A 72089-nucleotide genomic window follows, 5' to 3' on the forward strand; every position below is an offset into this window, starting at 1 on the left:
TAGTGACTTCCCAAGTCATATCTGCACTCCACAATTGAACTACTAGTTTTTCTCTATCCTTTTTGAACTCCAATTGCATTTCATTGGAGAAAACATAAACCCCATTGTACAAACACATATCCATCAGCATTAAGTATCAATAGAATGGCTTTCAACTTTGGCTTTGCTTATACCAATTAATCTATTATGGATTTCTTCTACTAAATATGTGGTGATATGAAAAGTTGAGGTCATGCAATATTGTAGTGTTTGGGAAGTGATGAAAACTATGGACCCTTGGATGTGATCTTTCTCATCCATCTCAAAAAATTTGCAGAGGGAGAAATACAATGCTTGTGCCATAGGATTGAAGTATTTCCTTAGCATTAGTTCTAGGGTATTTATTGTCACTAATGGAAAATGCCCTATATTTACAAATCTCTCTTGCAGGTGCCCCTTCCTCGGGTATATCCTCTGAGCATCATACCTAGCCTATAGATCATCCAGATCAATCTTCTCATGTAATGCACGGTTAGGGTTTAACCTAAAAAACTTCCTAATCACCTTAGGTATGACTCTAAGAAGGTTGTCTCCCTCATGATTTTTACCTAACCTTAGAACTAGGTCATACCTTTTAGCTATCATCAAAGAAAATACCAGGAATAATTAGTTTACCAATGTCAAAATTACCAAACATCGCTCCTAGGAGTATCATGTTTTCTCTTAGAGAACCATTTTTCAAATAACTTCAAACCCCTAGTAGGTGTCTCAACATCTCTTTAAACTCACTTTTCTTTATCAAAAAACACCCTCACTAACTAGTAACATAGGGTTTTTTGGGACTAACTATTTCCCTTTGGTTGCTTCATTTGTAGACAAGGGAAATTGTTGTTAGAAAGTCATCTTGTACATTCCTCTATTGGTAACCTACTTTCCCTAAGAAATCCCAAGTTGTGGAGGCATCTTATCTAATTTATCACAATTGAAACTACAATTTCTCAAGTAACAAGAGGTTTTTAGTACTAACCCAAAAAAAAATATTAATTGACTAAAGAATTTTGTCTACAACAATTAACTATTTGAGCAAAATTGCAATTTGAGCTTTAGTTGTTCCACACTTGAATTCTCTTTTGCTTGGTACTTGATAATGAGTTGAATTGCAAGCTTTATGCAAATTCTCTTCCCATGAACATGCATTGATCAATGTTAATGTTCCAATAATCAAATTTTAGGCAATGCCAAAAATTTGAAATTTGGTTGTCGATCTAGAAAGATCAGACGATTCCATTTTAAACTTTAATGGTTGAATTACCTTTTTGACAAGTTGGACACATGTCATCATGTTTCTTTCTTGCTTTGGCTAAAGTTCAAGAACTTTGAAGATGTGAGAAAGCAATGATCATCGATCTTTATTTGATCAACAATTAAGAAAAATCTTGGCTATGGCTACATTTATTTTTGAATTTTGACCCACTAAAAAGATTTATCAAATGCTCACATTCTTGCTTTGGGTAATCATTGAGAAACTTAAAAGTGTGAGAATGCAGCTATGGTTGTCAATTAGCTAATGAACTGATGGCTATCAAAAAATGATACATTTGTTTATATTTTATATTCTTAGCAAATCAAAACTCACCACCTAGAACCTCGTACTAATAGAAACCTTTGACAACTCATAACATGGGCTATCCCTACCATTTCCACATGTCATAATGTTGCATTCTCGCTTTGGTTAAACTTTGCACACCTTCAAAAAACAAGAATGCCACAGCCATCGATCAAACAAGATATGACGACTTTTAGAAACTAAAGTTCTTTTATTATAGTCAACATCTACAACCAACCAAAAGATTCCATTCAAAAAACTACTCTAACACATTCCTTTTTTGAAGCCCACAACCTAGTCTAGTCCTACTATGTCTATGTGGCACCTTATTGCTTTCTTGCTTTGGCTAAACTCTGTGCAACTTCAAAATGCAAGAAAGCGAGGATCATCAATCTTAATCTGATTGATGATCCTAAAAGTAACTCACCAAGGGTTAAGAACTTAAGAAAAACAATGAGCGGGCCAACCATAAGGAAAGCTTAGGTTGAAATAGAGTCATGCACTAGGATAAAGCATATATTCAAGAAAATTTTCAAAAAATTGTGCAAAATTATATAATAGGAAGATTTTTAAAGGGTTTTATGACATTATTTAAAAAATCTTCCCATACATATTTTAAAAATGCAAACAATGTCAACCATTTTTTTAGAAACATAGGGCACAAATGGCATTAGGACACTATAATTAAGGATATTTCTAGGGCATAATCATTCAAGAGATGTATATTTTTTCACAACAAATTTTAAGGAATTTTAACATGTCAAAAACTAGGCCAACGAGTGTGATACAAGACAATGTCACATTACAAGAAAGACCTATGTGCAACCATATTGGATTTGACAAGGGTTGGATCTATTGTTTCCTCTCTTATGTGCTAATTTTATATATTTTTATATTTTTCATTCCTTGTTTAACTCAGTTTTATATAAGTCATTTGATGAGAGAAGTTAAGGAGAATAGAAAAATGAAAGTCTTTGATAAGCATTTTGAATGGGTGTAGTCAGATAATCATAAAAGAAATCTAAAGATTTTCTATTTTTTAAGCTCTTCCAAATATGCACAACAAAGTAAAGAAAATAATTAAGAAATAACATGTACAAAAGCTATGTAAGATATCGATTGTTAAGATGTGGTATGCTAAGAATGTTCTACTTCTGTTAATTTACACTTCTCAATAAGAATTGGTTTATGAGTTTAGATGAGTAATGGTTAAATTTGTAAATTTTCTCTTTCATAGGATCTATGCATTGTGAAGAAAGTTTAGATCAATGACAATTTAATTACTGATTATTATCATTATAGTAAATTTAATAAATCTGATAACATTTGAATGCTCTAAAGTTTTTTATTTATTTATTAGATATTTAATATTGCATTAATTTTACAACTCTTAAATTTTGAGGAAACAGATAAGATTTAATTTAATTATTATTTATTTTGAATGAATTTAGAATTATTTTTATCAATATTAATTTATGTTTTAATATTTTGGTTCTAATATTTTTTATATTTTATTATAAATATTTATATTATAAATTATGTTAAATGACCACACAAGATAATCTATTATTACAAGGAAGAACATATAAAGGCACAAATACAACTTTGAAAAAACTATAATTTTAAAGGTTACATTAATCCTTCTTATATGTAATGACTTACAAATTAAGTTAGCTATGAAATCACACTTTAGGATTGAACTATTTATTTTATGTGTTAAACTGAATGACTCATTTTTAATCCTTAGAAGCCCCAAAAACTCTCATCAGAATAAATGGTCAACTTAGCATTCATTTCATTTGGAAACATGAAGATTGTGCAAATAGAAATTTTGAGAATAGAGAATACGAGTAGACCTAAGAAAAATTTGAAGGACGTCTTTCTTGAAATGTAAAGAAGTGAAAATAATTCTTTCACTAGTGCTCCATTATTTAAGGAAGGGAGAAGGAGAAGGGAAGTTGGAGGAGGAGGGGAGAGGGGAAGAGAAGAAGTAGAGAAGATAAGAGAAGGAGAAGAAGTTGAAGCAAGATGAAAATAACAATAAGACATTTAATAACAAAGACCACGGATATGAGGGAAAAATAAAGTGGAAGATGAAGGAGGAAAAGGAGAAGTAGAAGAAGAAATAGGATAGGAGAATAAGAAACCCACCAAAAAGGAGAAGGAGAATAACAAGAAGAATATGGAGAAGAAGAAGGAAAGAAAGAGAAAAATGAGTAGGAGGAGGAGAATGAGAAGAATTTGAATAGATGAAAGGGAATATAAGGTTTGAAGAAGGATAAGAAGCAAAAAAAAAATGCTTGAGGAAAGAAGAAAAAGAGGAGTAGAAAGAAAGAGAAATAGAAAAATGAGAGGGACATATCTAGAATAAAATATTTGGATGGTCTCGGTGTTTAACTTTCTTTGGCCTTCTATGAGTAATTGAAATGTAAAATACTGATATACAAACAAATCTCACCTAAATTAACAAGTGATAAAAAGAGTAGTTACTTTGCAGTATATAAAAAACAAAAATTATAATAAAATTTTACACAACAAAAACACACTACAACATTCAATATATAGTGTATATATAACACTATAGATGTAATTCTTCCAACCCATGAAACTACAACAGTTGATTTATGTTGTTTGTAAGGGATCGGTATTTCCAAACCGAGTAATTTATTTTAAGAGGTTACAAAAAATGAACTGGTTGTCCGCGTCTCTAAGAATGGTGGTATCTGATAGTCTAGAATTCAGCGAAATTATTCATAGCTGACCGACTGATACGACGCATGAAGCATCTTACACCGTGATTTTACAGCACGCCTAATATCAAATCGTATTCAATTTGAACGTCAAAATAGTTATTTTCAGCACACCTAATTCTCCACGACTCTGTTTCTTTAATTTCGTGTGCAGAATATTATATTTCTGCTTTAGATAGGACAGTCTGAAAATTAAAATAAAATCAAAAGACTTCTTAATATCGGGTCTTTGGTTTTGATTGAGTAAGGTTCTATAATTCCGATCAAATTTCTTGTCTCGTCATCAAGATGAAATTTCATGATCCATTATCTTATGATGCATCATCAAAAATAAGATAAATAGATAAGAAAGAATAATTACGGACTCATCGGGACAAACCCAACTCGACCTCTCTAAATTTGAATTTGATACTGATTGAAGGTAGACATTTGAATCATTCATACGGGTGGATAATAATGAATCCAGTTGTATTAAGATAAGAAACCCTTTATGTTAGATTAAATCTCATTTACAAATCCACGATGCGATTATCAAAGGAAGTGGAATGTCAATCTGAAAAAATATAAAGTTTTAGTTCGAATCCTTATCACAAGAACGATGCCTCAAATATTTCAATGCGTAATCAAAAGAGAACGTGATCGTTGATTTATCCACAAGCAATATGGTTATCTGTATTATCTTCCCCGGGACTGAGATTTTCATTAGGTTTAACTTTTTAAATATGGTGCCGACAAACTTTAGCGTCACCAAACATAATGTCATAAATAAAAAAATTCTCGTATTCATACAGCAACTAGTCCAAAATAAACTCTTGTTTTCTTCCACAATCATCAATGCGTATGGTGGCGTTCAACAAATTCGCGGTATAAAAACAGAGTTGTGTCAAACACGTTGTGTGTGCAACTTTTTCCGTAGTCGGCCGACCATTGATAAAGACGAAGATGTAGGTGCAAGGAGAAAATGACAAATATGATTCCATTCATACTATATGAAGCAACCAACCAACGAAACTAGGCCAGTATCCCATGGAAGTCATGTATACTTGAATTATATAGTTTGATTAGTTTTCAAAATTTTAAAGTATGATAAATATATTTTTATTTATTTTTAATTAATTAAGTTGAAAAATTGAAGAAAAAAAAATTGACGTTCACTTACATGTCAGAAAAACAAAATAGAAATAGACTAAATATAATTAAAATCGTGAAAATCATAAAGAAGAAATGGAAGTAAAAATGAGGCAGATCAAGAGTCTTGAATCATTTCCTTGAACAACAGTCCTAGTCTTTAGTCTAGTATTTTCATATCATAAATGTTAAATTTTTGTGTTAAAAAATCAATCAAATTATATTTGATTGTCATTGAAATATATCATTGTATAAAGTATAGTTGTTCTGTTAGTTGATTTTAATATAAAATATTCTTTTGCGATTGGATTTATGAAGATACTAGTAGGGAAAATTACAAGATGTTTCATGCTACTTGTGGAATAAAAGAACTCTTATATATTTTAGTTAGATATGAAAGAAAGATGTCCTTAAATAAAAATCCAAGTCATTAAATTTGACATGTTTGTGATGGTTAAATGTTAGGATATAAATATTTCTAATTTTTAAAAAGTTTTAATATTAACTTCTGAAATAATTCTATTTTATTATATGAGTTTAGAAATTTAATGAGTTTAATTTCTTAAATATTTCAAAAAAGATTCCTCTAAATTTGTACAATTTGTATAGTTGTTTTACTAGTAAAGCATTAACTATCCATGTCAATTGGTAAACCCTATTCAATATTTAGTAATAAGAATTAAGAATCTAAATTAGTTGTCTAGTAAGAGAAAAATATATTGTTTGTAATTTAAATTAAAGCGAAGTTCAAAATAGAAATGCCAAACTCAAAGATAATGTTTTCTTTTCTCATCTTTCCTTTTTGATTTGCATTATGTTTTGTTTTAAATTTGGACATAATTTTAAATATATGTCCTTTCATCTATTAATTGCAACATAATAAATCTCTCTTCGAAATTTTGAAGGTATTGTCTCAAATAGCTCATGTGCATTGTACTTAAGTGTATTTATTGTTTCTCCCTTACTATTTGATTTGTTTAGTGATACTACATTTTTTTCATTCGTATGCTACCTTTCATTTTTGTATGGATCATACATTTTTTTATCAATATACTCATGATTGCTTTGAAATTTCAGTCATGCAATTGTGGAGTATAATCTTCCAATAGATTTACCAAACATGGGGTCAACATCTTGTTTCAATCTTCCTTGAGAACAAAATTCTCTCTCTCTCTCTCTCTCTCTCTCTCTCTCTCTCTCTCTCTCTCTATATATATATATATATATATATATATATATATATATATATATATATATATATATATATATATATATATATATATATATATATATATATATATATATATATATTCAGAGATGATTTATTTTAGCCATTAGATGCTTGTTTTGGTGTGAGAATTTAGAGAGTATTGGAGACTTGATTATGAATTGTTCTTATGTTCATGATGTTTAGATCTCTTCTTTGATCTTTGGGATGCACATTATGTGTTTCCATAAATACTCCATCAACTCTTTTGGTATTAAATATTTCAATCTTTCGACCTTTTATTGCATATCATTATAATATTTATAGATCCTACATCTTGTTTCATTCATTTCAAAATCAATGAATAATAGGGTGTCCTAAGATGACTTTTACTGCTTATGATGGTTTTAGCTAAATATAAAATAACCATTCTTGACAATTTTCACTATGTTGTATCTAATAGATTAATGTATTTAAAATGTCATATTTCTTATAAATAATCCCTTAATTCATGGAATCTTGTTTCTAGTATATCTCTTCATATCAAACCCTTTATAAGAACCATAGATTTTTTTTTGAGAAAGTCCTATTTATTAGATAAAAATAATTTTGGAGGTGGTGCTAAGGTAAACTTTGGGTGATTTTAGTGTGGACAACTTTTGAGAAATGAAAATTGTGGGTTAGTGGTAGTAAAGGCACTCCCTTTAGGAAACTAAACTTATCATATAGTCAAAGCTATTATTTCCTACCATATCCCTAAACTAGAAAAATCAATTAGTTATGCCAATGTGTCCATTGAAGTGGATCTATTCATTAAATCTTTAAGTAGTAACCAATTTTCATATTAGAAACTAAAATATTAGATAGAGAAAATAAGAAAATTATAAACTCTTTCCATGAATGAAAACTTTGTCAAATCTATCAAGAAGGAAATCCTTTAGAGGATTACCTTGCTAATTTCAAGGGTCCAAAGTGATTGTGGATTGAAATAGATATGATAAACCTCTCTTCTAAAAGATTTATTAGAAATGCTTAATTTTTAAAGGATACGTTTGTAGTATTCTTATTGGTAGTTTTAATTTTTGTTTTATATTGATTTAAAAACACATTAGATGGTGTTGCATGATTTTTGAGTATCTTTAGCACACATATTTTGCTATATTTTGGGTTTATTCTTCTGGAATAATTTCATCTTGAATCAAAGAGAGGCTTCCATTGATATTTTGGGATAGTTGTACTAGAATGAGGGTTTATTCCTTTTCATTAATTTCCTCTTTCTTTTAGATGTAATATTAACAAAACATTTAGTAATAATTGGAAGAATAGTATCAATTATAAATTTTAGTTGAAGAGGGAAGTTATTAAGTATATTATTAAAACTAGTATGGGGATTCTTGTGGAAGGGACTAAATTCTTTAGATTGGTAATGATTTGGACAATGCTATGAATATTTTTTTTATAAGATGGGAAATGGACGAATTTGTGCATAGGGAAAAAAGTGGTTATACTTTGAGTTCTACCAAGAAGCTCTTGCTAGTGCTTATGCTCATGCAATCACTAAACATTTATCCTTGGAAATAAGATTTAATATATTTTCAAACTATCATCCATTTATATTTATTATTCATTTCTATCATAAAATGTTTATTTCTACTAGATTTCACCTCCTTTCTTCACTATTAGTTATCATTAGGATCATTAAAAAGATGTCCAATATTACATGAGATTCTTATCGTATTGATTATAGAGTTTTAGAAATCAAAACATCTTTCCTCTAAATTGAAAAATAAAGTTTTTTCCTTGTTTATAGGAAGAAGGAAGAAGAAAATCGAGAATAATTTGATAGTCTTTACTTTGAAAGGAATAACTGGGAGAAAAATGATGGATTAGGGTTGGCTTCCCTCAACAAGGAGGGACATATATATATATATATATATATATATATATATATATATATATATATATATATATATATATATATATATATATATATATATATATATATATATATATATATATATATATATATATATAAAGAAAAGGGTAAAAATTTATTCAAATCAATCCAAACTACAATGCACAGGCCAGAGGCCCACAGTACCACCACATATGTCTACCTTCCAATAAAAGCTTATCAATAATCCTACAATAATCAAAAGGTAATTCTTCCCTACCACTAATATCCCAATTATCCACATTCTCTAAATACCACTTTGCAAAACAATCTGCCACCTTTGTTCCATTCACGAGGGATATGATGAAAGGAGACAGAATCCAAGGAACTACAAAGACTTAAAATTTGTCTTATCAAAGAGGACAATTCCCAAATAGCATTCTCCCAACTCTGGTTATTTAACATATCAACAACAATCTGAGAGTCAAACTCACATATGATCTTTTTCCAGCCTAAAGGGCATCCTCTCTCAATAGTAGTCTTAATAGCCAAGGCCTCCATCAAATTATTTGAGTGTTGACCCTTATAGATAGAGAAAAGAAAAACCACCTCACCCTCATTACTTCTACCTATAGCTTTAATACCAACATGACTAGGATTCCCCCGAGAAGAGCCATCTGTATTAATCTTCAAGATTCTAGCCAAGGGAGGAGTCCATCTTCCAACCCTACATACACATTGCTTACCATAAGAATGCCTTTTTCTAAAAGTATGCCCCCGGTTATTACCATCCAAATTCAAATTCCTCAGAATAGCTTGGTTAGTCGGATCTATACTTTCAGACATATCACATTTTGCAAAAATAGTCTCCTGAAGCCTACCAAGAATCTTCCTCCATAGCTAAGGGCTATCCAATCTGGAATCACAAAGGATTCAGAGATTCCTTTCCAACCAAAGGTTCCAGGGAAAAAGAATCGGTCCAACCTGCAAAAAGGAAGTCTTTGCTGGAGGTCTACCCAAGCCTTCCCAAAAGTTGGTGAGAGAAGTGGCATGGATACAACCATGGTGCCAAGCTTCCCACCATCTATGTCATATTTCCCTCAAAAAAGGCTAGAGAAAAAATAAGTGAGAGATACATTCTTCATTGTGCGTGCATAAGAAGTAGACAGAAGGTCCCTGGAAGCCTCTTTTGTGAATATTCTCCCATGTAAGACACTTCTTTTGAGCTAACAACCATAAGAAAAAATTGCATTTGGGCCAAGAAAAACTATTCCAAACCTTCTTCCACCACTATACTTCCAATGGACCATGTAGGTTCTTGTCAATTGTAGCATAGCCCTAAGCCACCAAGAATTTGCCTTTAGGACTATGACTCCAAGCCAAAACATCTCTCTCCCTGAGAGAGCTACAAAACCTACCCTCTAACACATGAGAAAGAAGAGCATGATCCTCTTCAGAGCCACCAACAGGCCACTCTTGAGAATTCTTCCAGCAAGTCACCTCCACTTGACCCAAAAGCTTGAGAGTTTTAATGTGCTCCACCTTAAACCAGCCAACATTAGTAAAAGCATCACAAAGAGGCTGAAGCTGGGGAAAGTTAGAGATCAAGGGTGGCTAACCATTCCAAGAGTCCTGCCGAAATAGAGCATTTGATCCACTGTTACAAATCCAAAATAGACCTTCCTTAATTAGCTGAGCTCCCTTCTTAAGGGTATTCCAAACACAAGAACCTTTCCCCACCAAAGTGAGCCTTGACACATTTGAAATGTCAACCCCAAGAAAGTACTTATGAGTAAGAATCCTGGCCTAATCCAAATGTTGATTGTTGCACCATCTCTACTATAGCTTAGTAGCCAGTGTCATGAAAACTAGAGCCATAGACCTAAGACCGAGGCCCCCAGCATGCTTTGGCCTGCAAACATACTCCCACTTAACCAGGCTCCACTTTGATGAGAGAAGGGTACCAGACCAAAGAAACTGTCGAGATAGAGCATCAAAATCCTTCACAAAGAAAGAAGGGGGAACTTGCACACAACACCTATAAATAGGGAGAGTTTGCACAATAGTTTGTAGAAGGACCTCTCTCCTAGCAGAAGAAAGCCATATGTAAGTCCAATGATTAAATTTTCTCTAGAACTTATCCAAGATCTCGTGTCAATACACACAATACTAAGATCCCAAAGCCAAGGGGACCCCAAGGTATATTAGGGGGAGAGAGCTAATTTGAAGTCTATGGATCCTAGCAATCCTATTTTGAATAGGCTGTGGGGTATTAAAAAAGTAAATGGAAGATTTACCATCATTTTTGCACTGACCTGAAGCCCTCAAGTAGATATCTAGAGCCCACTTGAAGTTCATAGCTTCACTAACTCTGGCAGAGCCCATCAACATAGTATCATCCACAAACTGAAGGTGAAAATAGAAAGAGAGAGAGTCATCCCAACTCGAACCTTGAATAAGACCCCACTCCACTTGAGACTTAATGAATCTTCCAAAACCTTCTACCATGATAATGAATAAATAAGGAGATAAAGGATTCCCTTGCCGAAGTCCCCAAGAAGCACTAAACAAATCAGATGGTTCCCTGTTTACAAGAATAGAATCGAAAGTGGAGGTCACACAACTAAGAATGTAGTTTACCCACTCAACAAAACAAAATGCCAATAGAATGTTTTGTAAAAATTCCCAGTTCACCCGATCATAAGCTTTAGCCATGTCAAGCTCCATAAACATAGCCCTCTCCTTATAATTAGCCATAGAATGAATAGCTTCCATTGCAACCACAACACCATCCAAAATCTACCTTCCTTCAACAAAACCCCCTTGCTCCGAAGAGAACAAAGAACTAAGAAGAGGCTTAAGTCTCTCAGCAATTAGCTTAGTGATAATCTTATAAACAACATTATAAAGTGTAATAGGTCTAAATTGATTTAGCTAATTAGCCCCCTCCTGTTTAGGTATGAGAACCAAGAAAGTAGAATTCATGGACCTGAGCATCCATTTGTTCCTATGTGATTCTTGAACCACCTCAAGGAGATCAAACTTCACTATTTCCTAGAACTCCTGAAAGAACTCAATCAAAACTCCATCAGGGCCAGGAGCCTTACCTTTCTTCATGTTAAACAACACTTTCTCCAATTCAAGTAGCAAGATAGGACATAATAGAGCCTCATTCATCTCCCCAGAAATAAAGTGAGGAATGCAATCCAAGATCTCCCTCTCCTCTTCCCTATCATCAAGATCCTCCTTAGAAAAGAGATCTAAAAAATAGTTGATTACAGCCCTAGAAATATCAAAATTGGAAGAAAGATGATCCCCTTCAAGCTAGATCAAAGAGGAAAAAGAATTCCCCTATCTTCGAGCCTTGACCAAATTATGGAAGAATGTAGTGTTCATATCCCCCTCCTGAAGCCAGTCAACACGATATTTTTGCTTCCAAAACATCTCCTCCTGAAGCTCCCACTCTTCTATTTCTTTAAGGGCCAACGACTCAGCTTCACTTAGGCCAACGGTCCTCCCTTGATCCCAAATCAACCAAGTAATATTATCTAACCTAGTCTGAGCAGCAATCCTCTAAGCCTGTAGGTTCCCAAAACATTTTTTATTACACTTCTTCAGCATGTACTTAACATGTTGGAGCCTCTTACAAAAAGTATATATTGTCGTCCCATGGGTAGGCACCCCCTCATACCACGAATCCACCATAAGGTCCTACAAAGACTAGTCTCTTAACCACATTAACTAAAACTTAAAAGAAGGGTTTTTGGTGATTTCATAAGGAGTAGTCGAGAGCTTGATGGGCCAATGATCCGAGCCTCTCCAATAAAGAATTTTTGAACTCATGATCAACCTGTTATTCATCTAATAATGGGAAACAAAAAATCTATTGAGTCTTTCTAAGATAGCCTCAACACCACATCTCCTATTATTCCATGTAAAACACCATTATTTGGCTTCACATCAATGAGCTTCAAGGAATCTAACATATCTCTAAGAAGATTTGCAGAAGGGTCCAACCTAGCAATCCCATGACATTTTTCATCTCGACTAGTAATAGAGTTAAAGTCCCCAGCCAAAATCCATGGGAGAAATGAATCTAAGGCTTGGATGTAACTAATATGAGCTCAAAGCTACGACTTACTTGAAATATCAATAGGAGCATAATATTGGAAAGAAGGCATCTTTCTCTAGTGTCCAAACAAGATATAACAAAAGAGATAGAAGATCGACTAGAAATCCACCATAAGGGGAGAACTTTTCTCGAGTTCCAGAAACAAGAAACTCCCCCTGAAATGTCCTGAGCTCCCACCCCTTGCTAGTTGCCCTGGGGCCAAATGTGAGGAGCACAATGAGCTAAGCCCTCCACTGTAAGCTTGGTTTCCTAGATAAAAACCACATTCGGTAACTTAGAATCAACCAATCTACGAACAACATTTTGTTTAGGGATGTTGTTCAACCCCCTAACATTCCATGATAGAACAATCATTTATGGGGATGAGAGAAATGAGAATCAAACCAATGCAAATATAAACATGGCACACACATCTCCATTTTCTAATTCTTCCTATAATGTATAATCTATTAGTGTAGCCCCAAAAATAGAAAAGTGGGTATTTAGCTATTATAGAGAGGCTCACCCCCTATAAACTACGATGTCTCCTTGAACACTTCTATACCAAATTATAAGTATGAAATATTTTTTGTTCTTATTGAAATTTCTCCCAATTCTGCAATCATATCCTTCTAGATGAGTAAGTTGGTGATCTAAAAAATTATTCATATCAAGATAAAGGTAATGAGAATGAAAATTAAGGTAAAATAGAAAAATGAATTCACTTGGATAAAAACAATGGGAAAGATTTGGTTACCTCATCAAAAAAAGTAGTGAACATAGAATTATTGTCCAAGAGTTAAATTTGAATGGCACTAATGATAATATCTATAGCCTAATTAATTTTGAACATAATGTAAGTGAAAATACATTAGAGAATATTCATTCAATGCTAAATATGTTTTTAAAACTCCATCTTGATTGAATTCTTGTTGTAGACATGTACGTTGGGGAGAAAATATAAAAATCATATGAAATTAAAAAAAGGTCTTTATACCAAACTGAGGGTAAATATCCATAAAGTTATCTCTAACAACTAAAGAAGATCACTCTTTTAAATTCCCTACTAGGAAAAAATGTAAGAGAGACTATGTAAAATTTTATCTACGTACTCAAACTCTACTTATGTTATCTTTTGCCATTAAAACCTAAAAGAATACATGACGGAAAGAAGAAAAAGAAATGAAAGACTCAAAAAGAACTTCTCATGTAGAGCATCATCTCAAATGAGAAACTAAATTAATATTATGTGAATTCCTCCATCACACAATGTCTTTATCCCCCATAGAGATCATGTTGCACTTTATTCATTTGATATTTTGACCAAGTCTCGAACAAAATTAAAGTGAAACACGATGCTCACAAATAATTTCTAATAAGAACATTCACTTTTCTAATAACTAAGAGCAAAACATATTCAAATATACTATATATATATATATATATATATATATATATATATATATATATATATATATATATATATATATAAGTATTTAAAATTGATAAATTTTAAATCATCGTAAATGAATTGTACTAATTAGACATACTTTTACCTAGTATGACAAAGATTTTCTAACCTTACATCTTTTTGTATCGACTTTACTACTATAAGAATATATATTATTTATCCATTAGAGAAAAGTTATCAATCCTTTTATCAACATCCTTTCTAACTTATTCATTTAGAATCTTCCCTCAATCACAATATTCAAGTTCAATATAGATATGGTAAGTATGTTGGAAGATTAAAGAAAGATATTACCTATTTCGTATATATATAATTTGTAAAAAGGAATTAATTTGAGCTATAAACATACCACCTTTATTATTTTCCTATAAATCAATTTTCATAACTCAAACAAAATAAATTATATCAATATCTTTCTTCTTTTCTCTAAAAACTATTTTATTTAATGAGACCCAACTACAAGTACTTTGTTAATTTCAAACACAAGATCAAGGTATACTTATTAAATTTTCATAAAATAATTGTTCAATTAGCATTCAATGGCATTTCTCCTCCTAGTATCATTAGCATTGATAATAACTCCTTTTACATTTTTATTATATTAAGTGTAATAGTTGTTATTGTTTTTATATCATTCAATTTCACCTCCATTTTTTCAAAAATGTCTCCACTAAAGTTGATAAACATGGACTACTTCCTATCATCTACCATAGTTTAATTTGTTAACAAATAAAAAATTAATTGAAAATATAATCAATATTAATTCTTCTATTCACAATTTAGACTCATAAGTAGCAGATATTTTCCACAATAAGGAAAATTATGATATTGCTATAAGCATTTAAATATTTAATTCTGAAGTTAAACTAAAAACTTACACAATTAAATCCTAATAGTAATATAAAAAATTAGACTCAACTAAGACATAAATTTTTATTGGTCTTTAGCTTATCATAGTCTATTTTGTGGCTCAATGCAAACAGTTTGAAGAGGAAAGCCCCAGGGAACAGAAAAAATTAAATGAGGAATCATGACTCCAAGAAGATTATTTTTTTTTAAAAAATCATCTTTTCATTACTTAGATCGAGAAGATGACATGGGTTACCAAAATGAGGATGGTGATACTTTGAAGGAATCCTCTAAATCTGAGGAGATGGTTAAAAAATGGTAAAAGAATTAAGAATGTGAATCATTGAAGTGAGGAAATCTATAATACCAGGTATGAAACTAAGGAAAATATCATATAGGGTTCTAAATTAAAGGGCTCTGAGGAAAATGAAGATAAAATGACTCCATATAATGAAACTACAACCATCCTAAGAAAAATTAGAGATGAAAGGGCTAAGAAAAAGGATGAGGGACGAGGAAAAAGAGGAAATCAAAACTAAGAATGATAGAAATCTTGAGCACAATAATATTCATATTAAAGTGGAAAATCAAGGTAATATTTCCCATATGTACATTATAAAAAGTCTATTACTCTCCTGAATTAAGGAACAAAAAATAGAGATAACCAAGAGGGTAGACCTCATGATGATAATACAGACAGGAAGGACACTTTAAAGTAGTTAGATTGGGCATAGCTTGAGAGACAATACCATGGCTATCTTAGAAATGGTCAAAGATATATATACTTATTCCTTCTACATTGATAAATGATTTATTAAAAAAATTAAGATCCTAAACTATAGTGTAAAAGAGATTGCTAAAAAGTGTAAAATCTATAGAACAAAAAAAAGAAGCCCAAGGGTTTCTACTAGCTAGATTAGACTAGAGATGAAATTATGGAGGAAAAAAAAAGGGTAAAATAATTGAGGACAAAAAGACCACCATCAACAAGATTGTTGATTGCACGTTGAAGAATATCCTTCAGACGATTGACTCCAAAGTGCAAGACATCTTGGATGGGATTGAAAGGAATATGGTAGTGTTGAGAACTATCCTTTTACACAATCATAAATGAGTTAAAGCCCATTTTCTTAATTAAAAATATTTCCATTCAATGATTGAGAGACAAGAGATCATTAACTAAGGAAATCATATGGATCCTTCGGCTAGAACTATTGCTGGTCCCAACAAATGCACTAGATCAAATATAAAGAAAAACATATTTGTTGAACCCAAAGAACAATGTAAGTTGGATGAAGCCCTCCAAAGACTTGAAGACCTTAAGAAGGATACTAATTTCCCTCTTAGACAGTTCATTTAACTAGTGTTATTTCTTTAGCTATTATTTTAAACATGTTTGTCTCCTCATCCTCTTTTCTTTGACTTTGAAGTTTAGCTTATGGTTGATGTCTTGCCCCTATTTAGGATTGTTTCTCATTCCTTGAAGTTTTTTTGATGGTTAATTATTCACATAGTTATTTTGTTGGCTTATGGTCTTATTTTAAAATCTATCTACTATGAGATTATAAAGGTTTTGGGATCCCTTCAAAACCTATTTTAACGTTAATAGAGAACTTATAATAGTATATTTCTATAAAAAAATCAATGGAAAGGAAACTCATATGGGACACAACAAGAATGTATACTTGAATAAAAAATAAGAATGCCAAAATGGGGATGATCCAATTTGTCATGGCTAACAAATTAAAACTAGTAATTTCAAATATGAAAAACTGTAGAGGATCATATCCTCACATTAAAAACTAAGGATAGGGTGTCCATTTTAGACTCTTAATTTTTTACCAAGGAATACATTTTACATGATGATTACATGCTCAAATTTATCACTTTCCTTAAAAGACCTTCATACAATTCATAGACTAAAGGAACACATTGGAATATATATTCCATATCTTAAGTATCAAAATGCCTATAGATGAAGCACTTCTCTTAATCCTTGATCACTTTGTCCTTCATTTTACTAATATAGCTCAATATCTTTCTTTGTGGAAAAAGAAATTAAGGAAGCATACATATTAAAATATAAAATCTTCAACAACTAACTATATCTTCCTCATGACATGAATAATTTTGTCTATGTCAAATACCTATAACACGTTCATAGGTTCATTGCAACATGTAAACATAACTTCTTTCTCATCATTATTGAATAATACTATTTATGTCGAATTCTAATACCATACAAAATAATTGGAACCATGCTACCAAATTTTAAACATTGTAATATATTTATTTTTACATAACCAAATTAAAAATATCCAATATTTTAAATTTCTTTTATAATATAGTAATTGATATTAAGAAGCAGCCAAAATGGGGGTTGGCCTATAAAAAGTTTTTTATAAATATAGTTCCTCTTTTGGAGTAATGATATCATCCTTATAAAAAGTTTGTGAGTAATGACACATTCTCCAGATAGAATTCAAGGAGGTTACTAAATCCAACTTAGATTAACAACATAATTAAAATGAGTTAGCATCTATAAGTGTGATTGTACTAAACCCAATAGAGATTTTGGTTATATATAATTATTATAGTTGATTATACTTGTATGGATATTCATTTATCTTGATACAAAGGGATTGGGTGATGTGACTATATGATTAAGGTGTAAATGAAATAGGTAAGAAAGAGAAAGGTAAGGACCACTTTAGGTTATGAGCCTCTCATCATAAATAAAGATGATTATTAAGTGAAGGCATTGGATTAAAAAAAATTAATGTTAAATAATATAGAATATCCTTTGCATACTAAGAAGAAACCCTAGATTATATTTTCCTATCTCTCGAAGATATTAGGTCAAATATGAGGTGATACCAAACAATTTTTTAATACTTTGAATGATGGTGAGTTTAGGTGATTCCATTACAATAGTGTATTTTCAAAAATATAATTGCAACAAAAAATTATGATTTACTCTTACCTAGAACATTATGTTACCTATCTTATTTGATGATTTGATTCTCATCTTGTTTTAATTGATGGATGCCTAACCCAACTTAAGTGCTAGATGTCTATCCTAGATGTACTTTGAAACTCCTAATCCCTTAAGACACAAATGCCTATCTCATATAATTTGATTCCTATCCCACATAAATGAAAGTAATTTAATCTACAAACAAACAAATACTTTGTCATCTAGAAAATATTAATAAAATAAATTGTGATATTTTCATTCATGTTCAAATTATATTCAAAGATGACCCCTTAGAATTAAAACTTTTTAAAGTCAACTTCATTAAACTTATACTAATATTATATTTTCATCATTTAAATCAATAACTAAAAAAACCTATCCATTCAAAATGAAAAGAAAAGTTACCATGAAACTTTAATTTGTCATAACACTTATTAAACATAACACGAACTAAGCACACCTTGAACTTCTAAAGATCCACCCATTAATTTGCCATACATTTAAAGGAGCTTGAATAATCATTAGTGATTATTGCGTAGCCCACAAGAGAAGACGTGGGAGGTTGTATACCTAAATCTTTAGAAAGATATGAATTCCTGATCTCAAGCCACGTTTGCAAGTTGATTTTTCATATTTTTCAAAATGTATAAAACTGTTTTTATTATGACTTTTCCTTCGTATGCTTCCAAACACCTTCAAACTGTTCCTTTTCTTAAAAACTTTTCCATCCTATGCTTTCAAACAGTTTTGTTGAAAGGATAATTCGTGATAATAATAAACATCCTGCACATTCAATGAAGGAATAGATCTCATTGTAGAGTTAAGCAGAACGTAAGCAAGTATTTCACGCTACCACAATAATCCACTGGACCATTCTACTTCATTCCCTTGACAATCTGAACTGGGAGCAGTACTGCATTCTACCCTAAATAGCCCGGTTACGGTTAACTCAGTTTTCTAAATGCTGTCTTTAGAAAAATACTACTAGTCTTACCAAATATAATTATAAAGCAAATATAATTATCAACAGATAAGATCTTACGGGCTGTATTACTAATAAAACATGGAAGAAAGGAAGTATAAGACAACTAAAATTAAGTGGGACGGGACAAAGTTATATCATGTCTATGGCGAAGAGCTCACGGTGAGAAAGTTCTTTGGGAGTATTTTGTTTAACACCGAGGACCATTTTGTGTCTACTTATCCATCCCTTAAGCATCTTGCAAACATCTGCCCTACCTGTTTATGTAGAACAAATTAATATTTAAATTTTACAAAATATTAATATATTTAACAATCCAAGACTAGAGCTTTTTGGAAGGATTTTACTTCTGCCCATTACAGTCAGTCATCTTATGGCAAACCTACTATCCTTTATTCATTTTATATCACAGTATTTCAATGTCTCAAAAAGAAGAGTGAGAATTCTTGCTAGCCCTCTTCAAGTATTAGAGAATTTAGAGGAGAAACTAATTTCTAAGCTCATTGTAGAATCTATCCTGATTGTGTAAAGCAAACGTCAAAGTGCAATTAATGTTGTCTGTTTAGACCTCACAAGCAGATCTCTAGAAAAGTGTTTCCAAATTAAACCGCGGCATAGTCCTGTGAACAGCCTCAAAAGCTTCAAGAAAATCCAATATTTCGCTCCCGTTTAGTCTAAAAGGAACAATGGCATTCGAAGGACCTCCAATGAATATTGATTACATCATAAATATATACTTCAAGCTGGAAATCAGAAATTTCACCCCCATTAGTCTGATTAGATATAAGACGTGCATCTCAAATAGATGAATCATAAAGAGATACATAAACAAATAGAGTTTCGCCTTACCTCAGGCCAGGATAATGACTCCAGAGAGTAGCATATGCTTTAACACGGAAATGTGCACATTCCCATGTATGCATCCTTGTTTGAATCCTCAAAATTTACTGATCCGCTCGCAAAACTAGTCTTTCGAAACTGTGGCTTATTGCTTTCTTTTAGTCATGGATCTTGACAGTGCCAATTATGTGAAGGAAGAACGGCTGAAGCATCGCATGAGTCTGACTCTGATTGAGTAGCTGCCATGCTGCCAGATGCTTTTAAAATAGTCTTTTGTGAAATTTCCTGCAATTTTTCCTGTTCCATAGAGGAAGGCAATTGGATGTAATGCTGATTAAACATTTTATTGTAGATCAAGGAGTTGTGACGTGGGTACGTCGATGAACTGAAAATTGGTGTCCTAGTAAAGTGTCCATTGTCAATACTTCTCTGATCACCAATGGAGAAGAGTGGAAGGTTTGTTGAGTGCTGCTGATAAGATTGTAAAAAACGACCATCACGGCTGAAATTACTGTCAGCCGGTTTCACATCAATCAGTGGATTGTGATGAGGTTGGGTATTTTCGAAAATCTGTGGAGGGTAAGATAAAGATGTGGAAGTGGCACTGAAAGGACGAGGGAAGTCAAAATAAGCTGCGCCGTGTGGTAAAGCACCACAACTTTCCGCTACCGTCGACATTTGGTGTGCGGATGCAAATGGGAAATCCCTCAACGTGGAGCTTGCGTCTGGGGTTTGCGAACTGCTGACGATGATGCCATTTCCCTCATTTCCTTTCACACCGACTTTATTAATATTATTAAATGAAGTTAGGTCGGTGATGTTGAGGGAGGCTCTTTCGGGGAAGTTGAGTTTGGCCTTTGTTCCTCTGAATTTTAAAGCGGCGTCATCATAGGCTTTTGCTGCGCCTTCTGCTGTCTCGAATGTGCCCAGCCATACTCGAGCTGCCTTCTTCGGGTCCCTTATCTCTGCCGCCCATTTACCCCATGGTCTCTGTCTCACTCCTCTATATTTCGCCTTCCTCTCTTGCTGCGCTTCCCATTCCATGGGTTTCGCGGCTGCTTCGACTGAATGGATTCCCTTCTCTTTCATCGTTGGTCTGTCTAACTCTACATCGTTTCTATCCCGATGTTGCATAATCGTACTGTAAGATTCTGCATGCCATGAAATTGCAATTAGTGAGTTTTGCACATCATTTGCACACAAGTTGTCATTCTAGTGATATACATTTACACTTCTGTTGTTTAAATGGTTGAATCTTGTAAGGGAAATGTGGGTAAAATATGTTCGTTTAGCTCTTGTCGCATGTTTTGAATGCTTTGCTTTTCTGACATTAGAAACAAGGGAGATTAGGATTTTCCTCTGTATAAAGAGAAAGTTTCATGGGAAAAGTGAGCGTCTAAAAATTGCAAATAATGACACGGTGCTGTTAGTATTAGCAGATTAGTCTATAAATGTAGATCTATAAACATGGCTAGTCTTCCCAGGCGCCCCACTGAATGTTTGGCTACTATTTACTGCTTTGTTAATTTTCTCAACTCCTAATAAGCTTAGACTGACTGTTGTTCAACGGTTTGTAATTGTCATGGACCAGTCTATTTGAAGATTCACCTTAAATGGTTTTGAATATTTAGTTCGCTATAAACGAAGTATTATGTCATATTCACAAAATTGGAAAGAAAGTTGATCATGTTGTGCTTTGCTGCTCTTATTTGAATTAGTCTTCGAAAATAATATTATTGGTATATTTTCTGTAGTATTCAGAAGATTCTGTTCCTAATTTAAATTTCAGATTGGAACTTATCATTTCAAACAGAGTGAATGAATCATTAAATATGATCTGAAATATTTATTCCAAACAATGGATTTCAAAGACATTTTTGAATACAACTATATCATATTTCTGTTTTTGCTAAATTATTACAAAACCAAGTATCAATTAACTACAAAACCAAATATCAATTATAAGAAAATTCAAGTGGATTTAAGATCACTTTATAAGGGTTAAAAATGTTTATTTATCTCTTGCCGCATGTTTTGAATACTTTGCTTTTCTGACATTAGCAACAAGCAAGATTAGGTTTTTCCTCTTTTGCAAGAGGTTTCATGGGAAATGTGATTGTCTACAGATTTCAAATAAATGGCACGTTGTTGTTTTCTATTGCCTTTGCTTTCGTATTAGTAGACTTAGGCTATAAATTTATATCTCTAGGTGTGGCTGTCTTCCTGGGGCCCCCACTGAATGTTTGTCTACTACTTCTAATAGCCCCCACTGAATTTTTGTCTACTACTTCTAATAGCTTTGTTAATTTTCTCAACTCCTAATAAGCTTAGACTGACAGGTGTTCAATGGTTTGTAATTGTCATGGACCAAACCCATTGCTGATTCACGTATTGGTTTTGAAAATTTAGTTAGGTATAAGCGAAGTATTCTGCTTTACTGGTCTTACTTAAAATTAGTCTTCAAGAATAATATTATTGGCCCGAGTTTTCTATAGCTTATGTACTATTCAAAAGATTGTCTTTGTAATCTAAATTTCACATTGGAACTAACCATTTCAAATAGTGAATGAATTATTGAATATGATCTGGAACGTCTATTAAAATAGGGACAATTGATTTAGATGACAATTTTTTTAAGTATAAATATATCATATTTATGTTTTCTTAAATCAGTGCAAAATAATGTATAGTTTTTGCAAATGAAAATAGATTAAAATTGAACAAGCCTTTTTTTTTTGGCTTTTCTATTTTTCTTATTTCTAATATAAATTTGTAAATTAATATTTTTCTTTACACTAAACAATATACTATCAGAAAAAGGATACTGAATAACTGAAAATAGCTGACACGGAAATACTAAAGACAGTCAGATTTTAAAGGACAATATTTTGAATACATATATAGTTTAATTGTAAATTCTAAAGATTCAATGCATAATATTGCAAATGGAAATAGTCGTTTCATTTGAAACCTCCGGCTCGGATTAGCCAGCAAAAACATGCCAAATGCATATAACAATTGCATCAGAGTTGCGATTTATTTTTTCCCAAATTTGAAATTCATCTCTTAATTTTTTAAAGGTTGGGCAGAATTCGACTTCAATAATTTAAAAGTATGGTCAAACTCGTAAATTTGCTGACGCAGGTAATCTCATTTGATTCCAATTCAATACAGGCCGAAGATTTGCACCAAAGGTAGAACCTGAACACTGTAGCCCAATAAACGATTGTCGTGGAAAATTTTCCTCTTATAATTTACTCTGTAGAGTTGAGTTATGGACTTCTTCAAAAGTATTGGTCTAATAAAAACTCTATGTTTTAAACAAGGGGTTCGGAACTGCTTCACAGCAAAATGATTTTTAATTTATTTTATTTTCTTGAACATCAGAACAACGAAAGACAATAATTATTTGTTTAATCCCTCGCTCTATACGAACCTAACAATGTACTTTGCATTGATCCTTGAAAGGACACTTGATTTATCTATCTTATGTCGCTTAAATTGCTTTACGAGTCGCAAAAACAAATTGATATTTAACGTAAAAACAAAACAAGGTTATGAGTTGAATGAGACAATAATAACCTCGAGAAGCTGCACGAAACAAGGGATCATCGGCAGTTTCTGTCTTCAGCCGTATTTGACTTGTGATTCCCGTCACCTGCCGATCATCTCTCTGTCTCTTGCGTCCATTGACCAATTCAGGCGTCTGCTTTTCCATATCTCCTGCAACTACTCTCGAAAGCGCAGAAATAATAGCGGAACTTTCCTTTGCAGAGCGATCAAAAATCAAAGAAAAATTACTAACATGAAAACACTCCTCTTTCCGATCCAGAATCAGATCTGATCCATCTCTTTGCGTCGCCACTTTTTCCTCTCGCTTTTCACTCTACTAAAAACTAGGGTTTCAGCAGAGCTGCTCGCATCAGCGATTTGTATAAAATAGCCTTCTTTCCCCTGACTGTTGCTTCCGATTCACGCAGCCATGAAACCTCCGCCAAGAAAATGAAACTTAGGGCATTGACGCCATTAGAACAAGAAATATTATACCGTGCGAGACATTTTCAAGCATTTCTGAAATCTGGTCCAAGATCCGGAGTACAGGTCGTAAGTTTGTAGAGAAAATATTCAATAGACCTTACCAACAAAGCACTGGCGAAAGCATTTTGGTCCAAATATCATCAAATATTTTCCATTTTCACCCTAAATTCTTCATCGCCATTCATTTTCTCTATGAAGTGCAAAGTCTTCGCAATCACAATATCTCATTGCCGAATGGGACCTATTTTTGTCCGTCTTCCTAAGATTTCCCTCGATTTGGAGTACATTTAAGCTTTACCTTTAAAATGGTGATGCGTCCACAATGTTATGGTAATAAAAAAGACTTAGGGTTAAACATATGTTAGCCGCGTTAGATAAAGATTTATAATAAAGGCTCCTAAGCTGTCAAATATTTATTTATAAATAGCAATGCATTAGGGGAGAGGACTCGGTACTTGAACATTTTCCAATAGTTGTGATACTAGTGGTTCATTTGATACCTACACTTATTGACTTAATGTCCAATTTTTTTGACAACATTGTACCAATATTTGTGACTTTAAAATTGTTAGTACAATTTTGACTACCCAAAATTGAATAAAATGTACCCTTAGTTATAAAAATTGACCAATGATGTGATGCTACATTAGCTGTTCAACTATGGGTACCCTTTATGCATGACCATTGGTCCCACTTTTTTTTGGGTCGTTTTGGAGAAGTTGGCAAAAAGCATGCTAGTGTAGCATCATAACAAGTGACGTGGACTTGAAACCTTAGTTGTAAGTAGGCGACTCACTAAGTAAGCTACTATAAAAAATTGAGAGCAATTTAATATTTTTACATAAGGTTTTGATAAGTGTGAATTTAGGGTGTTCAAGCACTGGGTCCTCTCCCCTATGGGCTGTTGATTTCGAAAGACATATTACATTCCCCCTAGGTGTTGATTCATCATTACTCATTACTTTTTGCCTTTAAGTATCTCGCACTCACCCCCAACATCAACTCTGCGGCAAGGCCCTAATCAATAGGACCAATATTTCATGTACATGTAGCATTACCAATTCAATAATAATGTACTAAGTAGTATTGAATTCAAATTTTGTACAATACTAATTTTTACTTGTATTATTCTTGTTTACATACATAGTCACTCATTTCTTCCTCACTATCTTTATCTTGTCTTACTTCTCTTAATGTTTCGCTCCTATGTATCTATACTCTATTTCCTCTATGCTTTAACCTTATGTTTCTTTCTATTTTTTATACATCTCTATCAACCTTTCTAGGCACCGGCTATGGTACAATTTATTTGCACCGTTGAAAACCATGGAAAACATTTCATGCCCCCCATTTGTATGCATCAAACCCATCCATAGATACATGTCATGTCCATTGATTGCCTTTCACACATCACCTTTGTCATACTTTCATCATAGTTCACAACACCTAAGGACATGATGACTTCAGATGTATTTCATTCCATCAGAAAGATGTGTTGTACAACATTAATAATAAACATAAATATGCCCACAGATATAAAATTATATTCGGTCATTTTTTTTTATTTTTTTTATTTTAGTTTTACATTATTCAAATTTAATTAATTTTATTATTACTTAAAAGTTATTATAATACTAATAATATATATATATATATATATATATATATATATATATATATATATATATATATATATATATATATATATATATATATATATATTATAATTATTATTTTTGGTTAAAATTCATTATTATTTTAATAATAATTTTTACTTTGGTATATTACTAAATCAAAATTGGTAAGTTATTCTATAGATATTATTTTTTATTTTTTGATTGATTAAGAAATGTTTAAGTATATCTTTAATTTTTTCTCTTAATTAGATTATAAGACTTAAAAATATTTAATTCTTTGGAAACTAATGAATGATTTTTGAATCTTATATTTAATAAAAAAATCATATGTTAGTATTTATATTATAATTCGAGAGAATAGACTAAGGAGATAAATGTATAACAAATATTTTAATTAATAAATCTATTTGCATTCATTTTACATTTCAATAAAGAGAAATGATCTAGGTTCTAGCTTGCTACCAAGAATAGGCATGCAAGGTTCACAATAGTCATTACTAAGAATGAGAACAAATCTTTAGTTTGAACATATTATTCAAAACCATGCTCATATGTTACAAAAAAATGCTCATTTGACCATGTTATTCATAATCATACACTTATATGTTACTTCAATATTTGTGTTATTACAATATTAAAGTTTAGTCAAATGTTACATGCTAACTTATTCAAAATTCTACATGAGAAGTTGGAAATAACATAAACACATGACGGTGAACAATTAGAGTACAAAAACTATAACTCAAAGCATCATAATGCTTTCACCATGAGAACAAATCAAATCATTTGCAAAAGCATAAAATAAAGAAAGTAGTATTTGGATGATAAAATACTGCAATAAGTTTTGAAAATCCCTCATAGTAAAGAATTTTTCCTTAACTTATATTAAACCCTCTTTTGATTGGAACCAATTTTACCAGTTCAATCAATTTAGAAAATAACATTCATCGTTATACTCCATACAGATATCATCAAGACCTGCAAATGTATTGAGTTAATAATAAGAATAATTTTCAAACCAAAGTACATAATTGATTAAAATTCATTACATATTTTCCTTACCATCTCAACTTTGTATTGTGTTCATTTATGTCATTATTTGATTAAGATCAATAAAAGATGCTTCCACATGTTTTTTAATGGTTTGTTGATAAGCTAGATCTGCAAAAGAAATAACATCTAACATATATCTTGAATAAAATTAAAATGCATTTGTAAATTAAATACTAAAAATTATGTTCATTTCATAATTCCATTACCATATCGCACTTCCATTAAATCATTTTTTGTTGGTGTCTGATTGGATTCAATGGAAAAAGGTGACATTTGTTCTTGATTTTTTCGTTGATCATCTAATCCTACAATAGCATGAACATTTAATATGTCAATTTCAATAAAATAAATTTACAAAGTAAAGACTAATAATTGATTTATTTATATTTTTATAATGTCATTACCATATCTAGTTTGTATTACATCTATTGTTGTTAATTTTTGGTTAAGATCAATAGAAAATGGCAACACAAGTTGTTGAGCTTCTTGTTGACCATCCAAAGCTATAACAAAATTCATATTTAATGTGTTAGCTTCGGTAAAGTGTTCAAGTGTGAAATTAATTTATGTTATTAATCTAAAAACTATTAGAATTACTAGCTACATGTAACAATTTGTTGAAAGGTATAGGTGGGGATAATATCGAGCATTGATTTTTGATCTCTACCAATTATATTTGATTTGTTTGTTTAAAAATATACAAAAGTGGTTAAAAATAAGGACAAAGATTTTTTTAATAAAAGTAATAAAGGTTTTTAACATTAAAAAACTTACCATTTGTATATTGCACTTCTTCTATTATTGTATGGTTTAAATCAATGGAGAAAGGTAACTAACGTCATAGAGTGCTTTCTTGATCAACCAAACCTATAATGACATATATTTAATAGATGAAATAATAGTAAGGAAATTTTTTATGTAACTTACTAAAATTATTATTTTTAAATGCACTCACCTTGTTGTCTAATAATATGTCTTTCTTTTTTGATAGCTATGCCTAAGCGATTTGTGACCTTTTTCTGCTTTTTGTTTTTGTGTCCTATTGAGGGAAACTGGAAATTTTCACACTCCTCAAATCTACTATTTAAGTTTCTAGATAGGGATTTTCATTTTTGGTGAGTGGAATTCTTTTTTTCTTTTCATTTCTCTTGGACTAAACCATGGTGGAATTCATTTCATAGACATGTTATCTGAGCCAAGAATTGGTTCGAATTTGGAAGATGAAGCAAGAGATGCATGAATATCTCTAAATCTATCAACATATGGACTAAAAATGTCTTTGTCATGATCACTAGTTGGTAAATTTTAGAGAAATGAATTTATATAATCAACTAATTTTTGAAACTTATCATTGATAGTGCTAGATGAATTTTGACCATCTACAATATTAATAACAATGTAAAAGTCAATAATATTGAGAAAAATGAAAAGTTTGTTAAGAATAATGGATTGGAAATTTTGTAGTTGTATCACCTTCACCAACATTAACAACCTCGACTTGATTCTGTGAAAGTATACAACCATCTACGATTGTAATATGGAATAATTAATGTTGATAATCATAAAATTATTTAATATTTAATTACACAAATCATATCATCAGTACCAATGACATTAATTTTCAGACTGGAACTTCCTCTCACTTTCTCATCATCTACAACCAATGGATTACAAGCTTTTGTAATTAAAAATGACTAATAATGTTAATTAAAAAAATATATTATTAAAATATAGATAAGTTAATCTTAAATCTTAAAAGATACTTACCAACAACTTCATTATGTGTGTTCCTTTCTAGAATATATCAGACCAAATATCAATTATAAGAAAATTCAAGTGAGTGGATTTAAGATCACGTTATAAGGGTAAAAAATGTTTATATATCTCTTGCCGCATGTTTTGAATACTTTCCTTTTCTGACATTGGAAACAAGCAAGATTAGGTTTTTCCTCTATTCCGAGAGGTTTCATGGGAAATGTGATTGTCTACAGGTTTCAAATAAATGGCACGTTGTTGTTTTCTATTGCCTTTGCTTTCGTATTAGCAGACTCAGGCTATAAATTTATATCTATAGGTGTGGCTAGTCTTCCTAGGGCCCCCACTGAATGTTTCTCTACTACTTCTAATAGCTTAGACTGACAGGTGTTAACCGGTTTGTAATTGTCATAGACCAAACCCATTACAGATTCACGTTATTGGTTTTGAATATTTAGTTAGGTATAAGCGAAGTATTCTGCTTTGCTGGTCTTACTTAAAATTAGTCTTCAAGAATAATATTATTGGCCTGAGTTTTATATAGCTTATGTACTATTCAAAAGAATGTCTTTGTAATCTAAATTTCAGATTTGAACTAACCATTTCAGATAGTGAATGAATTATTGAATATGATCTGGAACGTCTATCAAAATAGGGACAATTGATTTAGACGAATTTTTTTTTAAAATATAAATATATCATATCTTGTGTTTTCTTAAAATCAGTGCAAAATAATGTATAGTTTTTGCAAATGAAAATATACCATAATTGAACAAACCTTATTTTATTGGTTTTTCTATTTTTCTTATTTCTAATATAAATTTGTAAATTAATATTTTGCTTTACACTAAACAATATACTATCAGAACAAGGATACTGAATAACTGACACGGAAATACTATGGACAGTCAGATTTTCAAGGAATATATTTTGAATACATATATATTTTAATTGTAAATTCTAAAGATTCAATGCATACTATTGCATATGGAAATAGAGGTTTCATTTGAAACCTCCGGCTCGGATTAGCCAGCAAAAACATGCCAAATGCATATAACAATTGCGTCAGAGTTGCGATTTATTTTCGCCCAAATTTGAAATTCATCTCTTAATTTTTTAAAGGTTGGGCAGAATTCGACTGCAATAATTTAAAAGTATGATCAAACTCGTAAATTTGCTGACGTAGGCAATCTCATTCGATTCTAGTTCAATACAGGCCGCAGATTTGCACCAAAGGTAGAACCTGAACACTTTGGCCGAATAAATGACTGTCGTGGAAAATGTTCCTCTTATTATTTACTCTGTAGAATTGAGTTAGGGACGTAATACTTCTTCAAAAGTATTTGTCTAATAAAAACTCTATGTTTTAAACAAGGGCTTTGGAACTGCTTCGCAGCAAAATGATTTTTATTTTATTTTATTTTCTTGAACATCGGAACAACGAAAGACAATAATTCTTTGTTTAATCCCTCGCTCTATACGAACCTAACAAAGTATTTTGCATTGATCCTTGAAAGGACACTTGATTTATCTATGTTATGTCGCTTAAATTACTTTACGAATCGCAAAAACAAATTGAAATTTAACGTAAAAACAGAACAAGGTTATGAGTTGAATGAGACAATAATATCCTCGAGAAGGTGCACAAAACAAGGAATCATCAGCAGTTTCTGTCTTCAGACGGATTTGATTTGTGATTCCGTCACCTGCCGATCATCTCTCTGTCTCTTGAGTCCATTGACCAATTCAGGCATCTGCTTTTCCATATCTCCTGCAACTACTCTCGAGAGCGCAGAAATAATAGCGGAACTTTCCTTTGCAGAGCGATCGAAAATGAAAGAAAAATTACTCACATGAAAGCACTCTTTCCGATCCAGAATCAGATTTGATCCATCTCTTTGCTTCCCCACTTTTTCCTCTCGCTTTTCACTCTACTAAAAACTAGGGTTTCAGCAGAGCTGCTCGCATCAGCGATTTGTATAAAATAGCTTTCTTTCCCCTGACAGTTGCTTCCGATTCACGCAGCCATGAAACCTCCGCCAAGAAAATGAAATTTAGGGCATTGACGCCATTAGAACAAGAAATATTATACCTTGGGAGACATTTTCAAGCATTTCTGAAATCTGGTCCAAGATCCGGAGTACAGGTCATAAGTTTCTAGAGAAAATATTCAACAGACCTTACCAACAAAGTACTGGCGAAAGCATTTTGGTCCAAATATCATCAAATATTTTCCATTCCCACCGTAAATTCTTCATCGCCATTCATTTTCTCTATGGAGTGTAAAGTCTTCGCAATCACAATATCTCATCGTCGATAGGGACCTACTTTTGTCCGTCTTCCTAAGATTTCCCTCGATTGGGACTACATTTAAGCTTTAGCTTTAAATGGTTATGCGTCCACAATGTTATGGTAATAAAAAAGACACAGGGCTGAACAGATGTTAGCCGCGTTAGATAACCGTGTTAGATAAAGACTTAAAATGAAGGCCGCTGCGCTGTCAAATATTTATTAATAAATAGCAACGCATTCTGGGACGTTTATTGCGAAAGATATATTACATTCCCTAGGTGTTGATTTATCATTACTCATTACTTAAGTATCTCCCGCCCACCCCCAACATCAACTCAGCGGCAGGGCCCCAACCATTAGGACCAATATTTCATGCACATGTAGCATTACCAATTCAATAACAATGTACTAAGTGGTATTGAATTCAAATTATGTACAATACTAAATTGTACTTAGAATTATTCTCATTTACATGTATAGTCATTCATTGCTTCCTCACTATCTTTATCTTATGTTATTTTTCTTAATGTTTGGCTCTTATGTATCTATACTCTATTTCCTCTATGCATATATCTCTATCAACCTTTCTACTCCTTTTTAAAATATTTTTCATCTTAGTTACTTTGCTTCCGCCCCCACTCTCTCTTTATTCTTCATTACGATTATGTATCCTTCTAACTATTATTTCTATACAAAATGGACAGCCTAGCTATTTGAAATCAATAATTTAAAATTGCCTCTAAGTCATCATTTACATCTCTTGTTGTCCATCTTACTTCATATTTATAAATCTTTTTTTAATATATCCATTCAACTGTGTCTTTACTACACATACTTTCCCTATCTACCTCCCCATACTTTCCTTTATATCTTTCTTCTACACACATACATTAATTTCTCCCCCCTTGTCTCTATTTATCTTACCCCTCTCTTTACCATTCAACTCTCATTATACATATTCTATTTTCTCTATTTCTCTTTGATCTTGTTTATGTATCTATCTATATATTATCTATTAACTCACATGTCTTTATCATTCTATCACTTACTCACATTATACCAGCTTGAAAAACACACACAGGTCTACAAATCGATTGACTAATATAAGTTAGGGTACTTGACAAACGCATTGAATATATAAACAGGTTGTAAATTTGTAATGAGACTTTATATATATATATAAGTATTCATACTTAATAATTCAAATATATATTTGAAAACTATTTCATGGAAAATTAAAACCTTAAATTAATATAACTTAATACATTGTTGGCCTAGATTGTAACATATCAATATATATTATGTGATATAGGAGAATAGTTTTAGCCTTCACCTCTACAACTTTGTTGCCCTTGTCCCCCTTCCTGCCTCCATGCCATCTCAGTCTTGGGAGGGATGGATGCCTCCTCCATCTCTCCCACCCACTGCAATCATCCCCAGTTTGCCCAGATTTTGAGTTGGTTACAAAATCCCAAAATGGTCACTTCCTTCTTCAGGAGGACACTTCTCTTTTGATGGAACCTGGCGTTGTTCCTAATGACTATGCTTGTTTGGGCCCCAAGCCCCTGGGTGGTCCCACAATAACGACAACCCCAAAGTCAAATTGGTTGGGGCTTATTGTTGGATCAAAGAATCCTATAGATTTTGGTGCTAAACCCATGTTCGCCTCGGGATCCATTAGACCCATGATTTCCCTACCTTATTTTGTGGTGGACTTGATTTTCATGGGGTTTACCCTATGCCTTGTAGGAAAGTTTGTCTCTTTTTGACTTATAGTGGATATGGTCAGAAAATGGTGCTTGAACAAGTGGAAATTTATGGGCTCTATTTCCATCTTTGTGATCACTGAGACCCTCTTCTTGTTCAATTACATGGCTGAAAAAGACAAGGATGTGATAATGGCTAGATTGTGAAACTTTGGAAAAAATATTTGATGATGGCGAAAAGGAAACCAAGTTTTAACCTAGAGAGTGACCTTTACAGATCCACCTCAGTCTAGATCTGCTTACTTAGGCTTCCCTTGGAATTCTTGGATAAGTCTGTTTTTAGATGGATTGGCAGCTCAAACATGGATTTGATGACTCGCTCAAACATCAAACTGGGTTTCGCTAGGCTCTGTGTGAATGAACAAACCCCTACCAATTATGGCGAACCTAAATCCTAAATGGGAAACATAGTCATAATCATTGGTTTATGAGAATGTTGCTCCCTTCTGCCAGAAATGTAATAGCTTTGTTCATGTATTTGTGGATTGTCGAAGAGTGAGAAACTCAAGAAAAAGGTCTCGTCCCTAGGTGTGGAGGTGGTTTAAAGCTAAAAAATAGTTGAAAGGACTACTATACCCAAAACCCAGTAAAACATAGAATCAAGTGGTTCCATCACAACATGTGAGGGGGAGCCTTAGTTGAATGGAACCCCTTGCATGGCGAGAGCCCAAGAACCTTGGTGAAAGAGAAGGTTTTTGTGCAAGGTGAGGAAATGACTAATCTAATTAATTTTGCTACTCATGAAGAGGGGGAAATTGTTGACATACAAACCCTAGAAAATTTGTACCTCGGTGATGGTTTGTTGGATAAAGAAATAATTGTTGAGGTGTTAGGGAGCTACTACACCCCATCCCTTGAATTTGAGGCTAGCCCACCACTTACAAATGGAACCCTTGTGGTCTCTCTTCCCAGTATTGTAGAAGTCTTTTCCACTACTTCTAAGGGCCCAAGCCTTGATTTCCAAAGTTATAAAGTTGAATGGGCAATCCTCAATAAAAGTATTAGAGGGGGACATAGGGCAAATGTTGGATCAATTGCAAGGGTAGGGAGACCTTTGACAAAGAACACCCATCAAAAGGAAGCAAAAAAGGTTATTGCAAAGGGGAAAAAAAAACCCTAGAGGAAACCCAAAGCCATAAAACATGAAGATCATATCCTCGAATGTGAGAGGGTTGAATAGCCCCAAGGAGCAGTACAAAATCAAGGAGAAGATCATTGAACATAACAATGATATGATTCTTTTGTAGGAAGTGAAAATGATTGCACAAGTCTTTTCGAGATTGGTTAATTATATTTGGTCACGAGTTAAATATACCTATAGTGATGGTAATAGAGCTTCTAGTGACATCTTTATGATGTGGATTCCTGACAGGGCCGTGGGTATGGATATATCCATCAGCACCCATTTTTTTCTACAAATTTCACCACCCAATCTGCCAGTTGGACAACTTTTCAATTTCTATACCCCTAAAACTGGTAATGGTAGGATTGCTATTTGAAATGAGGCTATTAGCATGGTTGATTTCTATTGGAATTATAGATGGAGTAACTAAGGGGGCAGGGGGGTGAATCAGTTACTACAAAAAGAAATCCACAGATCCCTTTGATGTCTGAAGACTTAATTACTATTTTCACTCGGTAGCCACATAGACAAATGATGTAACTCGATCGATTAACTTGTTACTGATCTTTAAGCATTCACAATTATTACCATGCATGCAAAAGAAAATAACATGAACACAAGAGACACCAGATTTAATGTGGAAACCCAATATGGGAAAAACCACCAAGGAAATAGCTACCAATTTTCACTCTTCTGAAGTGAGCCCTATTAGGAGCTAACCCTATTAAAGGTTACAAAACACACTGTTAGGTGTGACCTTGTTAGAGGATCTTTAATCACCCTCTTAGGAGTGGCCTTGCTAGAGGACTTTAGAACAATTTAGTTGAACTTTTCACCTTGTTAGAGGATTTACAAAATGGCAGTTAGACCAACTCTGTTAAGAGATTTAGGAATTACTCCTACAATGGTGAGAAAGTAACAATAAGTGACCTAAATGAGATGCAACTAAACTTTGCTGATATAGATCTATGCTCTGCTTCAATAGATCCTCACTAATCAAATACAACTCTACTGCTCCTCAAGGATATCTGATCCTTTTTCAAAAATACACTTCCTCTTCATAGAATCAATTCACTTGTATGCTCGTTCATCCATACATCCATTCATACATTTGAAATCACAACTTGACCTTTCATTTATACATTATAGATTGTCAAGTTGGCTCATTTACAAGTCACATTTACCAATAAATAATACATTAATCGGCTACAAACATTACATTAAATAAATAGACTTTATTTTCCAAAATAATGAAATCCTTTATTGTCTAACCCTACTCGATAAACACTGCTCTAGAAATGATTCCTAGTGTTAACCAAGTGAAGCTCGGTAAACACTGCAAACTTTGTAAAATCCTTTGGAGACCGAGTGAACTCGGTAAGAATAGATTTTCCTTTGTTGACCTTGAGAGCTCCGTAGAAATTATCTTCTACCATAAAATCCTTCAGCGCTCAAGTGAGCTTGGTAGAAACTTTCTTCATAGTGTAACTACTAGAAACACTCGGTAGACTTTGTAATTTACTTTGCTAACCTTCTGAGCTCGGTAGACTCTATCTTTTTCCTTTCTAACCAACTGAGCTTGGTAGAATCTGACTAATAACTGATATGACATTTGTGTAACATCAAAGCCAACACACAATTGAATAATTGTATCCAATAATCTCCCTCTTTGGCATTGATGGTAACACAACATGTCATAGCATAATGAAATTTGAAAACAAGTCTTTTCTAGATAGAATGTTTCTCCCTCTTACATTTCATTCCTCAAACTTCTCAAATATAGTAATCTCCCTCTATGAAGGAATTACATAGCTTCTTAGAATCATCAAACTCTTCACAAATGAATTCAAATTTCAGAAAGATATGATAGTATACTCTCCCTCTTTGAAAACACATGCCAAAGACAACACAAACCAAATGAATAACAATGTACCTTATGTAATAATTCATATGCAATATTTCCATGATTATTCTACATCAACTGAAAGATCTTCAACTTGATACTTATTGATGCATCATTAAAACTTCATTTTAGTTGGCTTCAGATAAGGGCATGACGAGTGGAAGCACAAACCTATGTCACCTTTGTGATACCATTAGGGGTTTCAGCCAGAACAGTTTCAGTCGAACATACATGGCGAGTTCCTATGCCTACATGGTTGGTACCGTTCTGGCCAAAACCATTTCGGTCAGAATCATTCTGGCCAAAACCATTTCGGCTGAAATCATTTCGGCCGAAACCCTATGACATAATAAAACTATTGTAAACCTCTTGCAGCTATCATTTTAACTATTGCAGTTCCTAGGTTCTCAGAGATCAAGTCAAGTGTTTCGACTGTAACTAGTTAGTGGCTTTTTCCTACCTACTTTTATTTTTATTTTTTAATGTGCTTTTTGATTAATAAATGTTAATTGTACTTAAAGTAGTTCTTTTTTACCTATTTTGTGAGTGAAATATTTAAAATTGTTTATTTTCTAATATATTTTAGATTGTTTTAGAATGGTATTTAAATTAATTTGTTAGCAAAAATGTAGTTAAACATGAGATAAAAACATAGAAAAACATTAGTTAGAAGTGTAGAAAAAAATAAGGTAAAAATATAGAAAAACATTAGGTAAAAATATCAAAAAAAATAGTTTAAAAAAAAAAGAAAAACATGAAGTAAAAATGTAGAAAAACATTAGTAAAAAATGTAGCAAAACTTTAGGGCACATTATTTAGTTTCTAACATAACCTAATGGATCTAGGTGAAAGAATAATCTCTTATAGTGAAATTAATTTTGACATTAAATACACCTTCTAACATAACCCTATATTAACTACAATCATAACCTATACCACATTCTAACCATAACATAGGCACTTTACTAACCGAATGAACCACACTTTGATATTCATGATGTTCATTTTAACAACTAGTTATTGTTAGGTAATAATGAGTCTTACATTACCAAAGAACACATTAAGATTAGTTAAATGATATGTTTTTAGGTACGTTATCCATGCATCTATGTCTTAAGGGGACATAGGAGTCGTAATAGGTCATACTATTTTTTATAGGTTCTAATAAGTCTTAATATGTATTATTGGGATATAATAGGTCTTACTAGGTAATGATGATTCTTACATTACCAAATGACACATAGTGACCTCATGATACATATCTACGTATTTGTATCCATATATATGTTAAGGGGACCTAGGGACTCCTACTAGGTCATTATGTCTATTATAGGTTCTAATAGGTATTCATATGTTTACTAGCACATAATAGGTATTGTCAGGTAATAATGAGTCTTACATTACCAAACAACACATTAAGATCACTTATGTTATGTTTTTCGATACGTTATCCATACATGTGTGTCTTAAGGGGACATAGGAGTCGTAATAGTTCATACTATTTTTTATAGGTTCTAATAAGTCTTAATATGTATTATTAGGATATAATAGGTCTTACTAGGTAATGATGATTCTTACATTACCCGATGACACATAACGACCTCTTATGATACATTTCTAGGTATTTTTATCCATATATATGTTAAGGGGAGCCAGGGACTCCTACTAGGTCATTACGTCTATTATAGGTTCTAATATGTATTCATATGTTTACTAGAACATAATAGACTGACCTTACTATCAACCTTAATAAAACTATATCCCATTTACTTTATTAACATTCTTAACTACAACCACAACCTTGCGAATCATATGTTCTCTTTGTTAAGCTCCATTAACAACAACATCATCTCTCTTATGGGCTAGATCAAAGACAGAGAAATGCAAGAAGATGAGGAAGGAAAAGACAGGGTTGAAGCTAAAACAGAGGATGAATCTACAAAGGAAAACTCCATTCCTGATCAGGACCAGGGGAAACAAAGGGTACAACAGCTGGAAGCAGAGGAGAATCGACTGGCCTTTGAGGTTGCTCAGGTTATGCAAGAGCTGGAGCGAAAGAATGAGGAATAACTCTCGCCTGTTCTTTTGTTTCTTGTTGTCTTTTGGCTTTTTGTTCTGGCTTTAGGCCATGGCTTTGCCTGTCTTTTTTCCTGGTCTTTTCTCAGAACTCTAGTTTTTGGCTGGGCTTTATGCTTATTATAAAGCTTTGAACTTATACTTTTTTGGCTAGGCTTTCACGTTTATTATCAGCCTTTTATGTTTTAACTATTAGGTTTTAGGTTCCCTGTAAAACCTGTTTATCTAATCAAAAACATTCTTAACTCTAATTCAAACTACTAAATTAAGTGATGAGTTCTAAACTGTAAACTAACATTTGCTAACTAAACTCATTTACTTATCTAGTAACAAATTTTTCTATCCCTATGTCCTAACTCTCATCTACACTCCCCATAATCATCAAAGCATTTACATCAAAATCTAGAATTTAGTCAAGAATTATATTTTTTTATTGCATGTATACATTTGTACACTTAGTTATCATTTAATCAAGAAATTTTATTTTATTTTTATCGCATATACACATGTACATGTACGAATATTTATTTTTCACATTTGTATGAGCATGTTACAATGTACATTAGATATGGTCTCTAAGATAATTTGTTTTAAAATACATACATGTTACATGATTGAATTTAGTACCATACATTTAATGTTGTGTATTTATATGTACGTGTGTTTCAAATTAAATTTAACTTTTAATTATTTTATTTTAAATACACTTGTTTGTTTATATTTGTATATATATGCATGTGTAGATCTCTAGATATTTATAACTCTTGTAGCCTCACATTCATATCCTTGTATTTATTTTCATATATATATTATGGCATCCCATTCTAGGGATCATGCTCCTACATCCTCAGGGGATGCCAATGTCTATGGTGGGGGTCAGAGTGTTGAGTCTGGTATAGCACGTAGATCGACCTCCTCCACTCATGATAGATAACAATTATTTAGAGATATAGTTGTGAGATTATCTTGTGCTATGCAAGTTTTGGATAGCTCACTTTCCTCTTCTACCACCCTCCCTAATAGGGAGAAGGTCACAACGATGCGAGAGGAGTTATTTTGTATGATTCAGACCATTGAATCATTCAACTCTTTTGATGATATGAGCATTGAGACATTTTATTCTTCTCTATCTCATAGTGTCACTGGCACTGTGAAGTACACACAAATTGACACTGAGGTTTCCACCGACATGGTGAAATCCATGTTTCTAGCTTATACAGATCGTCGCAGAGTCAAAGGCTACTCTGTGATGAAGTGTACTAATCCACTCATTACACCATTGATGTATCCTTGTTGGTTGGCCACTCATCATAGATGGCCATAGAAGGATGAGTTCCCTCTATATTTCTGCAAACAATTGTTTGCAAAATTTCATTTACACTATGATGTTGGCTATATAGATTATCTAGGGCAGGGTCAGGGGAGACTTTTTGACAAATTTAGACCCATGAACACTCCTATACCGATTAACAAATAGGAAATGGTGGGTCCAAACCTTTTGGTTATGTCAAGAGGTCCACAGATGGCTGTTGCAGGTGAGAGTGTTCCTAATGGCACAATTAGGACACAGATTTTTTTGAGCATCGCCACCGTCACCACATAGTTACACGAGATTTCTTCTAATCGATGTGGTAGATATATGCTATGGTCTCAAGGTACTGCTCCCACAGCTGCATCATCTAGCGCACCTGTTGATGATGATTATGGAGTTGCAAACATACCTTCTCATGTAGACATTTCTACAGTCTTAGAGGTGGATGCATTGCATCGTTTGTCATCATATTTAGCATTTCATCTTTTAGATGCATATCGAGCATCATCTACACTCTTAGGGATTCCACTTCATGACATGAGCTCTTAGATTAGTCATATTCTATCACGTACATCAATCCTAGAGGATTCACAGAGGCAAGAGGACATTCCTGCACCTTCCACTGCTCTTGCTGCTACACAGGCCCAGGCTAAAACACCAACCCCAGCTACTCAGGACCCTACAACACCCCCCTACTTAGGATCTTAGTGCTAGATAGCCTGGTCTATTTACCTTCATGCTTTCATATCAGAGCCGCACTATTGACTTGGACGCTAATACTATTTTTTCATTACATGATTCAGATATCAGTAAGATCAACAGAGCATTACATAATGCTATGGTAAATATCTCTATATGTTTAGATTTATTTTTATTATATTAAATAATATGTCTATATATTTAAATTTATGTATATTTGTGTGTTTGTGTATGTTTTATAGGGTTTGAGTCATAGTATGTTACGTTTTTTTGATCTGCAGACACCGACAGATCCTACACATGTGAGTCCCAGGTATGTTACAATATATATATATATATATATATATATATATATATATATATATATATATATATATATATATATATATATATATATGATTTATATACATGTAGATATTGATATAATTTATCTATACACATAATTAAATGGTCCAAGTTATCATTTGACACAGGTTTCAGATGCAGTTGATAGACCCTTTTGGGGACAAGGCCCAAGATCAGGAGGGGGGATGTAGCTGATTATCATATGTGGCCTTTTATTTTATTACACACATGTTATGTCTAGATATATATTTATATGGACACTTTGATGTTTTATATGTTATTTCCATATACATACATTTTATATCCAAACACTTTGATGTTTTATATGTTATTTTTAGATACATGGTTTATATGGAGACTTTGATGTTTTATATGTTATTTCCAGATACATGTTTATATGGAGATTTTGATGTTTTATATATGTTATTTCCAGACATTTGATACATGATCTATTTTTATACATTTGATATGGGTACATTATATTCTCCAGATATATGTACATGTATGTTATTGATGTTTTGATGTCTTAATCTTTTATGTAACTTATGTATGTGTTATGCACATGTTTCTATATATTATTCATCTTAATGCCTTATATTCATGTTTTCAATATTCAAGTTTACATGTATATGTATAGTTATTCATCTAAATGCCTTAATCTAAGTGTAATTAACTATATAATTTTAATGGTCCATGTACATAAGAATATAACATATACATGTACATAAGAACATATAAAGACTATGATCACCTAGAAAGAATGCATGAACTACAACATTTAATTAATAAAAGTTAATATACATATGTATATGTTTTCAATATTCATGTTTATACATACATGTTACTGTTTTTAATGCCTTAATTTAAGTTTAATTTACTATACTTAATGAGATGTCTTAATCTAAGTATAATTAAGTTCTATATATTAAATCTAAGTATAATTAACTATATTTAATGACATGTCTTAATTAACTATATAATTAACTATATTTAATCTAACTATATTTAATGTCGCATGTATTAACTATATTTAATGGCATGCCTTAATTAACTATAATTAACTATATTTAATCTAATTATATTTAATGTCTTAATAATTAACTCTATTTAATGACATGTCTTAATTAACTATATTTAATCTAACTATAATTAACTATATTTAATGACATACATTCTTAATTAACTATAATTAACAACATTTAATTAATAAAATATAATGTATGTAATATCTAACATAGTTCATACGACATATACATGTAAGAACATATAAAGAGTATGACCTAAAGAATACATGTTACAATATTTAATTAGTAAAAGTTAATACATGCAAGAACATAAAAATTATATACAAACATAAAGAATGTATCATATAAGAACATATAAAGATTATATGTACATAAATACATAACAACATTAACAATCATATGTAAGAAAACATAAACAATGTACATATAAATACACACAAATACTAAAGGGGTTGTCTTAAGGAGAGGTTAGGTAAAAGGTGGTACTAAGGGGATGTTCTAATAGGTAGTCTTAAGGGGAGGTCCTAAGAGGTGGTCTTAAATGAGATATCCATGTTGAATTTAAATAAAAATAACAATACATCTCTAATTTTGCATATCCAAGATAAATGATCCAATGTACAAAAATTTATAAGATAAATATCCTGTCAATATTGAATATGAAAGTATAAGAGCTATACAGGCATAGCTCAACTAGAGCTCCACAATAAGAACATAGGTAAACTAGAGCTCCACAAACAATGTATTGTTAGGATCCTCTCTACTTTTTATTATCTCTAGAAGTTTTTCATGTTCTTCAATAGGAAATTTTCACTTTTGATTTCCATGACGTCCTCTTCTTTGTATTGGTTCAAATTGTAATTTGGTTACTATAACATGGTTACTATAGTGTAAAACCTTTCCTCCAAGCTTGTATTCAATAAATTCAATACCACTATCAATTACCCTTGTTTGTTGATAATACGTTCCTTCAATAACAACTGATCCAATTGGATATGACTATTGATCAACATCTATAGTTCCTTCTAGCAATTTGTGTTTTTCTTTTGTGCATCTTAAAAGATAATAGTCCACATTTTTCGCATTATTTGGTAAGGCTTGAACTGCAAAAATATCTCTTGCATGTATATAAAAATATAGATAAATATAAATTAATTTAAAAAAAAATATACATGTATATTAATTTATATATATGTATACATGCACACAAACCTGCCATAACTAAATCAGAAATGTACTCATAATCAGTTGAATATACACGATCATGAATGTCAATGTCAATATCAGCATCTTCAAAAGGAGACTTTCTAACTATCTCCTTCAAATATTAATGTGAAACATATCCATTCACAATATTTTCACATGCACTCACTAGATTGTCCTTAATGCACTCATCACAAAAACACGTTTTCCCTCTTACTTTAATTACTAGAGGTTTATGGTTTCCTATAGTCATCACTTGATGTAAACTTCTAATACCAGGAATCATTTGACAATTTTAAGGATTAGATCAATTGATCTCCTCCTGATGTATCTCTAGACAGTTCTTCTCGGTATATGTAGTACATCAGAAATTGCATGTACCTATTTTCTATGTGTCAATTTTCTACAAGATATAGTAGTCATCAATGCTCTGTGTGCATTACTCAAATCACCTCCTCAAGTTGTGTTGTGAATTTTGTTATAAGAATTTTGCAAGTTTTCAACTATTATTTTATTAATATTATCCACATGGCTTTTCCTACTATCAACACCCAACAACTCCAAAACAGGTCTCATATCTTTTCTCCTGAATAACTTCACAAATAATTGTGCCTATCCAAATATACTTTTATCCTTGAAATATTCATCCCACATTTTCTGACAATGCTTTCTAATAGTGTTATCATTAATCATATCTTTAGATGGAATTTGGTTTAAAAGTAGTTCTTCATCCAAATCCATCAAATTTTTTATGCTTTCTAATTTGTCTCTATTAATAGAACTGCCAATTTCTTCCTCTTCATTACTTTCATTTTCTTCATGAATCTCATCCTGTTCAGGAATTTTTGTAGGTTGGTTTTTAATATGTTTTGTATGGCCTTTCATTTTGTCATCTCTTATTCTATCATATTTCCTTGATCTTTTCCTTTTACTACCCATTGAATACTTCAATCTATAGAAACAAAAATAAATAAATTTAGATTTCGCTAAATATTAGCTAATGGTTTGATATAGAATACATAAAAATAAAAATAAAAATAAGTAGATGAGAAAAAAAGCACCTTCAAAATATTTGATCCTTTGCAATATTGATTAAATCTACAGAATAGTTGTTGAAAATTGCTTCAAAATTAATTGTCTTTTGAAAGTCCTTTTCCAATTTTCGTTGTTTGTATATTTAATTTTTTTAAAAAGAAAAAAAAACTTTACTTTATATCAAACAGTGACATTAACCACTGGTGGTCCAATCAGCCGACAGAGGTTTCGGTTGGAAGCATTTCGGTTGAAACAATTCTAGCCGAAACAAGTTCGGTCGAAACAGTCTGTGTGGCATCCTATGTGGGAGCCAAACAAGAAAAAAATATAATTTCCATAAACATATCACTTTGAAGGCCAATTTGACCTACTAAATTGAAGTTTTTTTTAAAACTAAAAATATACTTTTGTAGTTCTCAGAGTTACGATTATGATCATATAATTTTTTAAAAATTTTGACTATGAATAATATGTTATAATTTGAAAATATTACAAGTAGGTATCTTACGATTCAGGAAGATGTCTATTCAAAAATAAGAAAAAAATAACAAATCATGTTAAACAATTATTATTTTTTAATGTTTCACTAGAGGAGAGAGTCATCTTCAAGAATATGTAATTTGTTTTAAAAAATATGTAGATTTGATGGAAAAAGTTTGACGGGAGAAGAAAATTGTCAATTTCTAATAACTTTGACTTTGACCAGTTATATATTCAAAAATATTAGCCAAATTTCAATTTTTCTTTTTCAGTGCACTAGGTATAGATGTCAACTCTAACATATTCCAAAATCAAACCAAAATATGAACATTTGCATATATTTGTTTGATGGGAAAAAAAATCTATATTTTTAGTATTTTTAAAAAATTAAAAAATACACTTTAAAAATTTAAAAATAAATAAAATTTTCACTCAATTTTTTAAAAAAAAATTATAGACATAAACTTCATCCAATTTTACACTTTTCATTAGTTTACATTATCTTCAAATTCTAAGTACAAATGCCACTTTTATGTCGTTAAAGTTGAAGACTTTAAATTCTGATATCACATCTCCTTTATAAAAGGTGACATGGGTTTGTGCTTTTGCCCTGACCCCTAACTTACCTCTTAGATACAAAAATTAATCCTTAGGGAAAGGCTTTGTGAATATGTCAACAATTTGTTCTTTTGTATGGACATATTCCAATTGGATCTCCTTATCCTGCACTAATTCTCTGACAAAGTGATACTTTATTGCAATGTACTTGGTTTTTGAATGCATTACTGGATTTTTGGATATGTTAATTGCTCTTGTATTTTCACAAAACATAACAATAGGTTCTTTTATTTCCTCCTTCATACCTTCCAATAATTGTTTGAACCAAACAAATTTAAAATAGTTTATTGTTGCTGCAACATACTTTGCTTCAGCTGTGGATTGGGATGTACAATTTTGCTTTTTACTTGTCCGAGAAACTAACCTCTTTCCAAAAAAGAAAGCTCCTCCACTTGTACTTTTTCTATCATCAACTTTTCCTACCCAATCTACATCAGTAAACACTTTTAAATCTAGATTACCTCCTAATTTGTACCATAATCCATAATCTTCATTTCTTTTCAAGTATCTCATGATCCTTTTGATTGCAATCATGTGATTTTCTCTTGATTTTGCTGAAAATCTTGCTACAATACTAACTACAAGGGCAATAGTTGGCCTTGTATGCACTACATACTACAACTTTCTAATCATAGATCTATACAATATCTAATCTACCTTCCTTGATTCATCATCCTTGGTAAGTTTCAATCTAGTACACATAGGAGGCCCAACTGGTTTGCAGTCTTCCATACCTAACTTTTTTAGTATCTCCTTGATATATTTAGATTGAGTGATATAGATGCGATTCTTACTTTTTTGAATTTGAAGAACAAAAAAGAATTTGATCTTACTAAACATTGACATCTCAAATTCCTTGTTCATTTGTTCTGAAAATACTTTGCAAAGATTATCATTTCTTGTGAAAAAAGTATCGTCCACGGATATTTATGCCAAAAAAATGCTATTATCTAGTCCTTCTTTGATATACAAGCTACTATTATCATTAGTTATTTGAAAACCAATCTGAATAAGGTAGTTATGCAATCTTCCATACCATGCTCTAGGGGCTTATTTCAGATCATACAATGCTTTGTGTAATTTGAAGACCATGTCCTTGTCTAGATCAACAAAACTTTCAGGCTGCTCATTATAAACCTCCTTATCTAGTATGCCATTAAGAAATGTTGACTTAACATCCATCTGATAAACCTTAAATCCTTTGTATGCAACATATGCAAGTAAGGTCCTGACACCTTCCAATCTTGCAATAGGAGAAAAAGTTTCTCCATAGTTTATTCCTTCTTCTTGACAGTATCCTTTGCATACCAGTCTAGCTTTGTTCCTTGGCACCTTACCATCTTCATTCAACTTATTTCTGAATACCCACTTAGTTCCAATCACATTTTTGTCTTTAGGCCTAGGTACAAGAGTCCATGTTTTATGTTTCTCTATCTGCTCTATTTCTTCATTCATCGCCTCAATCTAACTTTAATTTTTAAATGAATCTTTGACATTTCTAGGTTCAAAATTAGCAAGTAAACAAGTACCTTTCAGCTTACTTCTTGTCATAGTTCCTTAAGATTTGTCTCCAATGATCTAATCTGGTGTATGATGTGTCCTGACATACTTAGCTAATATAGGTTCCTTGCCTTTTGAATGCTTTGCATTTTCATCCTCTTGCACTTTAGCTTTAGGTTCTGGCTATTCTATCTACTGATCGAGTCCTTCAACATTGATAGACATTGGCTCGGTAGCATCTGAATGTGACTTGGGTTCCTGTAGCTCAGTTTGAGCTTCCCGTGACTTAGTTACTAAGGACTCGAGAGTAGAATATTCTTGATTTACAAGTGTATTTGGCACCATATCAGGTTCAATGAAAACAAATATCATGTAATCTTCTAGTTCCCTTTTTCTTTCTTCTTCAGTTCTTTTTGCAAACTCATCAACTTTCACATATGCACTTTCTATGACATTGTGAGTAGACAAATTCAAACATCTATATGCTTTACTTTTGCAAAAATAACCCAAAAATATTCCTTCATCAGTTTTCACATCAAATTTACCTTTTCTAGATTCTTTCAAAATGTAACATTTTCTTTCAAATACCTTTAGATAGCTTACATTAGGTTTATAGCCATACCATAACTCATAAAGGGTTTTGAATGAATCCTTTTTCAGCTGTACTCAGTTCAAGGTATGAATTGTAGTGCTTATAGCTTCCTTCCAGTATTTGATACCAATGTTCTTTTCAATCATTAAAGTTCTTGCATAGTCCATGATAGATTTGTTCCTCCTTTCAGCTATTCCATTTTTTCTCAGGAGTTCCATGGGTTGATACCTATCTTTTGATCCCTCTTTCAATGAAAAAGTTGTTGAACTCATGTGAAATGAATTCACCACCTATATCTAACCTCAAGCATTTCAATCTTTTCCCTATTTCCTTCTCTACTCTGGCCAAATACCATTTGAACTTCTCAAATGCTTCAGATTTCTCTCTTAGGTACATGACAATCATCGTTCTTGAGTAATCATCAACAAAAAGAATGAAAAACTTTTCACCAGTATAGCTTTCAATTTCAATAGGTCCAAACAAATCAATACACATAATTTATAGAACTTCTTCAGACTGATAGTTCTTACTTTTGAAGCAAGTCTTTCCCATCTCACCAATTTGACAATTCTTACATAAACCAACCTTAGGTTTCTTTATATTAGGAATGCCTCTTACTTTCCTGAATTTACTTATTTTCACCAAGTTATCAAAGTTCACATGACACAACCTCCTATGCCATAACCAACTTTCTTCAACTTGAGCAATAAAACATGAACATTCACCAAGTTTAAGATAGAACAAGTTACCTTTTGTTTGTGTGCCTGATCCAATTAGATTTCCTTTGTCATCCAACAATCTTAATTTTCCATGCATGAATTCCACTTTGAATCCATTATTGAGTAGTTATGCCACTCTCAATAGATTATGTTTTAGTCCTTCTACCCAATATGCATTATCACATACAAGCTCTTTGGTTAGTGAGATTCTTCCTCTTCCTTTTATACAACAAGGTTCATTATTACCAAATCTCACACTACCACCATCATAGTCTTCAAAATGTTCAAACTTAATTTTATCACTAGTCATATGATGAGAGCAAACACTATCTATAATGCATTTATCACTTTTTCTCACATGATAGATAAGTGCCATTTCCTCATCATTGTTAGACTCATCTTTCATAGCAATGTACACAATTTCATCTTCTTCATCATTAGAATCATTAGAATTCTTAGCCATGAAACATGTTTTCTTGCCTTTGTCCTTGAATGATTTGAAGTCTTTCTTGCCATTGTACTTGTGACCTTTCTTCTCATCCTTATTATGCTTGTTTGGGCACCTAGCAGCAATATGTTCAATTTCCTCACATGAGAAATAGATTAGAGGAACCTTACCTTTGTATTTCCCTTTTCCTCTAGAATATTTCCTTGCAAGTAGAGCTTCAACCACCTCAAGATCACTGTCAGAACTCTGTTCTAATTCTTTTTCACTCTCTGACTAAGAATCCTTTATCTTCTTGCCTTTCTCCTTTAGTGAAAGGATGGCTTCAAATGTTGATTCAATATTCTTGGTAGCTGGAACATAGTTATCATAGTTATCTAGCTCAAATGCATTCAATCTTCCAACTATGGCCTCTAAATTTATCTTTTGATTTGCTTCACATCTTCTTTCTTGAATTGCAGAAAATCTAATTGCATAGATGGAAAATAATGTTCTAAGAACTTTACTTGTAATTGTTTCCTCCTTGATATATCCTCCAGAAGATTTGATTGCACTAACACTTGCTTTGAGTCTTTCAACATATTTAGCAATGTTTTTATCCTCTCTCATCTTCATTTGATCAAATTGTCCTCTTAAATTTTTTGCTTTGTCTCTTCTCACATTATCATCTCCTCCATAGATATCTTTCAGCTCATTCCAAATTTCAAAGGTAGTTCTGCACTCCTTGACATCATCAAATTCTGCATAGCTTAGGGCATATGCAATGTCATTCACAAATAATGTACCAGACAGAGTTACATATGCTTCATCTAGATATTTTAATCCTGTATCTCTAATAGAAGCTAGATGGAGTCTCATGAGACCTTGCCATGCTAAGAAGTTATCCCTGTTAAGTCTTGAAATTTCTCTTTTGTAAGACATCTTGAGCTTTACCTTAGATCCTTGAAATCTTTCCTTGAAGCACCAAATGCTCTAATACCAATAGTTGGAATTATAGATGGAGTAACTAAGAGGGGGGGGGGGGGGGCTGAATCGATTACTATAAAAACAAATCCACAAATCCCTTAGATGTCTTAAAACTTAATTATTACTATCACTTGGTAGACACACATAGAAATGTTGTAACTTGGTAGATTAACTTGTTATTGATCTTTAAGCATTCACAATTATTAACATGCATGCAAAAGAATATAACATGAACACAAGAGATAATAAATTTAATGTGGGAACCCAATATGGGAAAAACCACCAAGTAACTAGCTACTAATTTTCACTCTTCTGAAGTGAGCCCTGTTAGGAGCCAACCCTATTAAAGGTTACAAAACACACTGTTAGGTGTGACCTTGTTAGAGGATTTAATCACCCTCCTAGGAGTGGCCTTGCTAGAGGAATTTAGAACAATTTAGTTGAACTTTTCACCTTGTTAGAGGATTTACAAAATGGATGTTAGACCAACTATGCTAAGAGATTTAGGAATTACTACTACAATGGTGAGAAAATAACAATAAGTGACCTAAATGAGATGCAAATGAACTTTGCTAATACAGATCTCTACTTTGCTTCAATAGATCCTCACTGATTGAATACAACTCTACTTATCGTCAAGGATATTTGATCCCTTTTCAAAATTCACTCACACTTTCTATTCATACAATCAATTCACTTGTATGCTCACTCATTCATACATCCATTCATACATTTGAAATCACAACTTGACCTTTTATTTATACATTATAGATTGTCAAGTTGGCTCATTTACAAGTTACATTTACCAATAAATAATACATCAATTTGCTACAAACATTACATTAAAAAAATAGACTTTATTTCCCAAAATAGTGAAATCCTTCATTGGCTGACCCTTCTTGGTAAACATTGCTCCAAAAATGATTCCTAGTGTTAACCAAGTGAAGCTCGGTAAACACTTCAAACTTTGCAAAATCCTTTGGAGACTGAGTGAACTCAATAAGAACTTATTTTCCTTTGCTAACCTTGAGAGCTTGGTAGAAATTGTCTTTTTCCATAAAATATTTTAGTGCCTGAGTGAGCTTGGTAGAAATTGTCTTCATAGTGTAACTACTAGAAATGCTCGGTAGACTCTATAATTCACTTTGCTAACCTTCTAAGCTTAGTAGACTCTGTCTTTTTCCTTGCTAACCAACTAAGCTTGTTAGACTCTAACTGATAACTGATATGACATTTGTGTAACATCAAAGATAACACACAATTGAGTAATTGTATCCAATAGATTTCATGAGACAAGGAAATTTTTGTGTATGGGAGACTTTAACACTCTATTGTACCCTTCGAAGAAATTGGGGGATTTGGAGGATTTTTTGGATAGCATGTAGAACTTGGAGAATTTTTTAAGAAGAAATTATTTGATCGATATTGATCTCTAGGGTTTTGATTTTACCTATTCTAATAACAGAATGGAGAAAAACTTGATTCAAGTCAAGCTAGACAGGGCTCTAATCTTCTCAAGTTGGCACATTCTCCAACACACCTCCCTAAAGTTGTATCTGAGCACAATCTCAGATCATTTGATGTTGCTTCTTTCCTAGACTCAAAGTCTACTAGATGGAGGCCTCTTAGGTATGAGATTATGTGGCACTCGCATGATGAATTCAGAGATTGTATTACATGGTGGTGGAAGGATCCAATGGAAGGCACAACCATGTTTCATATTGATAAAAAACTTGATAGAATCAGAAAGGAGGTGAGAGATTGGAGAAAATCCTCATATTAAATTTTATCCAAGGAAATGAAAGTTACTAAAGAATACCTAGAAGCTCTCCAAATGCAACTTGCATAAAGAAATGTGTAGATTGAGCAGTAACATGAGGAGAGCAAGTATTGATATGAATGGAAAACCCTCTTGAATAGGGAGGAAGTCTTTTGGAAACAAAGATGTAGGGTCCACTGGTTGAAGGAGGGAGATAAAAATGCAGTGTTTTTTCATAGATTGGCCTCGAGAAGAAGAAAGAGAAACACTATCAATAGTTTTATGGATGATAATGACCACAAGGTCTCTGAAATGGAATAGATAGAGTATAAAGTCAATTCCTATTTCTAGGAAATGTACAACCCCTTGGTAGCCCATGTTAATAGTAACATACAAAGTAATATCCTAAGGTCATTTCAACCAGTGATTAATGATAAGATGAATGAGAAGATGATGTGCAAGGTCAAAGAAGAGGAAGTCAGAGTGGCTATCTTTAAAATGGATTAATTTAAAGCTCCTAGTTGTGATGGGTTTCCTCCTGCTTTCTTCTAGGAATTCTAGTAAATTATCAAGTATGATGTTATCCATGTTGCTCGTGACTTTTTTAGGATGGGAAAGTTGCTAAAGGAACTTAACCAAACCTTCATTATTCTCATTCCTAATATGGGGGACCCTTAGAGACTAGAAGAGCTCAGACCCATTAGCCTTCGTAACATAATTTATAAGGTTATTAAAAATGTAATGGTGAGTTGCATCAAGTCACTCCTAGAAAAATTCATTGGCCCCTTTTAGAATGGCTTTGTGTTTGGTAGGTAGATTCTTGATGCTCTTATAACTACCCATGAGGTAATACACTCTATGGAAAGGTCTAATAACCTAGGTATGGTACTTATACTAGAAATTTCTAAAGGTTATGATAAGGTCAGGCATAAATTCCTCTATGTTATTCTTGCCAAACTTGGCTTTAATGAGAAGGTTAATAGTATTATAAAAAAATTTGTTACCTTTGTTACTTTCTTGGTAATAATTAATGGAGCCCCTGGCAATTTCTTCTCTTCCTCCCAAGGTCTTCACCAAGGTGATCCCCTATCTCCCTACCATTTTATTATTGTAGCAAAATTACTAAGAAGAAATTTAGTCTCTTGGACTAACTTAGATAGAATTAAGTGCGTTATGCCCACTCTCGGTGCCCCCCATAGATCATACAACTAATTGTGGATGATACCTTCTTATTTGTCATCTCCTCCATCCATGAAACTAAAGAATGGAAAGACACCCTAAATCAGTATGTGCTAGTCTCTGGTCAATGCATAAATTACCAAAAAATTGAAGTCTTTTTTCTTAACACCATTTCCACTTTGATAGAAAATGTAGCAGGTATTCCTTGGTGCCAGGAGGCATCCCTCCCTAATACTTATCTTGGTCTAACACTCACAGTAAAGAAAATACCCAATAATTTTTGGATTTGGTCTTGTTGAACACTTCTATAAAAGGTTGGTAGGATGGAAAGGAAAAATATTGAGTAATGCTAGGAAACTGCAGCTTTTCTCTGTCTCCTTGTAGGGTATCTTAGTGTATTTCCTCTCTATTTTCAAAATTGAGGGTAGGTTCAGAGATATTATTGACAAAATCCAATGAAACTTCTTATGGTCTAGCACTAAAAAGAAGTGGAGAATAAATTTGGTTAGCTGGGAGAAAGTGTGTTGACTAAAAGCTCTTGGTGGTCTAAATTTAAGAGGAATAGGACACTTGAACAAGGCCATATTAACCAAAATTGGTTGGAAATTGGTGAGCTCTTAGGGAAGCTAGTGCAACATTATCAAGGCTAAATATCTTAGAGGATTGTATCCCCACCAATTCTCTTGGGCACATGCTCTCCCCTATGGCTCCAAGATTTGGAAAAATGTGGTTAATACCAGAAAGATCCTCAAAAAGGGGTGTCACTAGATTATGGGTAATGATAATTCTATTGACTCCTAGGATGATCAATGGATTCATGATAACCCACTCTTGCATAAAAAGGTCTTACCTTTGCATTAGAAGTGTACTAGATTGTATGGCCCTTAGATTCAAAACTTCATCACCTCTGAAAGATAATGGATTAATTTCTAGAACCTTGAGCATGTGGAGTTGCGGCTTTCTCAAGAGTGATAGGAACTTCTCCATACCTGTAGGATGCCCTTTGATCTAGTTGAGGAATCTTTCATATAGAAACTCACACCATCAGGGGAGTTTATAATTAAGTTTTCTTATCTTTGTTGTATTGGGGAGGGGGGAGGTTTCTGAGGTTGATTGGAGAAAATCCTAGCACTCTTGGATCTTACCAAAGATAAACTTCTTTTGGTGGACAACTTTGCGTGGGTCAATCCTCAGTATTGATAATCTCCAATGTAGAGGGTGTCAACTTACTAATTGCTATATTTTAGGTCTCCAAGATGCAAAATCTATTCCACACCTACTTATCCACTACCCCTTTTCCATAGCTGTGTAGAGCGAAATACTATCCCTATGGGAGGTCCAATGGTGCATGGAGAATGATTTGAAGCAATCTATTCATTAGAGGGGTCTGGCTGCTCACCCATATCTCAAAAACTTGTGGTTGATTATCCCTTGATGTATTACTTGGCATATCTGGAAGAAAAGGAACAATAGGATCTTCAAGGAACAAGCCACAACCAATTTGGGAGTGGCCCAAAAGATTATCAGGCTAATAAAGGAATACAATAGGATTTTGCATTAGAAGCCCATCCTGAACCCTCAGGTGGACTAAATATGAAATGGGCTCTGGCTTGGAATGTTGAATCAATCGTGACACAATTTGATAATTCAAAAGTCTTGGCAAGGAAGAAGATGGTGTGACACCCACCCCCTTTGTCTTGGTTTAAACTAAACTTTGATGGTTCATCCATGATGGGAAACACCACAATGGGAGGTGTCCTCCATAAGAGCATGGGAAATATGATGGTCGCCTATGCTAGAAATTGTGGAGGGGGCTCTAACGATGAAGTTGAAGATCTAACACTCCTGTGTGGGTTGAGAATCACAAGAGCTCTGGGAATCAATAAATAACCATTGGGGGGGATTCTATGGTTACCGTTAAGGCTTCTAAGGGAGAGGGTCAGAGTAACTAGTTGATTAAAATTATAATCAATGAAATCCAATGGTTGATGGAAGATTACCATGAGATCCAAGTGGCACACATATATTAGGAAGGGAATTGGGTGGTGGATGAGCTAGGAAAATTTGGCCATGGTGTCATGACATTAGTGTAATGGGAGGACCTCAAATTATTTCAATCATCAATTCAAGTGGTGATGGAAAGGGAGTGTACTTTAAAAAGTGCCATATGAATAAACAAAATAGGTGGCAAGATTTCATCATTCCATGTGGGCATGAGGAAAAGGCACTCCATAAAGGGCTTGTTTGGAAAGATTGTATGATCATATGTATTAATGTTTTAACTGCCTTAAGTATTTATTACTACCAAAAAAGGAAGTAGAGGGGGATTTAGTGAGATATAGAGAAAAACCTACTAATAATCAAAATGATAAGTTGTTGAATTCTCACAAAACTACAACTAGCATCAATCATTTTTAGATAGAAATAGATCACTCACATGTTCCATGGAGGGTGGATTTTTGTTTTTTGAGAAATCTTGTGGAGTTATGATGACTATGCAATGCCTTTTTATTTTTAATGTTGAGTCTTTTCATTGTATGTTTGGTAACTGCCATACTTGTAACAAGGCTATGTCATCTAAAGAATTGGTGGTCAAATAGGGAGAAGGCATGGGTGGTAGTGATCATATTGAACTGGTGGATGTAGAGGCATGCATTTTTAGTAATGAGGTAGTGATGGTCTACTTGTAGGAAGGTGGCCTCTTACTGTATATGGAGGGTATGGCGATGCACAATGAGATTGTCTTGATGCAATTCTTCTAGACTTGAAAGGATAGAAATGTGACTATCAATGGCATGGGTTGTGAGATCTTCGAAAAAACCATTGTGAGGGTTAGAGAATTTACTATGGAAGGAAATAAATGGTGGAGGTAGGATAAGGTTAATGACAAAGCCAATTTGCATAAATGTTTCAAACTCAAGGAGGAATTGATGTGAATGCAGAGAGGGTATTCATGGAAAGCGCTCGCTAAGCCTTGCAATTCCATTTGCTATGTGATTATGTGATATATCATGTTGAAGGACCACTTTTAGGTAATCTATTATTACCACTTCCTTTATTTGAGTTATTTCCAAAATTTTGAGCACATTTTATTGTTGTTTCTATTATTGCATTCACTAGAAGATTGTATTTATAAGGCTAGGAGGAAACATGAGGAGGGTAAAAATTTCTACCTTATCCATTAGGAGCTTATGAACAAACTATATATCTAGAACCTAGCCCAAAACGTGTCTCTTTCAATCAACCCTCTAGCGTCTATCACCCCCCAAGTCTTCTTCATTGCAAGCCTGGCCCTAGCCATAAGTTTAACAAAACCCCTAGCTTGTAAGTCAAAATGAACCATGAGGTTAATATCAGCCTCATAGATTTAGATATGGATACTACGAAGGGTACATAGAGCACTAGGAGAACCAATAAATATCTCTAGTTAGATAAATTTAAGTACCCCAATCATGATTCCACCTCTGAGTCTTCTGATAGTGATGTCAAACCTATGAGAAAGAAGAGGTTACCTCTAGACAAGAAGCTTGCCCCCAACCCTCTTAGCCCTTCCCACATCCCTAACACCCTAGAGTCTACCCTAACTCAAAGTGATGGGGGGGGGAGGATATCACTTCCCCTAGGAAACAAACCAACAAAGATACTAGAAAGAGAGGGAAGCACAACCACAATAAGGCCAGACTGGAGAGGCTAGAGCAGTCTATGAAGGACCTAGTTGGAAATCAAACTAGTATATGCTAGAGATTCAAAACTTTGGTGGATTTTTCCACCAAGGTCATGCACTCCATGACCACAACCTTATACTTCTTGCATGTTAATAAGGACAAAAAGGACCTGAGCAAAGCTACTAAGACCACACGATCCATCTAAGGCTTTCTAGCAAAGGACTAGCTAAAGACCATCCTAGACAAACTGGTTAAGGTGGATGGGGAGGATGCAGACAAGGATAATCTTAAGGAAAAGAATGAGGAGAAGAAAGGGCAAGAAGAGGGCAGCCAACCCTAGTTCTAGTGTTTTGTGTGGTTTTTATGCTCATTACTATGAACTTGGGGCCCCATGAGGTTTTAGTTTTTATGTTTATGTCAATTAATAACAGTATTTTGTTTAGGAGTTGTTGACCTATTTTACAATTAGTTATGCACATTAGATTAATGAATTATAGTACCATCAATTAAGCTATGGACATATTTGTTTTTTGAAGTTTAAAGACGGCATAGGATATATAATTGGGAGGTTAGATCCAACTAATTATTCAAGCTTTTTGTTACTTGGGGTCAGCCCCCTGTCTTTATTGGATGCTATGTAATACTCCAAAAAAATGTGAAATATATATGTTTTTATAATTTTTAATTATATATATATATATATATATATATTTAAAAGATACTCAAAATAAAATTTATAAACTTAACAGCTTGTTGAGTTATTTAGATATTTTTTCATATAATATTATTTATGCTTATATTCTAATTTCATGTTTCTTCTAAAACATGAGATTTTTTATATTCTTTTATAAATCATATTTATTTATATTCTTTAAAAAAAATTATCTTATGAATTTTAGAAACCTTAAATTATGGATTTAGAGTTTTTAAAACAAATTCATAGATATTTCATTCTCAATTCAATGATTTTTTTGAAAATTTGATAATCAATAATAAAATAAAATGACCAAATCCTCACTAAAAAAGTGTTTTATAGATTATTTTGCACTCTCATTTCTATATTATAACATTTTTCCCATAACAAAAAATAATAAAATAACTAAACTATCATTACAATATTTAGATATTAATATTTTTAAATGGGTAAAAGGTTGAGGCCCTGTATATTTTATTTTAAAAAATAAGACTAACTTTCCTCTAAATTATTAGGTACAACTCCCTATTGTAGATTTGCAATGAATTATGTTCATTTCTAAATCTAAAGAGGGCTATTTTCTTAACCTAGGAATAGGAGAGATAAACTGAGCCAAACCTACATCCCATTTAACTCAGGTAGGAAATGGTTTTAGCAGACTAATTAAGTTTATGAAATCACACATCTTATGAACTCTTAAGGCTTAAAGATCCAATATTGCATACTAACTAATACTAACTGATTCAACAAGAAACTAAATACGGAGAAAGAAAGATAACATCTAAGGGATCTCTCTTGCACCTATGATAACAATACTTATCATATTCAATTCGTTCCCTCAAAACAAGGGAATTAAGCTCTATTCTTTCCTTGCTTTAATTTAGATAAAAGAGAAAAAAAAAAATTTCAACTAACAGAATGGAACAAAAAGTGATTGACATAAAATACCATTCAATTGACTCTGCAACATCAATTATTTCACACCAAAAAATTAGCTGACCTTTTATTAATCTTTCATTCCAATACATATAGGACTCCAATATGACCATTACAAAAGAATTTTAATCGGTTCATCTTCTCAAAAATGACAAATGAAAACGAGCAAATTTTTTGATTACAATGATTACATCAAAATATGGAAAGGGGTGGAATATGAATCACTTTGCCTTCTTTCCCTTTTCTACTTTTGTCCTATAGGCCTTAGCAGCTACAACAATTGGAATTAACTCTTCATGCCTATGAATGTGTACATTAGTATATGTCAATAGCCAGTTACAATGCTCTCTAGCGAAACCTTTGACAACACTTAAATTGTTCTTGCATTTCCTCCATGGCTACGTGTATGCATCCACCAACTTTATGGAGCTTAGAAATTCTATTCTAGTAACTGAAAGATATCCTTGTCAGACTATCTATGAAATTGGAGAAGTTTGATTGGATGAAAAATATTCCAATTATTCCCTTTCCTTGACCACTAGTTTACGAGTCTATATGAAAACATCTCAAGAGTTCATAGTCTCTATCTTGATCTTTTTTCACTTTAGCTTTAGTTTCTTTCAGCCCTTATTCTACTGTCAAGATCATTTCGGACTTGAACTGCATGCTCTAGAGCCATTCAAATAAAGGCTCATCCCCTTTAGGTAGGATCTTTGCTTCTACAGCCTCCATAGTCTTCATATGAGTGATCAACTTTAGTAGAGAGACACAATCTTCACTCTTTGTTCTCTCCATGGCCAAAGTGGCTCTATTTGATGAAATATTATCCTTCTCTATTTCTAGCCTCAATATAACATTTCTAATTTGTTCTATAATGGAGAATCCCTCTAACTTAAGTTTCCCACTCCACTCTCTACCGATCTACCCAAAGTTTTTGTCTTCTTAGACTTGATAGATGAGTGCTTGAACATCCAAAGTAGTAGGATTATAGGTAACAGGAATCTTGGATATGTTCATCAGCAAGGTGAATAATTTCCTAATGAATCCATCCAGTTCTTGTATTTTTTCCTTTAGCCCAACCTTCGACAATTTAAGGATTTCTAATTGTTGTTCAATCACCTCATTTGTTGAATTTCATAAGGTAGATTTGGTATCATGTCTAGCCTCCCCAAGATCAACTTAATGTAGAGTAAAATCATCAGTAGAAATATCCTCAATCCTTCCCTCTTTGGTAGGCTTTTCTATCTCTATTTTTAGATGCCTTATTTCAAGGTCTTGTCCAAGGAAGGACAAGGTCTTCTACTTCTTAACCTTACTTAGTTTTGATCCAAAACCAATAACAATAGATAAGGTGTCCTTCTTGGGGGCACCTTCATCTTTACTCCTCTTCCTATCTATAGTGTTTTCCAACCATGAATTAGTGCTTACTAATTTAGAGGTAATCTTGAGAGAATCTATGCTAAACATTTTCCTCTTGACTGGAGTGATTTCTTTCATGGTCAAAGAAAGGGTATTCTTTGGGGCTTGTGAAATGATCTTGAAGGAATCTTGGCCTTTCTCCATCTCTGAGGTCTTCTTTGTTGCCTTGTCTAATTTAGTGGCTTCGTTGTCATGAATTCCTCCATTTTCTAAATCCACTACATGCACTTGAGAGCTACTCTAAAGGAGAAGTACAACACTTATAGATGGAACTAGGCTACTTTGAGGTGAGGGTTCCATAGTAACTGCACCATCTTTCATTTCCTCCACCTTCTTCTCAACTTTTGGCTAGGTTCCAATCACTAGGAGAGATTTTTCCTTGTAGGTCTTAGCCACAAGAATATTTTTTTTTGGAGGTTGATCACCTCCACTTGGTGGTTGATTTGATCCTTGAGTGATAGCTAAGGTTACACCTAATGTGCCACCTTGAGAAGAAGAAGTCGCTGCAACTATTGGGGAAGCTTGAGTGGGTATACTTTTACTTTGACTACTTCTAGCTATGGTCCATTTGACCCACTTCCTAGTTCTTTTGATGATCTAGGCCATTATTATATATAACTCCTCTCCTACATCTTCATAAGGCTCAGAGCTGATAGGAGTACTTCTTAGTTTTGTCAGATAGGCATTACTGTACATATTGTTCCCATCATCTTCTACTCGCTCCATATCAATATTAACTTTATACATCTTCACTTGATCCACTGTAAGCCTAGCGAAAGCACAGTCACAACTTTTGAACTCATTCTTGCAATCCACCTAGTAGTCTTCAATGGTAGTGATGTGTTTGATTACACTCCCAATTTGCAACACTTCTCTTGCATATCAATTCAGATTAGAAATGGGCCTCAAGACTTGATTCATCTCCAATTTTATCTTATTTCAAACACCTTCAACATGTTCATTGTATTAGAACAAGAATCACAGCTGTAAGCTCCCACCTTCATAGGGAACTTGTATCCTTTCTTCTTCAAACTCCCACTCAACATGTTTACTTGGTTTTCTTCCTACACGATCAAAATCAACATGATTGTATCACTAGGATATCTCGATAGCTTCAAAGGAAAGCCATCAAAAGATGCAAGACACAAATATGAAAAAGATCAAAATTGGATGAAATAACTCCCAAATTGGCTAATGGCTACCATGGTTTTAGGGCTGAATTTCCTCTTTGGACATCCCTATAGCTCCCTAAAAATTCTAAAAATTCTTATGGCGAATGCATCATTAACTCTTATATACACTGTGTACCTATTTTCCAATTATAAATATCGGTAGAACTCATAAGACTTCACATCATCAGGAAAATTTTCTACTCTTCAAAGGCCTGGCCATAATTGTAAAGAAGCTAACATGTAAATGAGGAAGGAGGAACTATAGAATGCATTTTATAATTTTGTAGCACTAAGAGCATTGGATGGAATATCACTTAAATTGCGAGCCTAATCAATATATTGGGTATCAAAGTACATGACTTGCACCAAAAAGAAATATTGCCCAACAAATTTTTAAGCTTCTACCTCACCATTCAATTTTTGTAGGAGGACCATGATGTCAATAATCTCAAGTTTGAAATTAGTCCCAAATGGAGTCTTAGGAACCTTACTCTTGGTGCCCCATGGATTTTGGAACCATGATTGCATCATCTTTTTTCTTCAAATCATCTCCTTTGCAGAGAACTCAAAAATGACTCTTCCAAATGTCAAATTAAAAAATTCCTCCCATTCTGGAACTCAGAGGCAATTTACCATAGTTTTCTTATTGATGAATATCAACACTATGTCATCTAGAAATATAATATGTCTAGTGTCTAAGTTGTAATGATTTATGCATTCATAGATTACTTCTTGAGCTTGTACTGCAACTAGAAAAATAACTGCCTCAATTGGCCTACATCCTCAGAGCTTCTCACTAATGCGATGGATTAGTTCCAATCTCACTCTCTTCTGAAAATCTTGCATATCATAGAAATAGAGAGTAGTATTTGTCAAATTATATTTTGAAGACTTAATTCTATTCAACCTATCAAAATTGCAAATCTAGTTGTCATTTCTATTTGAGAATGAATTTTGAATCTAAAAAAAAATAAATAGAAAATGTGTAGATACTACTTTTCTGATAAAGTTGTGCAAATTAATGGAATAAAAGTTCATGAAAGAGTGGTAGTTTTTGTAACTATTCAAATTTCCATATATATAGGAGTTTCAATTCATCCGTTGATCCTACTTTCCCATACTTACTTCCCCATTTCCCTTTAAGTTTGGAGAAGTTACAAAAAGAGTACTCCATGGTAAAATATCCATTGAGTTGAATTTTTCTTAATAAATCATTCCTGAAATAGTTAGAATATTTCCTCTCATCATCTTGTGAAGTTTTGAGCACAAATTGTGGGTCCAATTTGCCTAAAAACTTTATTTTCTTTAAAATGCAAAAAATTGTCTTCATGGGTTGAAAACACATTGAGGAGAAGACAATTTCCATTTCTTCACCTAGGCTTCCCTTTTACTTTAATTTTTGACTACTATTTCCTTTGGGTTTGGAGATGTCCAAAAGGAGTGTGAAAATTCATTAGGGACCCAACTTTTGTTTCCTTTCCTTCAGAATTGCCTTTTGCGGGAAACAAATTTCATGGGTTAAAAACTCGCTAAGGAGAAGTTGGTTTTGAGTTTTCCATCTGGGATGATTATGAGAGTTGTGATGGATCCTGAATGTTTCCTAAGGTAGATAATCATAAGGGGAACATTAATTTTCCATAGGGCACCTTATTATCTTCTTTTTTTGATCCAACTACATCATTTGGTGCTCTTAGTAGGAAATCATCGTCATGGGTTGAAAACTCACTCAGGAGAAGAAAAAGTCCTAATTTTTGCAAGCTTCTATTCTTATTTGAGAAAATGATAAACCACAAATATATATAAATCCATAAATGATCTTTGTATGAGCAACATGAATCTCCATCTGATTAGGTGAAAAGCTAACCATACAATCCCTCCACATAAAGGAAAAACCACCCAGCTATGAAATGTTGAGAAGTGGAAAATGAGAAATCTGATGAAGACTCTTTCCATCCAGGGGGACTTATACCTAGACCTAAACACACCTACGACCTAACCAAAGCACAAATTTCCACTTTATTAATCAGTTCAAGGATAAAAAGTGGGGCAACAACTGGCTATGTTAGGGAACTTGGGTAAGAAATACCCAACTAAGGAATCCAAAATCTTTGGTTTCACAAAATTAAAAGGTGGCTACTCACAAAAAATAAAGCAAGGAAAAAAAGGGAAAAAGAAAGTAAGAAAAACACAAAAAGGAACTAAACATAACTATAGTACAATACAAGGTTTACCTATTTTCAATTTGAAATCTAGTAGAGCTTCAAATCCTAACCATTTTAAGTAAGGGGTAGTACTTTTCCATCTATCCATGTTCCTTTGGCATTGTGCCCTACATCTTGTTGTGTTAACACACTTTTTGCTACTACATCTAGAACATAAACTATAGAATGTGAGTGGAAGATGTAGAATCTAAAATTCTTCAATGATTTATCCACTGCAAAGGAATATTTTCCAATTTGGGAGTATCTTAACTCATGACTTTTCAAAGGTCCACTCATGAAGGTGATAGGGGCTTATATTCCTTGTTTGTTATCTTGCATAAGTATAGCTGATAAAGTGTGTTTAGAGGCATAATAGTAAATAAAAAAATACAACTTATAATCTCAATGACATAGAACTAAAACATTAGCTATAGTAGTCTTTATATCTTGGAAGGCTTGTTTCCTAGCTTCATTCCATTTAAAATTTGAATTTCCCTTCATCATCTCCATAATACACTTAGTATTTTCTACAAAATCTAGTATGAAACTTTTGAGAAAATTCACTTTCCAAAAGAATGATTTAAGTCCTATTTTGTTTGATGGTAGGCTTAAGCTTTGAATGGCTTTGACTCACTTAGGATCAATTTTGATACCTTCTTGGGAAACTATCCAACCAAGAAACTTCCTCTCTATCACACAAAAAATAGTCTTTTTAGGATTAAGTGAGATTTTATGTTCTTGGCACCTTTGCAGTACCTTCTTTAAAATATTCGATGTAATTTTCTCTCTTTTAAAAAAAAACACGGTGGGATCATCCAGGTATATAGTGATAATTTGATCTTTTAGATCTGAAAACATTTTACTCATACAACTTTGAAACATAACACTAACATTGATGAGCTTGAAGTGCATTCTATGATATGGAAACATTCCCCAAGGAGTGGTGAAAGTTATTTTGTGTTGATTTTTCTCTTCCACTTCCACTTGATTGTATCTATGAGAACCCATCAAACATGGAAATCTTTTTAGCTCTAGCTACTATTTGTAGTAGGTAGTCCATGTTGGGAAGCACAAAATTTTCTTTCAAAGATTCAAATTTCAAAAATCCACATAGATTCTTATTTATCCATTCTTCTTCCTAACTGGTACTATGTTAGCTACCCATGTGGAGTGGTGGATGGGATAAATGATCTTCACTTTCAGCATCTTGTCTACTTCCTAGAATATAGTGTATGCCACTTTTGGATTATAATTTCTCTACTTCTATCCAAAAGGGACTACATCAGGTTTCAACAGAATCTGATGTTTTATTTTCCCACCCTTGTAGCTTTTCAAGTCTTCATAGCTCCAAGAAAATAAATCTTGATATTCTATGAAAAGTTTCCTAACAACTTCCTTCTCTTCAAGCAAGCAACACTTTCCAATATTGATCATTTTAGGACTTTGAAAATTTCTACTATTCACATTTTCATATTTGCTAGTAGTAGGTCCTTTCTTTGTCCTCTTTTTCTTTATGTAGGCATCATGCCTATTAAATTTTTTTTTTGAGGATTGAAAATATAGGGGAATGACATTACTTGATAATTGGACTTCATCAGTTTGATCTTCTTTTTTCTCATGATCAAAGTCTCCATGATTATCTACATTGGGTTGGTGTTTACTAGTACCTTTATCATTTTCTAAGAATACTTGCAAGTTCTTGTCATCTTTGAAGACTTTCCAAGACTCTACATTGTCAGGAATAGAGACTCGATACATAATTTTGAATTAATACTTCTTATATATGAATTCTAGATGAGGAAGCAACAAGGAAGTGGAAACAACCACTGAATCTTCTTTAGTATTCATCTCTCTTGGTACTAATTCAATAGAAAAAGCATCAAGACCTTCTATTTCATCCCAAACTCTATTTCTATAAATTTTTAACTTATGATTCTTCATAGAGTATTGCCCTTGAATTTGTCTCACGATTAGTGATGCATCACCTTGGGCTTTAATGATCTTTATTCCCATTTCTTTTGCATCTATTATCCCAAGTAATAGAGCTTCATACCCTACAGTGTTATTTGCATTCCCAAACTCCAATTTAAAAGCCATGGGATTAGGTTATCCTTTAGGAGGTATTAAGACTACTCCCACACCAGATCCTAATGAGGAGAAACTTCCATCAAACTCCAATGTCCACATAGAAGATGACTCTTTTTCTTCACAATGCATTTTCATTCTCAAGTCTTCAATCTCCTACTCATTCATAGTTTCTTTAGTAAATAACATGCAATTTCCAAACTCTACTTCTTGATAGAGAATCTGAGCTTTAGGATCATCTAACTTTAAGACAGTAAATTTTTCTTTTTCCTCAAGTTCTAACTTGACTTTCTTACTCCCTATAGGTATAATTTCTTTAGATCACTCAAGTTTTATTTCTCCCCCTAAATCTCTACAAAATATTTTTCTTAAGATCAAGCCATAGCTTGTCAAAATATCTGCAACTAGAATAGTCAATAATAGTTTCTTTTCTAGGTGAGATGCTAGAGCCACTTGAGCATCTTTGATTTGCCCAAGTAACAAGAGTTTCTTAGCATCCATTGAATAACATCTTCCATGAACCTTAGTAAGAGTGAGACCCATGGCTTTAGCTATAGGAAAAGGCATCAAATTATCTAATGCACTTGAATCTATTATGCAATTACTTAATTTACACCCATTGATGTACAATGAGATATAGAAAGGGTTGGGTTTTTCCCTAGGAAAAGTCTTCAAAATAGTGGAATCTTCTTGATTAAATAGGTTAGACATCAACAGTTCATCATCTTCCTTAGTGGTAACATTATTATTTAAATATAACATCCCTCCTTTACAATGATCTATTAATCTCTTCAAGTCAAATGGATGAGATTTTAGATAATCTATTGGAGAGATTTGGATCTTTGACTCTTTATAGAATTGGATAATAATTAAAAGGTCTTTTATCCTTACCTATTTGAGATGTCGATGCTCCTTGATTAATGTTATTTGATGAAGGGGTGGGATCACTTCCTAGAACATGATTTGAGGATTTTTTTTTTAGCTTTTGACTCTAGGTTAATACTATATATGAAGTTCCATCAATAGTTGCATTAAATTTTCCCTTTGGTTCAGAGTCTAACTCGTACTCCAAAGATAAATTTCCAAAGTCATCATTTGAGCACAAATCTGACTCAAAGCAAGGATTTTTAGTATTGAACTCATTGGTGGAAAAAAACTACATCATACGAGTAGTTTCTAGGTAGCTTTCAATATCATGATCTATTGTCAAATGAAACATGCACATGTTTCCTTTCTTTGGAGCTGCCTTGATTGCCAACCTTGGTTGTAAACCTATGAGCTATGGAAATTTCCTATCATTATTCCTTCCTGGTGGATTTTGATAGTTCTATTGATAAGAGTGATTAAATCTAGGCAATTGCCTCTTTATTGCTACCAATTTGTTAAACAAATTTTGAATCATTTCATATAATGAAGTAGTCCTGCTAGAACTTCCCTTGGTTTAGAGTTCTTATTTTCATTTTCTCCCAGAGATCAAGTCATCCTCAAATTCAACCACCTTCTTTTGTGCATCTACTAACTCTATGAGATGAGCCCTTCTCAAATTATAATTTATATCTAGTGGCATCATACTTATGAAGAATGCTTTTAGATTTCCAATAGTAGGTCTATTAGTCATTGAGATCCTACTAGTGATCTTATTCAAATTTGCAATGAAATCCCTCATACTCATGGTGGGTTGATTTTTTATAGATGTCAATTCCATCAATAGGACATGCTCATCTTCAACCATTTTGAATTTTGTTTTAAAGGCTATCCTCATCACGTCCCAACTTGTAACTGAACCATCATCTAAATGATAAAACCAATCCACTACATTCTCTGTCAGAGTTTCTAAAAAAAGCCTTATAGCTACATCCTCATGAGCTACTCATAAAATGTGCGTAGCCATGAAAAAGGCTTTAATATGTTCATTAGTAGATAGTTTCCCATCAACTAAAAATTTAGCAAACTTCTTCCTTGAACCAACCAGAAGTGGGTGATAAGTTGTCAATGCTAATAGACCTATTGCTATAGTCAAGGGAGCAACCGTGATTTTTCTAGTAAGGTATGGCGAGAAATTGACAAATGGAGGAGAAATTACTCCATGTAGGGCCAACACCTAGCAAGTAGTGTGTAGAAAACTTTGATTTCTAACAAGTGAAGGTGATCTACTTTGACTTTTATTTTCACCTTTTTACCTTGATGGGTCTAGGATAGGGAAACAAAATTCTCCGAGGTTCTAAAAAATAGGGTCTTTTCCACCTTGCTCTTTGGTGCTTATGAGGAACTTGGCTTGTTCTAGGATGCTAGGTTAATTTTTCCTTTGAGCTTTGTGTTCTAGCTATCTTTCTACTCTTTGGATTTCTCTTTACTAAATAGCTCTTTCTAAGGCTTCAGCATTAGATTCTTCTTCTTCTAATACTTGGCTTGCATTTCTATAGTTTTTTGCATTCCTCCTATTCCTCCAAATAAATGTGTTATGGGATGAGATTATATCTTCTTGGTCATCTTGAAATATAAGGTTAGGTTGGAGCATTGGAAATATGTTCTTATGAGGTAGTACCATTTTCCCTCATGTTATAAGCTTATTAGTCAAGTGATTGTTCATCTCCTCAATAGAGTTTCCAAAAATCTATTGGTAAACATATTGTTCTTTTTTATTTAACTCTAAGATGCACAAATTTTATGAACAATATCTGGTTAAAATAATTTGAAAATTGCTTCTAAAAATAATAAATTTCCTCTGAATTATTAGGTATAGCTCCCTATTGCAGATTTGCAATGAATTATCTTTGTTCCTAAGTCTAAAGAGGGGTATGTTCTTAACCCGAGAACTGTAGAGGTAAACTAAGCCAAACCTACACATGATTTAGCTTAGGCAAGAAATGGTTTTAGAATATTAATGAATTTTATGAACTCAAACATCTTATGGACTCATAAGGCTTAAAGATCCAATATTCTATACTAACTAATACTAATTGATTCAGCAAGAAACTAAATGTGGAGGAAGAAAGATTAACTAGAAGAAAACATCTAAGGGATCTCTCTTGAACGTATGATGATAATACTTATCATATTTAGTTTGATACCTCAAAATAGGGGAATAAAGCTCTATTCTTTCCTTATTTTAATTCAGATAAAAGAGAAAACAAACAATTAGCAACTAACATAATGTAATAGAAAATGATTGACAAAAAATACCATTCAATCGACTCTACAACATCAAGTATTTCACACCAAAAATTATCCAACCTTTTATTAATCTTTCATTCCAATATATATAGGACTCCAAGATGATTGTTACAAAAGAAGGTTAATCAGTTCATCTCCTCAAAAATGAAAAATGAAAAGAAGCTAATTTTTTGATTACAATGATTACATCAAAATATGAAATGGGGCAAAATACAAATCACTTTTCCTTCTTTCCCTTTTTTGGTTTTGTCCTATAGGCCTTAGCAGCTATAATGATTAGAATTAATTGTTCATGCCTATGAATGTATACATTAGTATATCTCAAGAGCCATTTAGAATGCTCTCTAGCCAAATCTTTTACAACACTTGAATGGTCTTGCATTTCCTCCATGGCTATTTGTATGCATCCACCAAGTTTCTAGAGCTTAAAAATTCTATCTATGTAATTGGACAAGTTTCATTGCATGACGAATATTCCAATTATTCCCTTTCCTTGACCACTAGTTTGCAAGTCTATATGCAAAGCTCTTAGGAGTTCATAATCTTTGTCTTGATCTTTCTTTACTTTAGCTTCAGTTTATTTGAGCCCTTCCTCAATTGTCAAGATCATTTTGGACTTGAATTGGGTGATCTGGAGCCATTCAAATAAAGGATCACCCCCTTTAGGAAGGATCTTTGCTTCTATAGCCTCCTTTGTCTTCATATGAGTGATTATCTTAAGAAGAGAGACACAATCTCCACTCTTTGTTTTCTTCGCATCCAAAAAGGCTCTATTTGATGAAATATTATCCTTCTCTATTTCTAGCCTCAACATAGCATTGCCAATTTTTTCTATAATGGAGAGTCCCTCCAACTTGAGTTTCTCACTCCATTCTCTATCGATCTATCCAAAGTGTTTGTCTTCATGGAGTTAAGAGATGAATGTTTGAACATCTACAGTAGTAGGATCACTAGTAATAAGCATCCTATATATGTTTGCCAATGGGGTGACTAATTTCTTGATGAAGCCATTCAGTTCTTATATTTCTGCCTTTATTTTGACCTTTGATAATTTAAGGCTTTCTAACTATTCTTCAATCACCTCATTTGTTGACTTCCATAAGCCAACTTTGGTATCATGTCTGGCCTCTCTAAGATCCATGAAATGTAAGTTAAAATCATTAGTAGACATATCCTCAATCCTTCCCTCTTTCGTAGGATTTTCTATGTCTATTGTTAGATGCCCTGTTTTAGGATCTTGTCAAGGATGGACAAAGTCTAGAGAGAGCAACAAAAGATAAGGTGTCCTTGTTGGGGGCACCTTCATCTTTCATCCTTCTCTTCCTATCTAGAGTGTTTTCCATCCATGAATCAATGCCTATTACTTTGGAGGCAATCCCGAGATAATCTATGCTAAACATTTTTCTTTTGAATAGAGTGATTTATTTTATGAAGAGAAAGGATTCTTTAGGGCCTTTGAAATGAGATTTTAGGAATCTTGGCCTTTCCTCACCTCTGAGGTCTTCTTTTTTTCCTTATTTGATTCAATGGGTTCATTGTTACTACTTCCTCCATCTCCTAAATCCACTACCTATACTTGAAGGCTACTCAATTGGAGAAATAAAACACTTATAGATAGAAGTAGGCTACTATGAGGTGAGGGGTCTAGAGTAACTACGCCATCTTTTAGTTCCTCCTGCTTCTTCTTCTTAGCTTATGGCTAGGTTCCAATCACCAGGAGCAAGTCATCCTAGCACACCACAAGAATATTTTTGTCTAGAGGTTAATCACCTCCACTTGATGGTTGAGTTGGTTCTTGAGTGATAGCCAAGGTTACACCTGATGTGCCACCTTGGCAGGAGGAAGCTGTTGTAGCTTTTGGGGAAGCTTGAGTAGGTTTAATTTTACTTTGAATCCTTCTAGTTGTGGTCCATTCAACACACTTCTTGGTCCTTTTGATGATCTAGGCCATTATTATATCAAACTCCTTTCCTCCATCTTTGTAAGGTTTAGAGCTGATAGGATCACTTCTTAGTTTTTTCAGATAGGTGTTACTGTAGATATTTTTCCCATCATCTTCTACTCCCTCCACATCAATATTAACTGTATAGATCTCCACTTGATCCATTGTAAGCATGGAAAAAGAAAACTCATGGCTTTCAAACTCATCCTAGCAATCTTCACAGTAGTCTTCAATGGTAGTGATGTGTTTGACTATACTCCCAATTTGCAATACTTCGCTTGCATATCCATTTGGATCAAACATAGGCCTCAAGACTTCATACATCTCTAATTTGTATCTCATTTCAAACACCTTCAGCATGTTCTTTACATGAGAATGAGATTCACAAGTATAGGTTCTTGCCTTCATAGGGAACTCGTACCCTTTCTCCTTCAAACTCCCTCAACATGTTCACTTAGATTGCTTTCTGCATGATCTGGATCAACATGATGATATCACTAGGATATCTCAGTAGCTTCAAGGAAAAGCCATCAAAATTTATAGGATGCAAATATGAAAAGGATAAGAATTGGATGAAATAACTCCCAAATTGGCTAATGGCTGCCATGGCTTCAAGGTTGAATCTCCTCTCCGGACATCCATATAGCTCCCTGCAAATTCTCATGGTGAATGCATCATTAACTCTTATATACTTTGCATAGCTATTTTCCAATTGTAAACATGGGTAGAGTTCATAAGACTGCACATCATCAGGGAAGTTTTCCACCGTTGGGAGGCTTGGCCATAATTGTAAAGAAGTTAACATGTAAATCAGGAAGGAGAACATGTAGAATGCATTATAGATTTTTGCAGCACTATGAGCATTGGACAGAATATCACTTACCTCATGAACCCAATCAATATATTAGGTACTAGACTAGATGACTTGCACCAAAAAAAAATATTGCTAAAAAAGGTTTAAAGCTTCTACTTCACCTTTCAATCTATGTAGGAGGACCATGATGTCGACAATCTCAAGCTTGAGATTAGTCCCAAATAGAGTCTTAGGAACCTTACTCTTGGTGCCCCATGGTTTTTGGAACCATGACTACATGATCTCTTTTCTCCAAATCATCTTCTTCATAGAGAACTCTTAAATGACTCCTCTAAATGTCAAATCAGAAAAATCATCCCATTCTAGAACTTGCAGGCAATCTACCATAGTTTTCTTATCAATGGAGATCAACACCATGTCATATGGCAATACAATCTGTCTGGTGTTAGGGTTGTAATGATTTATGCATTCATAGATTAATTTTAGAGCTTGGACTACAACTAGAAAACTAGCTACCTCAACTAGCCCACATCCTTGAAGCTTCTCAATAATGGGATGGATTGGCTCTGATCTCACTCTCTTCTAAATTTTTTTCATATCATAGAAATAGAGAGAAATATCTATGAAATTTTGCAGTGAACACTTAATTCTATTCAACCCATTGAAACTTGCAAATCTAGTTTCAATTTCGATTTGAGAATGAATTTTGAATCCTGAAAAAAAAAGAATAAAAAATGGACAGATACTGGATCTTTGAAAAAGTTATGCAAATTAGCAGAATAACAGTTCAAGAGAGAGTGGTAGTTGTTTAACTATTAACATTTCAATCCATATAGGAGTTTTAATTCATATGTTGATCTTTAGAATTCACACCACATGAACGAATTGAAGGAGAGATCTATTGAAATAGTAAATGCATGGTTTTAATGGATATGTCAATGCCTTTTAACTATTTTGTTGGCCCAATAGTAACTTTCTATTTTCCCATACTTTATTTCCCATTTCCTTCAATTTTTAGGAAGTTACAAATGAAGTACTTTGTGAGAAAATATCCACTGAGTTGTATTCTACTTAATAAATCTTTTTGACAATAGTTAGAATATTTCCTATCATCATCTTGAGAAGTTTTACACACAAATTGTGTGTTGGATAAAATTGATTAATTGTGTGTTGCCTCTCATGTTACAAAAATGTCATACCAGTTGACAGTCAGTTCATGTTGAGCTCACTTGGTCAGTAAAGACAATTTTCCTAGTCTAACAAGTGTTCTTGAGTTTACTCTATGTAGAAAATAGTTTCTACCAAGTTCACTTGAGCATCAAAGGAAGTTAAGTAGAAAAGAGTGTTAACTAAGCTCACTCAGTTAACAAAGGGAAAGTTGAATAGAGTTAGTGCTAATTGAACTCACTCAATTACCAAAGGAATTTTGTAAGATCACAATGTTAACTAAGCTTCTACTGGTTAACATAGGAAATCACTTCAGAAATAGTTTCTACTAAGCAGGGTTGGCTACCAAAGGATTTTCTTATTTTGGCATGTAAAGCTTAGTTATTTTACCTATTAATTCTAGCTAACTAAGGTGATGAATATTGGCTATTCTAATTTGTATGTGAGCTAACATGACAATATGTAAGGTATAAGTAAAAGGTCAAGTTGTGATTTCAAGGTGTGTGAGATGCAAGTTGAATGAGTTGATTGAAAGAGATAAAAGGAGAGGAAGTGAACTTGAAGAATAAAGAAAATATCCTTTTGGAGTAGAAAATTATTATTTGATTAGGAAGGATCAAGTATGAACTAGAGTAGAGATCTATAATTAGCAATTCAGTTGCATCACAAATTAGGTCATTTCATTGTTACTATCTAACCATTGTAGCAATGAACTAAAATCTCTTAACAAGGCTGGTTTAATAGGCATTTGTAAATCCTTTAACAAGGTGCCAATTCCATTGAATTTTTTCTAGACCTTTTGCAAGGTCACTCCTAATAGGGTGATTCAATCCTTTAATAGGATCACACCTAAAAATGTGTTTTGTAACCTTTAATAGGGTTGGCTCCTAATAGGGCTAACTTCAAAAGACTTAAAAACAGTAACTAGTTATATTGGTGATTTTTTCCAAATTGAGTTTCCACATTAAATTTTGGTGTCTTATGTGTTCATGTTATTTTTTTCATTCTTGCAAGTAATTATTGATAACGTCTTAAGATTTACTAAATAAATTCACACTATGCATTTACTAAGTTACAACAATTTTTGTGTGTTTACCAAGTTTCAACAATGATTAGTTTTATCAATCTATATTTTATAGTTGACATCTAAGGGATCTGGGACTTATATTAGTAGTAACTGAGTCATTTCCCTCTCAAATACTCCTCTTATATTTCTAACAATTAGTATCAGAGCTTTTGGTTCTTGCAGAGAAGGTTTCAAGGACCTAAGCTAAAGATCAGAATGTCATACAAGAGAGAGATTCCAAAGTTGAATAGAGACAACTTTGTAGTATGGGAAGGACTTATGAGGCTTCATTTTGCTACCATCAATGATTCAAGATTCAAATATCTTGATGAAGAATATAAAATTACCACTAGAACATTATCAGTTGATGATATTACTGAGAAGAAGAACCATAACATCATGATGATTTACATTGAATCTACTCATAGTTATGCTCAATT

The 72089-nt window shown here is 32.9% G+C and overlaps 1 protein-coding gene across 1 annotated transcript; it reads right to left on the reverse strand.

Moving 5' to 3' along the window:
* Nucleotides 1–19325: 19325 nt before the first annotated feature.
* On the reverse strand, nucleotides 19326–24068 carry LOC149539117 (uncharacterized). The gene is made up of 3 exons (XM_089800453.1): nucleotides 23377–24068; nucleotides 19804–20945; nucleotides 19326–19697 (listed from the first exon to the last, which is right to left on the reverse strand). The coding sequence occupies exons 1-2, from the start codon at nucleotides 23510–23512 to the stop codon at nucleotides 19957–19959; spliced, it is 1125 nt and encodes a 374-aa protein (XP_089656579.1). The 5' UTR covers nucleotides 23513–24068; the 3' UTR covers nucleotides 19326–19697; nucleotides 19804–19956.
* Nucleotides 24069–72089: the final 48021 nt, after the last annotated feature.

The sequence above is a fragment of the Cupressus sempervirens genome, chromosome 9 (assembly GCF_028749045.1).
Source record: "Cupressus sempervirens isolate cs-2001-9-10 chromosome 9, ASM2874904v1, whole genome shotgun sequence".
Classification (NCBI taxonomy): Eukaryota; Viridiplantae; Streptophyta; class Pinopsida; order Cupressales; family Cupressaceae; genus Cupressus; species Cupressus sempervirens.

Coding starts and splice junctions, on each gene's coding strand:
- LOC149539117 (XM_089800453.1), bottom strand. CDS start 23,512: ATGGAAAAGCAGACGCCTGAATTGGTCAATGGACGCAAGAGACAGAGA. Junction 20,946..23,376: donor GTTTCGTGCAGCTTCTCGAG/GTTATTATTGTC, acceptor CATGGCATGCAG/AATCTTACAGTACGATTATG.